General features: G+C 33.1%; 4 protein-coding genes across 4 annotated transcripts; 3 read left to right on the plus strand and 1 right to left on the minus strand.

Moving 5' to 3' along the window:
* Window positions 1-18,043: 18,043 nt before the first annotated feature.
* LOC145113987 (protein FAR1-RELATED SEQUENCE 5-like) lies at window positions 18,044-18,906 on the plus strand. The gene is made up of 2 exons (XM_079050013.1): window positions 18,044-18,295; window positions 18,409-18,906. The coding sequence occupies exons 1-2, from the start codon at window positions 18,044-18,046 to the stop codon at window positions 18,904-18,906; spliced, it is 750 nt and encodes a 249-aa protein (XP_078906139.1).
* Window positions 18,907-28,501: 9,595 nt separating this feature from the next.
* LOC145113988 (protein FAR1-RELATED SEQUENCE 1-like) lies at window positions 28,502-29,265 on the plus strand. Its single transcript, XM_079050014.1, has 2 exons — window positions 28,502-28,678; window positions 28,765-29,265. Exons 1-2 carry the CDS (start codon window positions 28,502-28,504, stop codon window positions 29,263-29,265), a joined length of 678 nt encoding a protein of 225 aa, XP_078906140.1.
* A 25,146-nt stretch (window positions 29,266-54,411) lies between these two features.
* LOC145111957 (Leucine-rich repeat protein kinase family protein) lies at window positions 54,412-58,205 on the plus strand. The gene is made up of 2 exons (XM_079048189.1): window positions 54,412-57,363; window positions 57,678-58,205. The coding sequence occupies exons 1-2, from the start codon at window positions 54,990-54,992 to the stop codon at window positions 58,004-58,006; spliced, it is 2,703 nt and encodes a 900-aa protein (XP_078904315.1). The 5' UTR covers window positions 54,412-54,989; the 3' UTR covers window positions 58,007-58,205.
* Window positions 58,206-58,624: 419 nt separating this feature from the next.
* LOC145113989 (uncharacterized) lies at window positions 58,625-59,452 on the minus strand. Its single transcript, XM_079050015.1, has 3 exons — window positions 59,238-59,452; window positions 58,906-59,039; window positions 58,625-58,788 (listed from the first exon to the last, which is right to left on the minus strand). The coding sequence occupies exons 1-3, from the start codon at window positions 59,450-59,452 to the stop codon at window positions 58,625-58,627; spliced, it is 513 nt and encodes a 170-aa protein (XP_078906141.1).
* Between the last annotated feature and the right edge of the window lie 1,496 nt (window positions 59,453-60,948).

Below are 60,948 nucleotides of genomic sequence, written 5' to 3' on the forward strand. Positions count from 1 at the left end.
ATTAATTGTGAATTCAAGTAATATTTCTATCATCCAAACTCGTAAATTCCATGAAATCTAACCCTAATTGATTGTTGTGGAGTTTCGTGAGGAATTGTGATTCTGGATACCTCATCCATGGTGGAAACCACGAGTGATTGGTTCAATTGATTCTTATGAGGAAAGTAAACTTATCCCAAGGATTTAAAAAGAAAACTAAATATGGATAATCACCAATCACCGTGAGTTTCACCATATGGGTTCATTATTGGGTATAGACTTGATTTAAGGCTTCCATAACAAACTATCTGATTTTCAAGATAAAGTCATTGTGTTTTGAATCATTTATTAATGGAAATTATTATAAATGGAAGCACTATATCATGTGGAAATTGGATTATTGATGATTAGTTTTATTGGAAATGGATTTAAAGAGAAAATTGAAATTGAGTTGTATCAATAATGGAATCGTCAGTTCCAACCATAAATATATATTAGGAATTGAGTATTCCATAGTTTAATAAAATGGTTAGAAGCTTAATAAGGTGTTTGGAAGTTTACTAAGTGATTGGAATGATGATTAATGAGTTTTTAATCCATTAAGAGCGTGTGAATGTTATGATGTCTACATTAGCTTCCATATAGGTCTTGTAATGTTTAAATGTCTTAACCATTAATTCATGAATAAGATATGACTTAAAATGCTTAGACTTATCTAAGACAAAAGACTCTTGGTAAAGTTTATGAGTAAGAGGAGCAATTTACATTAAGAGTAAAAAAGATAGCAAAACCCTAATTTATCTAGATATGGTGCTAGGAGGGCCAAAATCTATATGTTAATGGGCTCAGACGGGCTTGGGGTCGTACAAATTATTAAAAATTATTTCCTCGTATGGTCTAGAGTTTCTTACGTAACTTATGTACAAGTATAAGAAGAGCATGATTGATATTAAATGATTAAATAAAGACGTTTTAGGGTTTTTTTTAGTCACTTTGTAACTCTTAATTGACATAATTATGTGGTAATCAAGAGTTTTGAAGCTATAGAAGCAAGAAGGGATATCATTACAAGCTTTTGAGGTAAGTACTACCAAATACATGTCATATATATATATATATATATATATATATATATATATATATATATATATTGTTAGGGGTGTCAAACCCAACAAATAAAGGGTACAAATGACTCCTTAAACACTACTACTATGCACTAAAAACGTAGTACAAGGTAAGTAGGGTCGATCCACAAAGACACGAGACAAGTGTTTATACCTTTTTGTGTAAGGTACAAAAATGGTCACAAAATGGGGGGAATTTATAAGCAATGATTTAAACTATAGAACAAAGCAATAATTAAATGATTGATTAAGTGAAATAAGTTCAAGATTTGTAAGTACTCCAACTCTATGCAAGACAAATTAGCAATGTGATTCCATGGATGACAAGATATTGTTTAATTCTATCTAAGTTGGTACTTGAAAGTGTTAACAAGCTCTAACACTTCCCATTCACCATAATAATTAACCAAAACAAGCTCTTTGATTAATCCTAACCTTACCAATCTAATCTAAACAAACTCTTAGAATTAGGTTGAAAGATTGCATTAAACTTTATGTGAATGTTCCCAACAACACTCAATACTCCTCATAAGCTCGGGAGCATAAGAATGTGTGAATAAGATTTACACTAAATTCATTCAATAGAAATCAGTTTAGTGCTTGTTACCTAGTCCAATTTACAAAACAATTACGGATTTTGCAATTAGATAACTTGAATGATCTAACCCTAATTCAAATGGCCAGTAAGAATCACAATTAGAATCAAACATTCGATTGAGACAAAATCAAATTCACTAGATAGAAAATTGAAAGAAAACATCAAGTCATATGATTGAAATCACAACTAAGAAGTCAATACATAAAGTTGGAGAAACTAGGGTTCTAGCCAATCATGGCTAGAATAAGATCACAAATTTAGAAAATGAAATTAAAGTTCTTACAAAATGAAATCAAATGTTCCCAAGTGTTAATCTACTTCCAAAAGCTCTGAAAATCGCCTTCTCTCTGCCCAAAAGTCGACCCCCCTCCAAAAAAACCGATTGTCTCAATTATATGAGAGTAAAACTACTTTAAAAACTGTCGAGACGTTTACACGGCCCGTGTAAATTAAAGGGTGCAATTTACACGACCGTGTAAACAAGAAAAGTAGAATGCTCCTGTATATGCGTTTACACGGCCCGTGTAAATTATAGGCTTCCATTTACACGGCCGTGTAAACTCCTATAAAACCAAAATCTTCATTTTCTTCATAACTTCCTCCTCGATGCTCCAATAGCCCTGGAATTTTACCCTCAACTCTTTTTAACCTCCTAAAGCAAGATCCAACCTCTAAAAGTCCCTGAAATATTACAAAAGTGTGTGAATGAAATTGCATCATGAAAAATCCCGAAAATATGCAAAATGCATGAGTTTAAACCTAAATGCAATGTACTTTTATGAAATAAAGCTACAAAATGGGTACATGAAATGCACCTAACAAATCTCCCCAAGCTTAAACCTTTCTTGTCCTCAAGAAAGAACAAGAAAATTTAAACCGGAGAAAATAAAATAAAAGAGAAGAAAAGAAAATCAAAGTTAAACCTTTTTTTTTTTTTTGAAACTTGATGCAAGAAATCAAAACAAACATGAAAAAATATATCCAACCCAATTAACCCTGTTTTGTACCATAGTTGAGAATGTACCTGTCATGCCTTGAGTCAACTTGGCTTTAGTCTCAAAATATTATATGATAATAGAAATAAGACTTTGGCCACTCCCTAATACAACTCAACAGAATCAAAGATCACGACACTTGTTTCCTCTCAATATCATCAAGTCAATTCACAGAACAAATTATGGTCTTACTCTCGTGAAATTGTGTGTGACAAAACATGCTCAATCATCTTTGTTTCATAAAATATAACAATGACCGACTCCAGCTATTTGTTGATTAACAACAATCCTTTTCTAAAAAATACCTTCTAAAAATTCCTTAATATTTACCCAGATTGGTTACAAATTTCAAACCACCTACACCGGTCAAAGTAATTAACATTTAGTCCCAATGTCATAAGTTCAAATCCAAGTCCAAATGAATCTTTTGACAGCCAACCATTTTTCCTAAACATATTATTCAATTAAACTATAAACACAAATATATACAAACTTTCTAATTACATTTTTCTACAAATAAAGCTCATGGCTTTCTTTGAAATCCGTGTAACGGGCTTCCAACCAACACATCCAGATCAAATGACCTTAGTGTGCTAGATTTAAAGAGATCCCTCGGGTTTACTTGCCCGAACGTCAAAGGCCACAGATTAGCTTTATGTGCTATTATTAAGTTCATGACTTTCTATGGAACCCATGTAGCGAACTTTCAACTCAATCAGTCTCAGACAATTTTGCCTTAGGCGATCAGGTGTAAAACACCCCTCAGAGTTTACTTGTTCGAGTCCCAAAGGTCACAGATTAACTTAATAACAATTTTTTTTTTATTTTTTTTTTATTTTTTTTAACAAATAAATACAAAACAAAACAAAGATAACATATAACACTCTTATAAATTTATTTGCTAGGCCTATTTCTTTATATTTTTATCCTTGACTTTTCTATTGTGGGACATCTCACGGTCTATTACCGTGAGGGCTTCTAGACATTTTTCGGGGGACTGAAGTTAACATGCAAAGACCCGCAGGTATAGTTGGAAACTATGTCCCCAAGCAGGGTATATAAAAGGGAATGAGTAGAAATGACTTTTTAGAGCGCTGGAAGGCTCGGGACATTGAGATTTTATATTCTTTTTATGAATTTTTGAATTTGGCATTTTGAGTTCAATTGAGCATCTACTACTCATAAGACCAGTCATACGTCCCAAAGAATTGACTCATACCTGTTGTTATGCTCCAATGTTGACAATCTTCTCACTTTCTGTTTTGCACGAGTAGCTTCAGGAGGTGTGTTCGTGTGTGATTAACTTGCTTTTAGATTTTTCAATAAAAAGAGCAAGCCAAATTCAAGGCACACGACTCATTTACCAGCTCAACTGTTTTGAAAAGATTCGGTTGCTTGGGATTGAATCGTTTTTTTATTTTATTTTATTATGCAATGAACGCAATGCAAAAATTTAGATGCAAACAAAATGCAAAGAAAATAATAAAAATTAGAATATAAAGAAAATCTTTTTGGTTTTTGAAAAATTTTCTATGCAGAAAAATGAACAAGAAAATAAAAATTAATGCAATATGTACAAAATTAATGCAACCTACATGCAACGGAATTTATGCATGGATGGATGCCCCTCCCCAAGCTTAAAATATAGCATCGTCATCGATGCTTGGAGAGAGGCATAGTCGGCCTATTAAGAGTCGGATGGTGGAGGATGGTAGCTGATTTGGGAATGGGTCTAAAACATTCACAAATGCACACCAATTGAATTTTAAGTAAAATATGAACGATTAAAGATATGGAAAGAATTTACCAAATCTTTCTTGGTGCCTCACAATTGTGGTGTGAACCTCCTCTTCATCCTCCCCAAGCTATCTGTGAAGTATTTTTGCACCCGGAGATTCATTTTCTAGGCATAAAAAATAAGTTTAAAACCATCTGGGACATTAAAAAAAATTGAAATTTACCAAAGGCTAAAAAGTTTTAAAAGAAAGAAAAAAAAAACTTCGGGTTGCCTCCCGGTTAGCTGCCCTTGTTTTAAGTCGTTGGCTCGACTTGGCCCCCGAATGTGCTTTGTTCTAAGTAGGTGGGCCTTTACAAAACATTAACCTTCTCGCCACTTCCTTCAATTGAAAACTTATCTTCTACCTGACTTTTTTTTCTTTTTTTTTAAAGCACCTGCTCACAAAATACTTGGCATAAACAATTAGTAACACCGTATCCCCGACAACGGCGCCAATTTGTTAGGGGTGTCAAACCCAACAAATAAAGGGTACAAATGACTCCTTAAACACTACTACTATGCACTAAAAACGTAGTACAAGGTAAGTAGGGTCGATCCACAGAGACACGGGACAACTGTTTATACCTTTTTGTGTAAGGTATAAAAATGGTCACAGAATGGGGGGAATTTATAAGCAATGATTTAAACTATAGAATAAAGCAATAAGTAAATGATTGATTAAGTGAAATAAGTTCAAGATTTGTAAGTACTCCAACTCTATGCAAGACAAATTAGCAATGTGATTCCATGGATGACAAGATATTGTTTAATTCTATCTAAGTTGGTACTTGAAAGTGTTAACAAGCTCTAACACTTCCCATTCACCATAATAATTAACCAAAACAAGCTCTTTGATTAATCCTAACCTTACCAATCTAATCTAAACAAACTCTTAGAATTAGGTTGAAAGATTGCATTAAACTTTATGTGAATGTTCCCAACAACACTCAATACTCCTCATAAGCTCAGGAGCATAAGAATGTGTGAATAAGATTTACACTAAATTCATTCAATAGAAATCAGTTTAGTGCTTGTTACCTAGTCCAATTTACAAAACAGTTACGGATTTTGCAATTAGATAACTTGAATGATCTAACCCTAATTCAAATGGTCAGTAAGAATCACAATTAGAATCAAACATTCGATTGAGACAAAATCAAATTCACTAGATAGAAAATTGAAAGAAAACATCAAGTCATATGATTGAAATCACAACTAAGAAGTCAATACATGAAGTTGGAGAAACTAGGGTTCTAGCCAATCATGGCTAGAACAAGATCACAAATCTAGAAAATGAAATTAAAGTTCTTACAAAATGAAATCAAATGTTCCCAAGTGTTAATCTACTTCCAAAAGCTCTGAAAATCGCCTTCTCTCTGCCCAAAAGTCGACCCCCCTCCAAAAAAACCGATTGTCTCAATTATATGAGAGTAAAACTACTTTAAAAACTGTCGAGACGTTTACACGGCCCGTGTAAATTAAAGGGTGCAATTTACACGACCGTGTAAACAAGAAAAGTAGAATGCTCCTGTATATGCGTTTACACGGCCCGTGTAAATTATAGGCTTCCATTTACACGGCCGTGTAAACTCCTGTAAAACCAAAATCTTCATTTTCTTCATAACTTCCTCCTCGATGCTCCAATAGCCCTGGAATTTTACCCTCAACTCTTTATAACCTCCTAAAGCAAGATCCAACCTCTAAAAGTCCCTGAAATATTACAAAAGTGTGTGAATCGAATTGCATCATGAAAAATCCCGAAAATATGCAAAATGCATGAGTTTAAACCTAAATGCAATGTACTTTTATGAAATAAAGCTACAAAATGGGTACATGAAATGCACCTAACATATATATATATATATATATATATATATATATATATATATATATATATATACTAAACAAAATATGATTTCATGACTTGAACTTTATTGAATGTGTTATACTTGTATATATGTGTTATATTAAATGTTTATCTCTATGTACATTCATGAAAATGAGTTTTATTAAATAGTGTTAACTAATAGTAAAAAGGAAAAGTTTTGAAAATATTTCTCATATCATTCCGCATTCATATAATATGGGAAGAGACTTGTATGTGTCGTATATGTCCATGGTTAAAGAGAACAAAAGGGTATAAAAGAAAACTAAAGAGACCAAAGACATGTGAAAATAAACTAAGAGTGTGAAAAGACACTACGGCATGTGAAAAGATACTAAGACGTATGAAAATAAACTAAGACATGTGAAAGAGACTAAGAGATGAATGTGTATTAGGAATAGAAGCATAACATATTGCATCTTTTATCTACACTATTTAATTCATTGTTATTTTCTAATGTGTTTAAAAGTTTTAAAGATTAAAGATATTTTAAATATTAAACCTTAATGGTTTTGAATGGAAATGATTTTCTTACATCTAAAGAGTTTTACAAATATTTTGTGGATTTCACATTGATCAAAAGAACATGCCAATCCCTTTGAATTCAAGATGTGAAATCTCGTTATTACTCACTAGTCATTCTCAATGCCTAACCTATATTTTGACATGTATTCATGTGAAGATAGTGAATGAAGAATAAAAGACCATGATTATTTAAGTAGGTCACATTACATAATGATTATTTGTACTAACGTAATGATATCATGATTGTTGCCTTACCCCCCCCCCCCTCTTATTTACGATGATTTGAAACTAGTAATGTTGTATTTAAAGATTATGGGAATTTATTTATGCAAAATATGTTTTCAAAAGAACTAAAATGATTTAATTTGATTTAACCATTAAACCAAAAGGAAGGGTGTTTAAATATAGTATTAGATCATAGTTTTAAGTGAAGTAGATGCTTGGAGTACTATCTAGAATTAAACTTAATTCTTAGAGATGACTAGCAAGAAGATAATGATGATAACTCTAAGATATGCTAGATTGATATGTGTTTGAATTATAAATGTATAGTTATCAGGATATGCTAGGATGTTATGTGTTATAATTATAAACATATTTTTATCATTTAAGAAGTAGCATGTGGAATCCTTTGAAGTAGTGAACCTAAGGACTATGGTGTGCCAAAAAGGGAAGGTAATGTTATATATAAAGACGTTGGAGTGAAGTTGGTTCCTGCCTAACCAAATAGCTTCAAGCTAAGATGGATGAAATAATGTTAAGACAAGTATATAGATGATATAAATAATTACAATAACTTGCTAATGAATCAATAAGAAAAGACATTGGAGAAAATTGAAGTACATGAGTACAAATTTTTTGTAAAGGATCAAATAGAAAGGAAGGACTGACATCGAGAGGACATTGGGAAAAATTCCTATACAAGTTGTGGACAAGGTTGACGATGGAAGTTTTATAATTTCTCATCTTAGTGTTGGGAATGAAATGTCCATGATACGTATATATGGAGAAAAAAGTTGTGAAATATTAGAAAGTAATAAAGATTGTCAAGCTTTTTTTCCATGATGGAACCCCGACTTTTCATGATTCACCTTTGAGCATATGATTTGGAAAATACTTTTAACAAAATATTAGAAATATTATAAAGATACATAGTATATAATCCTATGTATAGTGAATGTGTACCCATGGAAAGATGTAATGTAATGAGTAATAGATATGAGAAAAAATCCATACTTTTAAGAATGTGTTGCTTACGACCGATCACATCCATATTAGGATAGGTTGACTTTAGTGTGGCCAATGGTCATAGTTACTAAAGAATATGAAAAGATGTAAATAATATGCAAGAGTAGAAATATGTAAAGATATGAATAAGAGAAGATGATGTGATGGAAATTACCATCAATAAGGTAAGATTAGCTACATAGGAATGATTAGAATTTGTCGCTCGATAAAAAATATCAATTAAGAAATTACCAGTAGGGATTAATATGAAACTATGATGTTTATTCTCAAATGATGTAATTTTTGTCAACCCATTGGTTTTGCATTCCAGTTAATGTTTTAGGAGCATATATGAGATGAGACCGAAAAAGGAATATTAATAACATTAAAGTTAAAACCTACGTGAATTTAGTGAAAGAAGTTGTAAAAATTTGAGACTTGACATACCAAAGATTTGGAACTTGGGGATGATGTAATATTTACGTTATAAATAAACTTATAAAAGGTTCAGTATTCATAAAACTTAGTTAAAAAAATAGTTACCTTTAAGAATGGGATGGTATGATTTAACATAACACAGTGAATATCATGAATCAGTACTCATCACCCATGATTGATGATCTCTTTGAAGTTAGAGCAAGAGTTTAGGTATGAATTAGAAAATATATAACTTTAAAATTTCTTTAAAGTTAAAAACTCAATATCTACAATATATGAAGTATTTTCAAACAAAGGAAAATTACAACACTTTTTTGAGAATATAATATTACAAAGGTAATTAACAATAAGATGGATACTTAAAATGTGTAACGCCTAGTCCCTGGTATGCATTAAAGTTATTAATTTATTTATTTTGAAAGAAGGACTCGATGAGTTGGTGGCCCTAACTCGTCGAGTAGAGGGTAAATTATGCGCGGGGTTTGAGCTGTCTACTCAACGAGTCAAGAGCCCTCGAATCGACGAGTAGCTCGGTCAGAGTGAAACCCTAATTTTGGGGTTTTGCACCCTATTTAAGCTCCTTAACCCCCACCGCTTGGCCTCATTTCCAGCCTCCTTGTCCCCAAACCCTAATCCATGAAACCCTAGAGCTTTCTTTGAGAGTGTGAGCCATTTTGAGTGATCTTTGTGTGCCTTTGAATCTTGTGAAAGAAGAAGAAGATAGAGGGCTCAAGAGGGAAAGAGTAGATCCAGAAGTTACACTCCATTTGCTACATTTTCATGTAATCAAGTCTCTATCTTGACTATTAGTTCATTAGATCTCTTTAGGTCCATTTCATGAGGATTTTGGTTCAAGAATCTTTATCTTTGGGACATGGACGTCCCAAGTGGTTTACATTTCAGATCTGGAATCTAGAAGGGGTTTCATGGCATAAAGGTGCAAACTTTATGACCATGGAAGCCCCCATGCAAGCTTAAAGCTATTATTATGGTCTTTTGAGCCCTAAAGGCCATGCATGGAAGAAAAGTCTGAGACTTTACGTGTTCATTCAGTATTTAGGACCTAGATCCCGATTTTCATGCTTTGGATTGGAGTAATAAGGATTTTGGACAAAGATCTATGTCCTAATGAACTAGGGTTTGAGCTAAAACCATTAAGAAGAACTATAAACGAGTAAAATTGGAAACTTTACCCTTAAGAAAGCTTTTCTAGTATATAGAAAGAGTTGGAAGCTTAGATCTAAGGTATAGGGGCTTAATCTGTTAAGATGGACCAAACAGACAGGGTGACTCGTCGAGTCCATATATGAACTCGACGAGTTGAGACGATTTGTCCCGTTTATGCTTATGGTGGAACTCGACGAGTCTGAGGATGACTCGCCGAGTTAGTTCTCTTAGTCGCGATGATGAGTAGCCAGGGAACTCGGCGAGTCAAAGGGGTGACTCGGAGAGTTGAATCGCGATTTTAGGGTTTCTGGGTTATAGAACTCGGCGAGTCGGTATGCTAACTCGATGAGTTGGGTCAACCCAGAAGGTTGACTTTGACTAGAATGTTGACTTTGACCAAGGGTAAAATGGTCATTTTACCCTAAGAAGGATTATTAGATTCTTGACTAGTATTTATTGTGATAATGATAGTCGGGGAGTCATTGGAGCAGCCATCAGAGATTCCTCACGCGAGAGTTCAACAGCTATCTTGAGAGGTGAGTTTCTTTCAGTAGGAACAGGTCTAAGGCACCAAGGCCGACTCGTATATGTGATATGTTAGTAGCTGAGTGTGGGCGAGGCCCGAATCTCATAGTATTATTTGAGTATTGATATGTGATTGCTTGATAGGACTATATATACTTGGTGTATGTGTGATACTTGTATGCATGTTAGTAACAGAGTGTGGGCGGGGTCCGAATCTCCTAGACAGCGGAGTGCGGGCGGGGCCCGAATCTCCTAGACAGCGGAGTGTGGGCGGGGCCCGAATCTCCTAGACAACAAAGTGTGGGCGAGGCCCGAATCTCCATGAGAGTGGGCGGGGCCCGTATCTCCTAGTTGCATGTTATGTGTATGGTATGTGGTAGTTTGGGGAGACTCACTAAGCTTCGTGCTTACAGTTTTCAGTTTTGGTTTCAGGTACTTCCGGTAGCAAGAGGAAGAGCTCGGGATGATTGCAGTACACACACCATTTGTTCAGTCTGGGATGCTTATACTCTGATATTTTGATATATATTGACATGATGTTTGAGATATTATGACATGTGTTTTGGATAAATATGGTTTATTTAATAATTAAAAACGAAATTTTTAGACCGTAATTTTGGGTTGTTCCAAAATGAGGATAAGAGAAAGAGTGGAGGTAAATGCAATTTTAGAAGAACTAATATATTTTAGAAATATAATTTTTCATAAAAATTGTAAGAAGTATGATATATATATATATATATATATATATATATATATATATATATACATATGGCTTGGGGAATATGTGTCTGTTATGTACCGAATATTAAGTATAGAATCCTTAAAAACTACATAGTTTTAACAAAATGCAATCAAATCTCTCTACCAACTTTCTTGCATCATCTATTAGAGCTTATGCTACGCTTTGTATATATTTTGTATGGAGGTTTTTGAGTTTAATTTTGCACCACAAAACGTGTATAAGAATTTTTTCAACTACTTGTAGGTCTTCATATTGAAATTTAATACAGAAAACTATAGTGAAAGATTGAAAGTATTCATTAAAAACCCCTAATGTGGTGACAAAGTTATAAGTTTTACAAAGTTATAAGTTTTACAACTGTGATCAAAACAATGCATAATGGTAATCAATGTACAACAACAACCATTGTATTTACAAAGTTATAAGTTTTACAACTGTGATCAAAACGTAATGTATATGAACTCAAAAGTACAAGTTTAAAAGACATGAGTTTATAGATCTCCGTCTTCTCAAAAGTTGTGGTTGTACTTGTATTACTGTTTCCCTGAGAATACAAGTAGGCTTTGAAAATGTGTCAACAATTAAGTTGGTGAGTTCATAAGTATGTTTGCAACTGAAATCTGTTTTCTTATGTATTGATAAAGTGAACTTGTTTTTCCCAGAAAATCCTATATTTTCTGCTATGTTATACTGTAAGCAAAATGTATAATGATTGTTGTAACAACAACTTGTTATATGTAGTTTAGTTATCATAAAATCTTGGAAAGTATGTTTTCTCTAAATTGAAATAGTATTCCATGTTTATTCTTGTAAGATACTATATTATAGTTTTATAATTAAATAAAACTATGTGAAGTGTTACTTATTCATACAATAATCATTTTGTTCAATACCAAATTTGTGAGTTATTATAACCATACTATATGACCTAGATGGCCTGAACGCGACGTTCTTCAGGCGTCGCAAAAGCTACAACATTTGTCACCACATGTCTGCCAACCTAGCTGTTGCAAGCAGCTCTGGTACGGGATTGTCAGTCCTGTATAGATCTATACACAAGTGTCACGCTCCCCTTCAAGGAGAATCTGGTTATAATTTCAGGACTTATGTTGGTACTTGGAAAAGTACATGAAGGTAGTCTCACAAATGCTATATTGATGATTACGCGTAGAACATTGAAAGATTACTTTGTAATAAATACACTGTAAGTAAGTTTCATAAACTGTATAGAATATAGTTTATAAGTTTGTTTTCAGTAAGGCAATCTGTTTGTTTTCCGATAGTTGTCCTCTGTTTGTTTTCCGTTATGTACTATGTTTGTGTTCCTGTTATGTACTTTGTAAACTTGAAACTAATGAATGAGTTCTCTAAACTATACCTATTATAGTTTAGCTGTTTGTTTTACTGTAAAAATCTGTAATACTATTATTCCATGAAATTCTCTGTTTGTACCCATGTAGTATCAAACAGTTTGAAAACCATTTTATATTTATATAAATGTAATATTTATATAATTATGATTAATTACATATTCGATTAAATAACTTTACCTCAAGCCCACAACCAAACAAGGAACGTGAAATGGGGTCAAATTTCTAAATCTTCTGAATCCAAATTATAAAATTTACACATATATAAATATGTAATTTTACACAATTATAACAATTTAAAATATACTAAAACATTTAAAAATCTTTTAAGATATTAACACAATTTTATTGTGTTTCACTTGTATTCCTCCCCCCCCCCCTAATACAGTTAAAAGTCATAAAAATGTAGGGGTATGAACTCACCTTTCGTGAGTGATTTGATTGAAGGTTTGATTTAGGATGTTACTTCCACGAAGGAAATCCCGTAGTAAAACAAATCCTATATAGCAATTTGTATAGTATATATATGTAACCAATTAGTGAATATAATCATAGGAATGATTGGAAATTGGTCTAATTTGTAAGTATAACTTACAAATAGGAGTGTTAGAAGCTAAGATGGAGGCTGCAAAGAGTTCACGGCCAGAAGGGGTGTTCACGGCCCAAGAACACTTGGTGTTCTTGAGTTCACGGCCCAAATAGTGAGGATATTCTTGGGTTCTCGATTGATGCTCTTGATAATTTGAAGAACACTTGAAGATTCAAGTGTTTTTGGCCAAAGTATATGAAGATTGGAAGGTGATTGTTTGATAAAGATGAAGAATAATTGATGTTCTTGAGGAGAGAGGAGGTTTTCGACCCTTGCTACTTGAGAGAGAATGAGAGTGTTTGCGGTTGGAGTGTGTGGAATGAGAGAAAAATCAGTCACTTTAGTATATATACTTAAGAGTCTTCGGCAGTGAACACATCCCGAGGAGATAAGATATTTGGGTTCACGGCCGAGAAGGGGTTCAGGGCCTGCGAAGGGTTCATGGCCCGAAGGCAGCAAACGGTTCACGACCCATGCGAGGTTCACGGTCCTCAGGGAAGAAAGAAGGAAAGAGGATGCGAAGTTTCTCGGTTTTTAAAGTGTTTTCCTTCTAAATTCTACCACAAATATTCTAAGGTTTTTAACATGTAAAAAGTATTATTCTAACCTTAATAGAAATTCAAACAATAAAGGGGACTTTAATTGACCCAAGTTTGACTTTGGTTGACTAGGGTTGACTTTACAAGTAGAAAATAACGGGATGTTACATATTGATCTTTTCATTTTTTACTTAAAAAACAATCTAGGGTTTGATGAATTGATCTTCAAATCCAAAAATGTTTTTGAATTAGGAAATAATTCTGAATTCAAGTAGTATTTCTATCATTCTCACTCCCAAACTCTACCAAATCCAACCCTAATTGATTGTTGTGGACTTTGGTGAGGATTTAAGGTTTTGGATACCTTATCCTTGGGCAAACCATGAGTGATTGTTTTGATTGTTTCGTATGATGAAAGTAAACTTGTCTCAATGATTTGAAAACTTACCTCAAGATAGATAATCAGCAATCACCATGAGTCCTATTTCGATTCATTATTCGGTATAAACTTAATCTAGGGCTTCCATGGCAATTTTGATATTTTGAAGATAAAGTAAATGTGTTTTAAATCATTTATTGATAGAAGTTACTATGAATGGAAGCACTAGATCATATGGAAATTAGAATATTGATGATTATCCTTGTTGGAAATGGATTTGAAGAGTACATTGAAATTAAGTTGTCTCAACAATGGAATCATAAATTCCAACATAAAAGTCCATTGGGAATTGAGCATTCCATGATTTAATAAAATGTTTAGAATCTTAATAAGGTGTTTGGAATGTAGAATCTAAAAAATAAGATTAACTAAAAAGTTTAATTGCTGAAAAACTGAAAACAAAGTTTCAAAATCGTCAAATGAAAAGTACATGCAGAATATTAAAATAATGAATTAAAGAAACATTCAAAAGATGCAATTGTATATCCTTTTCATGTATGCTAGTTGACTAGGATAACTCTTTATTATGAATATGCAGTATATGACACTTGGTGTCATGGTATGCTAGACTGGTAGGGTTTTGCCTGTTGATTATATGATAATGTTAGGTGTCATGATTGGGTTAGGGCAATGATGGTATTGGTTGGTCGTTGAATGGATTCCCTAGGGGTTGTATGCAGTTTAAGTTAGATAGCCTGAGACCTCTTGGTCTAAAGCCTTATTACATGGTTCTTGTTTGATTTATTGCTTTCGGGTGGGATAATATGTTCGATTGTCTATCTAACTCCCAACTATATATGGCTATTTATTCATGAGGAGGTCGTCAATATTAGCATTGACTTGTTATGTACGTTGGGGTGGGCCCGTTATATGAGTAAGGGTTGGGCTCGTTATACTCTTTGGGTTGGGCCTGTTATATGAGCTAGGGTTAGGCATGTTATGCATGTTGGGAGGGGCCCATTATTTGAGATATGGTTGGGCCCGTTATGCATGTTGGGAGGGGCCGGTTATATGAGTTAGGGGTGGGCCCGTTATACTCCTTGGGCTGGGCCCATTTTTATGTTTAGGCTGGGCCCGTTAAGTATGTTGTATGCTTGTGATTAGGAGAGCAGGTAGGTTGGCGTTAGATCCGAGGACTTTGTGTTGATGTATTGTATATATGATGTAATATGTGGTATATTAGGGAACTCACTAAGATTTATGCTTACACTTGTGGATAAAATGTTTTGCGGGTTGTTCGTGAGAAGAGCTAGGCGAGATTTTACACACACATCGAAGATATTGATTTCTGCTGTTTTTGTAATTTGACTCTGATAACATTATGTTTTCAAACAAATGAATGTCACTTATTTTTTTAAAGTTGAAGGTTTTAATCGGTTAAACTGTTTTTAAAATGAAAAATCTCTTCGAAATTTTCGGGACGTTACAGAAGCTACAGAAGCAACAATGGATAACATTAAAATCTTTTAAGGTGAGTACTACTCAATACATGTCCCCTACATAAAACCAAATATGATTTCAAGAATTGAACTTTATTATATGTGTTATACTTGTATGTTATATGTTTTATTAAGTGTCTATCTCTATTTGCATTCATGAAAATGAGTTGTATTAAAGAGTGTTGATTAAGAGTACAGGATGTAAATATTTTGAAAAGATTTCTCATATTATTATGCATTCATATAAGATAGGAAGAGAATTGTGCATGTGTCTTAAAAGTCCATGGAAAAAGAGAACAAAAGAGCACAAAAGATATCAGAAACCTATGAAAAGAGACTAACATGTGTGAAAATATACCAAAACGTGTGATAAGAGACTAAGAGCGGTGAACGAGGATTCGGAATAGAAGCATAATGCATTACATCTTTTATATGCATTTTTTAATTGATTGTTGTCTTCTAAAGTGTTTAAAAGATAACGGTTTTGAATGGAAACGATTTACTTACATCTAAAGAGTTTTACAAAGATTTTGGGGATTTCTCATTGGTCAAAGGAATGTGTTAATTCCTATGACTTGAAGATGTGAAATTGCAGTATTAATAATCGAGCATTCATAATGCCCAACCTATATTTTGACATGTATTCAAGTGAAGGTAGTGATTGTAGAATAAAAGACCATGGATGTTTAAAAGGTCCATATTATCTGGTGGATATTTGAAACGATGTAATGATGTCATGATTGTTACCCCCTCTTATTTAGGATGATTTGAAACTACTAAACTTACATTTTAAAGACTATAGTACCTTATTTCCATAAAAGATATTTTAAAAAGAACTCATATGATTTACCATTAAACCAAAAAGAGGGGTGTTTCAAAAAGGCATTTAACTTCATAGGAGTAACCAAGGTTCAAAAAAGCTCGTCATGGCTCTTAGGCTTGTACTTGACGTTGCGTTTTCACATAATGCCGCCTTAAGTCATATATGTATATATAAAAATAAATTATATATATATATATATATATATATATATATATATATATATATATAGTGTTAGGTTCAAATGAGAACTATTTTTAAAGTGAGAACATGAGGACAAATCTCAGCCAATCAATATATATAATTAATTAAATAAAAAAATTATATTATTTTACATTAATAAGGCAAGGTTTGATTGTTTAATCAAATTTAAAGAATATATCAATGTAAACTCCTACAATTAAGGAACGTTTCATATTAGTTATAACAAACATTTATCTCGATCTTCAATCATAAATCGTGTGTATCAATCGTGTGTATCAATCATCAATATTAACAAACCATACTGAATCGGATATTCAAGTTAAGCTGTTCTGAAAGTTTTACATAAGAATCCAGTAATGGATTTGTCATTCGCCAACGAGTTTGATGATATAATCGAGATCAATGAAGAGGATGAGATCAATGACGTTCAATCTGCATTAGTCGATGACGATTTTTTGTCAGGTGATGATGTTTTTTGTTCGACTGATCATGATAATCCCTCATTCGGAAAAGTCAACATCATGGATGACCACAATATTCAAGTTCCTGGTATTTTTTTTGAAGTTTTTTAATTTCGTTAAATATGTGTCAATTATATTACACAATTTTGTATTTTGTTATAATACTATCAAAAAATTGACATTTCAGAATCGTATACTTTATTGAAAATGTATATTTAAGTTTATTTGATTTGTTGTTTTGTTAATTGTATTATGTTATTAACTTGTCATGGTTATTAGATGTTACAGACATTGAATTATGTAAAGAGAGAAAAGATGATTGTCTTGATCAACACTTGGTAATAGCTAGTAAATCGTAGTGGATTCCTTCTGTCCCTGATGATATTAAGCCAATAATAAAGCATAAATACCCATCTGATGATGCAATTGAAGAAATGTACAGAAGATATGCATGTGCAGCAGGTTTTGATGTTAGGAAGTCAACAAACAAAAAGAAGGGTGGAATTGTGTACATCAAATATCTTCTATGTAATAGGGAAGGTTTCCCAAATACATCTCCTGTTGATACTTTGGACCCAAAAATAAGTAAAATTAAAAGAAGGGTTGACACTAGGAGGACCGGATGCAAGGCACATATACGATTTAAAATTTTTCCTGGAACTACCAATTGGTTGTTATATGAATTTGAAGAAAAACACAATCATCCACTTTTATCAAGAGACAATATGTTGTTTTCACGTCATCATAGGCAGTTGGATGACACTCAAAAATCTTTCATTCTTACAATGTCTAATCAGAATATTGGTGCAACCATAGCTCATAGGTTGTATACAAGTATTCTTGGTGGATACAATTTTGTAGGCGGTCTAATTGATGACTTTAAAAATTATATGAGGGATCTCAATAGCTTTATTGGTGGTAGTGATGCTCAGATGCTAGTGGACAAGCTGAATAACAGAAAAGAGAATGTTAAGAATTTTTCTTTTGATTATCAAGTTGAGAATAAGCAGTTCAAATTCTCTTTTCTGGGCAGATGAAACATCCAAGATCAATTATAAAGAGTTTGGTGATGTAGTTTCTTTCGATGCTACTTTTCGAACTAACAGGTTGTAAATGATTGTAGTTTAATATATTTCTATTTATTAATAATATATATATATATATATATATATATTCAAATAGTTTTACAGGTACCATATGGTTTTCGTCCCTTTTACTGAAATTGATAATCATAAGAGGTGTGTCACTTTTGGTGCTGGCTTGTTGATCAGAGAAGACACTGATTCCTATATATGGTTGTTGAAATCTTTTCTTAAAGCTTTTGGCAAACAACCATTGTTGGTTTTATCCGACCAAGACCCTGCAATGAAGAAAGCCATCGAAACCGTTTTCCCACAATCGATTCATAGGCTTTGCATGTGGCATATCACATCTAAATTGCCATTGAAGGTATTTATTCTTGTCTATGTAATACACTTTACCAACAAAACAATCATCTTTTTATTCAAACCAGAATGTTTTTTTTATAGCTGATTACATATATTAAATTTACAAATTCCCAGGTTTCTTTGAACATTATCAACAATCTAGAATTTCGCAAAAAGTTCAACTTCTTGATATGGAATTATAGGCTTGAAGTTGATGACTTTGAGGTAGGGTGGAAGTCCTTATTGAATGAATATAAGCTCACAGATAATAAATGGTTGGATGATATGCATGGATTGAGACATTTCTGGATACCTGCATTTTTCAAGCATCTACCTTTATCAGGATTAATGACAACCACATCTCGTTCTGAAAGTGAGAATTCTGCATTTCACCAGAACACTCATTATGGTTCTACTCTTGTCCATTTTATGATTTCTTTTGAAGCTGCTATGGAGAAGCAAAGATTCACTCAATCATCATTTGACTTCAAGACTAACGACAAACATCCAACAATGAGGACACCATTAGAGATCGAGAGGAATGCATCTATGTTTTACACTCGCACTGTTTTTCGTCAAGTTCAGAATGAAATGTACTTGTCTATGGTTTCATGTTCACAAATTTGTATTTGACATCCCCTAATTTCTCGGCCAGAAAAGACCGATTTAATTTATGCTTTTAAAATAAAATCAGAGAAATCCTTTTAAAAGATGTTGCGGAATTGGTCCCCAAAACAAAACATGATAGAAGTTTATCAAAACCTTTCTTTAAGAAATATATATAATTTCCTTTTATATCAAAACCTCGGGATGTCATGTTCCGATACAGATCAAAAGCATAAACAAGACATTATAAGCCTTACAACAGTTATTTACAATTACTGGCCTATAATCCAAAAATCTTTCATCATCATCCGACTATGCTCGGGGTCCAATACCTGTAACATAAAAAGCTGAGTGGGTCAGGCTTGGGAGCATGGTGAGCATATAGGGTTTTCAACCCACAATAATAATAACTTATTAAGTTCACCAATCAACAATAACCCTGATTACCCATTCCCGTTATCCTCACTTTACGTCCCTAAACACCTATCACAAGGGACCTAGCCTAAGGAATATCATCGGGATGGACACTACTGCTAAGGGGACTCCTCAGCCATACATGTCCTAAAGGCAACCATGAGGGGGATGGAGTACGCCTATGAACATTTAGTTCACCAACACCTACAAGTTGCGAACCTGCTAGTGTTCCACTGGACTGTCTAGAAAGGTCTGTGGTCGTCATCTATACTCCGCTAGACGACAACAACAACAACAACAACAACAACAACAACAACAACAACAACATCGTGGCCTCTCATCATTTTAACACCCATCGACTATTTCGTCTACCCATGTTCTACCCAACATATTTGTAGATAAAATACATATACAGTTTAAAACTTGTATAAAACATCTATTCAACAGTCACCTCAATTAAACAATTAATATATTTACACATAGCACGTATTTTAAGGTAAATACTTCATATCTATGTGTAAGGTGAAATTGACTACACACTCACCTGATTTAATGATAATCGGGCAGCACTTCGTTCCCTAAAACGATCGTTTCTAATAAAACCGGGAGTTTTATTGAGAAACCGGGCTCTGCGAGGGTCAGGCTTCGAAACCGAAAAGATAAATTTCTCGGGCTTCTCAGGCACTTCGGGACGTGTTTCGGGTGTTTGGTATGATATCGGGGCTTTGGGGGAAGTTGGAATGAAAGAAATATTGAAAAAGGGGTTAAAAATGACAAGTTTTCAAAATATACTCGGGAGGTCTCGCACCCTTCTATTTATAGGGGCGAGGCTTCTGATCGGACGGCTGAGAGGCTTCCAGGTGGCAGCAGATGCGAAGAGAGGTCACATGGGTCGCACGTGCGAGGGTCTTGCAGCTGACCTTTGATTGGACCGAAGTCTAGGTCCGACGTTCGGACCCGAAGCAAGAGGGAAGGGAGACAGCTGGTGCGAAGGTCGGACACGCGGCAGGTGGTGCGAGGCTCGGACTAGGCTGCACATGCGTCACTCCTCGGATGCGCCACAGCTTCGGATGACTCAGCAAATTTCGGACACGTGGCACGTTTTGAGCGAGGGTTATGTGGCCGAAGTCCACCATGCGAAATTTCTCGGATTTGACATTTTTTCTCGATTTTTGTGCAAAAATTTCTAAAATCCATAACTTTCGCATACGAGCTCCGTTTTTTACGTTATTTATATGCACGCGTAGGTAAAATTATGCTCTACAACTTTCGTTTAGACTTCTTCGGCAAATTTTGACTTTAATTTTTATATTATTATTTTTAACAGACCGGGACAGGAAATCCGTTAAAAATTCATAACTTCTTCATCCGACGTCCGTTTTCGTCTGTCTTTTGACCGTTGTACTACTATTGATGAGACCTTCGATTCTCGTTTAGGTTGTGTCGGCAAAAAATCACTCGATCTAAAATTCGAGTTTTTAGCTGTCTACTGCTAAACTGAAACTTAGAAAAATCATAACTTGTTCATACGAAGTCAGATTTGGGCGTTCTTTTTATACATACTCTCGGTTTGACGAACACTATGAATTTCGTTTAGATCACTAAGGCTAAAAAGTAGTTTATCAAAAACTCACTTTTTACGTCATTCGGCACCGTGCCGGTTCTGTCACGAAACTTCGACAGGTCATAACTTCTTCGTTATAACTCGGATTTCGGTATTCTTTATATATCTGTAATCCTTGTCACGACCACTACAAATTTCTTAATAGATATCGGCTTTATCTAATATTTATTTTCGACGCTCATTTTTATTCTTAATTAATTAAATCCTAGTAATTAAGCATAAAACACATAATTCACATAATATTCACATAATTCCTTTTCATTTCTTCAAAATGAGTTACAAAGGTTAACCTAGACTATCACATCAATATTAATGCCTAGCCTAGAAACACGAGCATTACAATTCTCTCCCCTTTAGGATAATTCCGTCCCCTAAATTACACATCAACAAACAACTGCGGGTAGCGACTCATCATGTCACTCTCCGTTTCCCATGTGAGATTTGGTCCATTCGTATGTTTCCAACGCACAAGCACTAAATCGACCATCTTGCGTCGCAACTTCTTAGTCTTACGGTCAACGATTGCCTCAGGTTCTTCAATTAACCTCTTGTTTTCATCCAACCTTAATTCATAAATGAGAATTATGTCGAGCACATCTCCCGTGAACTTTCTCAAATAACACACATGAAAGGTGTTATGAATACCCTCTAGTTCTTTCGGTAATTCTAGCTTGTAAGCTTGATTCCCGATCTTCTGAAGAACTTTAAACGGTCCAATAAACCTTAGACTCAATTTTCCCCTTTTACCAAATCTTATAAGTCCCTTCCACGACGAGACTTTAAGTAAAACCGAATCTCCAACTTCGAAGGATATCGGTTGTCTTTTCCTGTCAGCATAACTCTTTTGTCGATCTTGAGCTGCTAACATCCTTTCCCTAATCACTTTCAACTTTTCAGCAGTCTGATGGACTATTTCAGGTCCCATACACTTCTTTTCCCCAGCTTCCAGCCAACATGACGGCGTTCGACACTTTTCTCCATACAAAGCGTGATAAGGTGTTATCTTAATGCTCGAGTGGAAACTATTATTATAGGAAAATTATACTAGAGGTAAGTGTTCATCCCAGTTACCTTGGAATTCCAGGGTACATGCTCTCAGCATATCCTCCAACGTTTGAATTGTTCATTCGCTCTGACCATCGGTTTGTGGATGGTAAGCTGTACTCAAACACAACTTGGTACCCAATTCCTCTTGTAGACTTCTCCAAAACCTTGAGGTAAAACGGCTGTCACGATCGGATACAATCGTTAACGGAACACCGTGAAGCCTCACAATTTTCTTCACGTAAGAATTCGCAAGTTTATCCATAGACCATTTCTCATTGGCTGCTATGAAATGCGCACTCTTAGTGAAGCGATCAACGACCATCCAAATCATGTCGTGACCGTTCTTTGTTCTGGGCAGTTTAGTCACAAAATCCATGGTAATGTCTTCCCATTTACCCATGGGTACAGGTAAAGGTTCTAAACTCCCATACGGTTTCTGATGTTGTGCCTTAACCCTAGCACAAGTTACACACTCGGCCACATACTTAGCAACATCGAGCCTCATTGTCGGCCACCAGTAATAGGGTTTTAGATCCCTATACATTTTTGTACTGCCGGGATGAATCGAGTACATGGTCTTATGAGCTTCTTCCATCAGAAGATCTCTTACTCCTCCCGTCTTAGGTACCCAAATCCTATCTTTGAATACCTTCATTCCTTGACCGTTTGTATCAAACACCAACGTTTTACCCAAACGTTCTTCCTTTCGGTCATTTTTCTCTAAAGCTTCCTCCTGAGCTTTCTTTATACTTTCCACAATTGTCGAGACAACTTCAATTCTCAACGTTCTTGGCCTTTTCTTTTCAAGATTTACCTTCCGACTGAGAGCATCAGCAACAACATTTGCTTTACCAGGGTGGTAAAGTATCTCACAGTCGTAGTCCTTGAGTAACTCTAGCCAGCGCCGCTGCCTCATGTTCAATTTCTTCTGATTAAAGAGATATTGAAGACTCTTATGATCAGTGAAACGTTTGCATTTAGTACCATAAAGATAGTGCCTCCATATCTATAAGGCGAATACTACCGCTGCCAACTGCAGATCATGAATGGGGTAGTTCTTTTCATGTTCTTTCAATTGCCTCGATGCATACGCTATAACTTTATCCCTTTGGGTCAGAACATAACCTAACCCAACTCCAGAGGCATCACTACAAACTGCGAAGTCATCAACTCCTTCAGGTAACGAAAGAATCGGTACTTCACACAATTTCTTCTTTAACTTCTCAAAGGCTTCCTTATGCTTCTCATTCCAAGTATAAGTAGCTCCTTTATGGGTCAAAGCTGTTAATGGAGTAGCAATCGAAGAAAAGCCTTGGATAAATCGACGATAATATCCAGCTAATCCTAAAAAGCTTCGAATCTCCGTAGGACTTTTTGGTTGTTCCCACTTCATCACAGCTTCAATATTTGCTGGGTCAACCATTATTCCTTCTTGGTTAACCACATGACCTAAAAATTGGACTTCTTGAATCCAAAATTCACATTTGGAGAACTTTGCATACAGCTTCTCCTTTTTCAGAACTAGCACTTCACGCAGATGCTTGTCATGCTCCTGCTTGCTTTTCGAATAAATCAAGATATCATCTATGAATACTATCACGGATTTATCAAGGTACGGTTTACAAACCCTGTTCATCAAATCCATGAAAGCTGTTGGGGCATTGGTTAGTCCGAACGACATAACAAAAAATTCATAGTGTCCATATCTTGTTCTAAACGCAGTCTTTTCGATATCCTGCTCTCTCACCTTTAGTTGATGGTATCCTGACCTAAGATCGATCTTCTAAAAATAGCTCGAACCTTGCAACTAATCGAACAGGTCATCGGTCCTCGGCAACGGGTACTTGTTCTTTATTGTCGCTTTATTCAGCTCTCTGTAATCGATGCACATTCTCATGCTCCCGTCTTTCTTCTTTACAAATAACACCGGGGCTCCCCAGGGTGATGAACTAGGTCGAATAAAACCTTTGTCCAATAACTCCTGAAGTTGTCATAAGTTCTTTGATCTCTGTTGGTGCTAATCGATATGGTGCTTTTGCTATCGGCGTCGTTCCTGGTAACAAGTCGATACGAAATTCTACTTGTCGATCAGGGGGCAATCCAGGAAGATCTTCGGGAAAGAGTTCCGGATAGTCACACACCACCAGAATATTCTGCACCTCCTTCTTTTCCTTCTTAGCATCGATCACGAACGATAGATATGATGTACATCCCTTGGCCAAACACTTTCTGGCTTTCATTAGAGAAATGATTCTAGAGTTTACTCTGCGTTTGTCTCCATACACCATAAACGACTCTTTCCCTGGCGGGTTTACTTTTATTATCTTCTTCCTACACAATATTTCGGCATCATTGGCGCAAAGCCAATCCATTCCTAAAACTATGACGAATCCATTTAACTCGATAGGCAATAATTCCTCGTGGAACTTATTCCCATTCAAGTCAATGAAGATGTTTTTCATACGATGGCTAACAGGTACAAACTTGCCACTAGCAATCTCGATTATTATAGCATTAACTAGTCTATCTACAGGCAAAGCTAGTTTTCTACCAAATTCATGCGAAATAAAGGAGTAATTGGCTCCAGAATCAAACAAAATTTGGGCAGGCAATTCGTTTACGAGAAAGGTACCTAAAGCAACATCAGCTTCTTCTTTCGCAGCTTCAAGTGTCATCTGAAAAGCTCTTGCCTTTGGCTTTGGTGGAAGATTGGGCTTTGCTGCATCCTTCTTCTTCGGGCAATCCCTCAAAATATGCTCTTCTTCATGGCACCCAAAAAAGACGTTCTTATTGAAGGTGCATTCATTGGCATAATGCCCGGGCTTTCCACATTTGTAACAAGTGAGTTCCACGCTGCATTTTCCAACATGTTTCTTCTTACACTTGTCACACCACTTGGCTTCGGCTTCTCCTCCGAATTTTCTCGAACCAGTCTTCGAGAACTTGTTCTTTTTATTGGAACCTGAAGTTCCTTCAAACTTTCTCTTTTCGCCAACTTCAACCTTGCTGGCGGCTCTCCCCTTAATCATATCTTCAACAGACTTGGCAGCCCAGATAGCTGCCTCTAATGTAAGTGCCTGACGTACTGGCACCGCATACTCCATGGAAGTCCCTTTGCGTACCTGTCAAGTTCTTCCTGCTCATCTGGGACAATACGCAAAGCAAACTCCATTTTGTCTGTGAAGTTATTTGTGTATTCATCAACGGTCATACTCCCCTTCTTCAATGTTAGAAATTGGTTTTCTACCTCAAGCACGTTTTGGGCCGAGCAGTACTTGCGCTTGAAGTGCACCAAGAACTCTGCCCAAGTCAGTTGCAGTGGCTCATTAGGGCTTAAGGTTTTCCCCAGAATGTTCCACCAACGAGCAGCACTACCCCTGAATTGACGTACTGCAAATGTGGTTTGTAACTTGCCTTGGCAACCACAAGTCATGAAAGCCAATTCCATTTCCGAGATCCAATCCATTACTCCGACGGGATCTTCTTTTCCAGTGAAGGTCGATGGCTTGCAAGTCATAAAGTCCTTATACTTGCACCCATTTCTCTCCACTCTAGCTTCGTGGTTATTTCTCCCAACCACAAGCGGTTCACTATGACCAACAGATCTACTGTTGTTTCCTTCTTCAGATCGATCGTCATTTAATTCACGTTGTTCAACAGGAACTGAAGGTTCATCCTTGTTGTTCAGCAACATTTGTCTCAATTCCTCCCTTTGTTCAGCCATCATGGTCTGAATCATAGTTCGTACTCCAGCCATGGTGATCGGTTCTGGTGCAGCTCCTACTATAGGCACCTGTTCCACCACTTGAGGTTGAGGTTGTTGGTTTCTGTTTGCATTTCCCGCTCCACTTCGAGTTCTTGCCATTAAAATCTATATACTGAATAAGGCGAATTTAGGTCTTTATCCTTGATAGATATTTCAATTCCCTTATCACTCCGAAACGTTTACATGTTAGTTCTAATATCGTAATCGTACGCTTAGAATCCTACACACATAAGGTTTCCAGATCCGGTCGGCAACAGACCATAGATCCGAACAAATAATGGCATATATGGCAAACATATAGCATTTAGCACATAAAAGCATTTTAGGCATCTTTCCTAAAATAAACTAATGCTCGTGTCTAAAATATGGTAGACACTCATCTCACAATCATCACTTAGCATTCTAAGTTTAAGTCTAGAAATCCTAAAAATTTCTTAGTTCGCTTAAACTAATACTCTGATACCAACTGTGACATCCCCTAATTTCTCGGCCAGAAAACACCGATTTAATTTATGCTTTTAAAATAAAATCAGAGAAATCCTTTTAAAAGATGTTGCGGAATTGGTCCCCAAAACAAAACATGATAGAAGTTTATCAAAACCTTTCTTTAAGAAATATATATAATTTCCTTTTATATCAAAACCTCGGGATGTCATGTTCCGATACAGATCAAAAGCATAAACAAGACATTATAAGCCTTACAACAGTTATTTACAATTACTGGCCTATAATCCAAAAATCTTTCATCATCATCCGACTATGCTCGGGGTCCACTACCTGTAACATAAAAAGCTGAGTGGGTCAGGCTTGGGAGCATGGTGAGCATATAGGGTTTTCAACCCACAATAATAATAACTTATTAAGTTCACCAATCAACAATAACCCTGATTACCCATTCCCGTTATCCTCACTTTACGTCCCTAAACACCTATCACAAGGGACCTAGCCTAAGGAATATCATCGGGATGGACACTACTGCTAAGGGGACTCCTCAGCCATACATGTCCTAAAGGCAACCATGAGGGGGATGGAGTACGCCTATGAACATTTAGTTCACCAACACCTACAAGTTGTGAACCTGCTAGTGTTCCACTGGACTGTCTAGAAAGGTCTGTGGTCGTCATCTATACTCCGCTAGACGACAACAACAACAACAACAACAACGTGGCCTCTCATCATTTTAACACCCATCGACTATTTCGTCTACCCATGTTCTACCCAACATATTTGTAGATAAAATACATATACAGTTTAAAACTTGTATAAAACATCTATTCAACAGTCACCTCAATTAAACAATTAATATATTTACACATAGCACATATTTTAAGGTAAATACTTCATATCTATGTGTAAGGTGAAATTGACTACACACTCACCTGATTTAATGATAATCAGGCAGCACTTCGTTCCCTAAAACGATCGTTTCTAATAAAACCGGGAGTTTTATTGAGAAATCGGGCTCTGCGAGGGTCGGGCTTCGAAACCGAAAAGATAAATTTCTCGGGCTTCTCGGGCACTTCGGGACGTGTTTCGGGTGTTTGGTATGATATCGGGGCTTTGGGGGAAGTTGGAATGAAAGAAATATTGAAAAAGGGGTTAAAAATGACAAGTTTTCAAAATATACTCGGGAGGTCTCACACCCTTCTATTTATAGGGGCGAGGCTTCTGATCGGACGGCTGAGAGGCTTCCAGGTGGCAGCAGATGCGAAGAGAGGTCACATGGGTCGCACGTGCGAGGGTCTTGCTGCTGACCTCTGATTGGACCGAAGTCTAGGTCCGAGGTTCGGACCCGAAGCAAGAGGGAAGGGAGACAGCTGGTGCGAAGGTCGGACACGCGGCAGGTGGTGCGAGGCTCGGACTAGGCTGCACACGCGTCACTACTCGGTTGCGCCACAGCTTCGGATGACTCAGCAAATTTAGGACACGTGGCATGTTTTGAGCGAGGGTGACGTGGCCGAAGTCCACCATGCGAAATTTCTCGAATTTGACATTTTTTCTCGATTTTTGTGCAAAAATTTCTAAAATCCATAACTTTCGCATACGAGCTCCGTTTTTGACGTTCTTTATATGCACACGTAGGTAAAATTACGCTCTACAACTTTCGTTTAGACTTCGTCGGCTAATTTTGATTTTAATTTTTATATTATTATTTTTAACAGATCGGGACAGGAAATCCGTTAAAAATTCATAACTTCTTCATCCGACGTCCGTTTTCGTCTGTCTTTTGACCGTTGTACTACTATTGATGACACCTTCGATTCTCGTTTAGGTTGTGTCGGCTAAAAATCACTCGATCTAAAATTCGAGTTTTTAGCTGTCTACTGCTAAGCTGAAACTTAGAAAAATCATAACTTCCTCATACGAAGTCAGATTTGGACGTTCTTTTTATACATACTCTCGGTTTGGCGAACACTACGACTTTTGTTTAGATCACTAAGGCTAAAAAGTAGTTTATCAAAAACTTACTTTTTACGACATTCGGTACCGTGCCGGTTTTGTCGCGAAACTTCGACAAGTCATAACTTCTTCGTTATAACTCGGATTTAGGTATTCTTTATATATCTGTAATCCTTGTCACGACCACTACACCTTTCGTAATAGATGTCGGCTTTATCTAATATTTATTTTCGACGCTTATTTTTATTCTTAATTAATTAAATCCTAATAATTAAGCATAAAACACATAATTCACATAATATTCACATAATTCCTTTTCATTTCTTCAAAATGAGTTACAAAGGTTAACCTAGACTATCACATCAATATTAATGTCTAGCCTAGAAACACGGACATTACATTGTATCAGCACATTTGATGATGTTGATGAGTGTCTTGTCAAGGAATTTATTCATTACATTCCTTCTAATTCAAATGGTTCTCATATTGATCCAGAAGTTGAAAATGATGATCAATGGGATATACCTATACGTGAGTCTACTTACAAGGTAATCGCTCTTGAAACTTGTACTCTTAATCTTTTAAGATTGATATATTTTTCTTTTCTAAGTCTTCTTCACTTTATTCAATACAGGTTACACACAATAAGTCTGCACAAACATTTACATGTCCTTGTATGAAGTTTGAGCAATTTGGTTTTTTGTGTCGCCACATTTTTACTGTAATGAAGTCATATAACATCAAAGAGATTCCTTCCAAATATTTACTGAGACGCTGGCTGAAGGACATCATCCCTACAGAACTATTGAAAAAGTGTTTTCGTTATGCTGATTCTGACGAGAATACCCAAAGAGTTGCACTTGATATATTTTCTACTGTTGACAATTGTGTATCTTCTCTCAGCAAAAATCACACCAAATTGACAGAACACTTGGAAGAAATAAAGCAGCTTGAAGCAAAGTTCCTTTCCGATTTCACAACTCATGATAAAGGAAACAAGAATAAAGATTTCGAAAAAACACTTGGTGTTACCATTCCCACTAATGTGGATATTCACAATCCAGGAGAAATCCGCAACAAAGGAAGTGGTACTAAAAAAAGAATGAAAAATTCGAGAGAGGTTGCAACAGAATAATCAAAGGGTTCCAGATGTAGTTATTGTCGCAAGGGCAACGATCATGATTGGCGAAAGTGTCCTGTAAGGAAAGAAGATGAAAAGAACAACATTTTCAAAAAACGACCCGAAAAGAAGAATTAATTATATTTAGCATTGGTTTAAATTTCCATTTTTTTTTGTGCATGCATGTTTAATACTTAAATTGTTTTGTTTACATCTGCTTGTTTTAGATTTGTCATTTTGATCTTAAAGACATCTTTTAATGCTATTAAAAATTTTGATTGTTTTTTTTATTGTTTTCCATTTCTCAATAGATGTTATTGTTATCTCATTTTTATATTAAATTTCGATGTATAAATTTATTCATCATTGAATGATATTAGCATTCATACTTTTACGGTACATTCAATATACGATGACTCCTTTTTCTTACTCAAAACATGCTTTGTTGCATACAAAAAAAGATGAAAACTTTTTCAACACCCCTTCAAAAGAGTACACTCACATTGACATTCATTTACCATATTACATACCTTATCAAATAGAACTTCTCAACAATGAATGTACATACGTTTATTGTGTTTTCAAAAGAAACTTGTACACATTGAATGTATATATATCTACATTAAATTGTTAAAAATAAATATATTTTCCTACTTGAACTCCAAATTGTCAAATAAGTGTCAACAAACATGTACATAAATTGCTAATTGCTAATTTATAATAATTTGGTTCTTCTACTTAAGAATTGGTAACACAATTACATATTCAAAAGTGAATTTAACGATTTGGATCATACAATATTCATCATACATGGCATGACAAGTCCATTAAAGTACGTATTCTACACAATTTTATTGTTGTAAATCAACTTAACTTTAACATTCAACTGAATAGTAATAATACAGGTTCAAACCACAAAAATATAGTAATAACATAGGTTCAAACCACAAACATCAAACAGTCAACAAAATAATCCATACATAAAAAAAGTTGTTTGTAAAAAATACCAATCATCAAACAGTCAACACTTGAGAGACACATAACTAAAACATATCCATACTACATTACCCCTAGTCCAAATGCTACCATCCCACCAAAAAAATTGATTGTCAAAAATACCAATCATCAAACCAAACCCAAAAAAACAAATACCTTCCCCATCAGCTTTTAACCAATTGCTTCATCAAAGACTACTTTTAGATTCCCTTGAACGATTTTCTTCCTTGTCGCCTTATCCGTCTTAACAAATTTTGCATACTCCTTTTCAAATTCACACTTCAAAATATTATGATCAGACAAAAGCAACCTCACCAAATACTTGTACCTTAACTTCTGTAAATACATATCTTGTGTTTTTAAATCCACAGCTAGCCCACAATCCCACTTTGATGTTTGATCCCCCATATAACTCTCCATATGTCGCATAAGGTAGATTCCACCATCATTTGAACGGTTGTATGCTTGATACTTCATTTTCAACACCACCACATTCCTTGTCATCAGAGTCTTCACCTTCTTCTTACATACATCATTTAGAAAACGGCAGAAATTTTTTTGTTGTTACCATATCGTTAATGACACTCATTAATTATGTAACACAAATTGTATTAACCATTTACATAATCACAAACATATATTAACATTAATGATCTTATTTTCATACTTACCAGCACACGGGGTATGTTCCCATAGACGGACTCAACTGTTCCCACCAATCTCCTTTGATCAATTATCAAAATTGAAAAACTTTTAAGGTTAAAACATATCAGGTAGTAATTCCCATCAACAATGGGGAAGAAAACCTACAACATTTTAATCAAAATATAACATTTAATAACAAAAACAAATAAATGTAATATTAAACATGTTAATAAAAATATTTTTATTACCAAATCGACGTTTTTTAGCTCGGAATCAGTTGTAAGATCTTCAATTGATGAGGAGACCATAACTTCAAACTCCTTGTATCTTACATCTTCGTTCACCATTTCATCATACATTGATTCACGCTGGACATTACATTTAAACAACACAATAAGTAACATAAAATTTTTAAAAAACTGTTATTATATTTTATAAAATAAACCATACCAGTGTGCCTGTTGTAAAAAAAAGTCCAGAATATGACGACTCTGTCTTACTCTCTTCCAATTTGTTTAGTAGAACACTCCAACAGTCTATTACATTTGAATGAATATTCACTTTTGCTGCAATAGTTCTGGCATATTCTAGATGCATTCCAAACCCTTCTTTTGATTCCCATACGAGCTCCCTGCATTTGTCACGGTTGTATACATCATATATTTTACACAACATTAATCATAAAAAAAACAAATAAAAACGTATTCAAATACACCTTTTATCCATTCCTAATCCAATAATAGCTTGTGCAACCAGAATTTCTTTTTGCTCAACTAAATCTTTCAAGTTCACAACTCTTTGTATAAAAGGTGACTTCAATGTAGGTCCATTCTTCATTTCTCTTTTTCTCTCATTTTAATCCCTACTACATCTTCAACATTTCTCTTTGTCCTTTTAGGACAATCCTGTTCAACAATTGCATCATCTTTACCTTCATTATGTTTCGAAGTTTTCATCTCATCTGCACATTCATTCAGTCTAGCTTCAAACGATGCACAATCATTATTAAACATAATACTATTTTTAGAGCTGTTTCTTTCTATTTCATCAGCTTGCTTTATCCAACCAGGTGTTAATATACAAGGAGAATCAAAACTAGAATTCCCATTGTACATTACAACTTTCATTCCTATATTCTGTTGATGTGAACCACCCTGATGCTCAAACAGAACCTTATCATTGCACATACCAGTTGGCTTCACAATTGTTGGGGACATTCCTTCCATTCCCTGATCTGAAGCATCCACATTTGAATCAGAATAAACTTTTGGTCCACTAAGTAAATCCTTCCCCATCTTGTTGGTCAAATTGGTAATCATTAGGTTCATATCCTCAGCTGATTTTTCTCCTTCTGTTGCATTCACACTCGTACCATCAACCTCCATTCTATCTTCATGCCCATCAGCAATTAAAGCTTTTAGTGTTGTCCCATTAAACATGTCAACAACCTTCTTAATCACTGCCTTAATCTTATCATTATTCGGATGCATTTCCATACACATCAAACTACTTGCCTCTACAACCTTTTTCTGCTCAACCAACCTTCCTACCATACTTTCAATAATCCCACAACTCTCCTACAATAATAAATCAATGAAATGTTATTTTAACACTCTAATATTTTTTAATACTATACAATTAACAATCATTAACATAAAATAAATACTATTATTATTATATTTATTATAAAATCTATTTACCTCAACTGATCTATCTTTTAAATGATCTTGATTCATCATCTCATCATAAAACACACCATCCATATTTTCCCTTAAACTTAGATTTCCAAATACACCCCTGCTTACTTCATATTCTTCTAAAACTCTTAGGTGCTCTGAATCAATTTCTGTGATGAAGGGCCTAAGCCTTTGCAAATTTACATCTTCACATATCACTCTGTCTGCATACGCCATCTGCACAATTATATTCAATAATTTTTCCATTAAAATTAAATTTTAATGATAACAGAATTTGACAGATTAAATTAATGTTGAATATCATACCATTAGTAACGCAACAGGTCCTTTGAAGTAGCAGTTTTTGTCGTTTGGCCTCCATTTATTCTTGCTTTTTTCTAAACAGTTTACTATGTACTCACACCGGTTAATCCTTGACACATCTTATCATTGAATTAACTTCTCAATAAAATTAATTCTACAAGACCCCATTGTCTCTGTTTCAGCAAAAGTGTTAATGAATAACGTCAAAAAATTCAGCTTAAACATCTCATCCGCAACATTTGTTTTCCTTATATTTTTCAAATAGTTCCCATTATAATAATTTCCCTTCCCATATTGTCCTTTCCAAGCTTCAAGCAAAGGATCATTCTCATCACATTCATCTAGTGTGTTAAAATCCAAACCCTTATACGGAAGTCCAAACATAGCTTCCACTGTCTCGTTTGTTATGGCCACTTCACCATTTTTAACCCTTATGGAGCAAGAACTTGTTGAGAAGCTATCGACAACAAAATATGTCATCTTTCCAGGTAGTGTGTCAATCTTCATTCCCAGAAAAGATCCAAAACCCATATTGCGTACCATTTCTCTCTGATTTTTTGACAAACTTTTAATGGCTAGATACAATGAATTCGGAGACATACGAGTACTCAACCTTTGAAATTCAGTTCCTACCTTCCCTTATTTACATTTTTCTTGAGATCTAATTACTTTTTTCCCTTTCACCTTAACCTTTTTATCCTTAACACTCTTGTCAACTCTTTTCCTTTTCATTTTCTTTTCATTCTTTTCATAATCCATCTTATTTTTCCTCTCAACAAAATCATCATCACTTGTGTCATTCTTATATGACTTTACATTGTTTTTCTTTTTGGGTAATTCTAGTTTTCATCCCCTACTAGCTACCGCTTTCTTCCCTGCATTCATCATAGAATTCTTTCCTTCAACTACACGTACGCTAGATGACCCTGTATATTGTTATCAAAATAATCATTCTTACATTTTCCAAATTTTATGAACATATTTATCCATGAATTATTTTAATCATAACAGAATAAACATTTACTTACTCACATATTCAGAAATGAATACACATTCATAACAAAATAATCAATACAATTTGTATACACCCAATTTATCCATGAATTCATGTAATCATAACACACTAGAAAATCACTTAATCATTCTTACATTTTACAAATTTTATGAACAGATTTATCCATGAATTATTGTAATCATAACAGAATAAACATTAACTTACAAAAATATTCAGAAATGAATACACATTCATAACAAATTAATCAATACAATTTGTATACACCCAATTTATCCATGAATTCATGTAATCATAACAAACTAGACAATCACTAATTCACATATTCACAAATGAATACACATTCATTACAGATTTCTCATTCACTTCCACATTCATTAAGTCACCAGAAAAAAACAAAAAATATCATATTCACCACTACTCCTTCACCCATTCATACACGCATATACATTGCTTAACTTATTAATTTACAATATCAAACTATGGCCCTAGAAGTAATACCATACGCTCCTACATTGATTTAATGTTGAATTTTTATGCATGATTACACACATTCGACCATGAATACACATTCATTAAAGCATCAACATAACTCCGCAAATTGAGTATTACCATCATTAAACAACACAGATTACTAACTCCTACATAACAATTACATAAACGCATCTATATTATTACAATTTTTATTTTCCAATACAGAGTTATGCGCCTAACAGGAATACATATTTCAATCTTAATCATGTAACATAATTTATAAATTGGAAGCAATTTAGAGTAAACATATACCATTTAAGGTTTTATGTACTCTTTTTTTCAAACTTAAATCACACTAACGTTCACATATTAATCAAACACTCTATCACATACTCTTGACTCACATTTAAATACGCATTCAAACAAAACAGAACCTTAGATCATATCACAAAACAGCAACATAAAATTTCCATAAAAGTAAACATACTTTAACAACACAAAATACATTCAGTACCAACTACTTGTTACACAAAAAACTTCGAATTTACCGACAAACAACCAAAACATCCTAATTCCTCATAAAACCCTAAAACAAAAGCCCTAATTCCGATCGTAGATCAAAAACCAAAAATTTAATCTTTATCTTACCTGATTCAATGTACAAGACTTCTTCTTCTTCAAGATTGATAGCATTGTTAGCCGTATTAGTAAACTTTGATTGAAAACCCGCTTCCATCATTCTTGGACTTTTTCTCAAGCTCTGTGCTCTCGTCCACCTCATATCGCTTGAATTTTATAAGATAAAACGATTAACCTAATATCTTGGCAATTTTTTTGAAGATTCTGTGAAGATCGATTCACCCAAATGGGAACGATTTGGGTAGATATTTCCGCGAGGGTTTACCGGGAACAGTTGGTAATTTGATAGTATTACCTTTTTTATGAATATCGGATGTTACATATATCTCATTAAAGAGCTAAAATCACTGTTGAATATTACCTTTATTAACAAAACACATTAGAATACATATAAATTATGAATACTTAATCTTCACCCTTAAATACAACAAATCTAATGGCTAAAATTAGTCCTTATGTTCTCACATAAAAAAGTGTTCTCAATTTAATCTAACCTTTATATATATATATATATATATATATATATATATATATATATATATATATATCTTAATTATTATAAAAATAGTTGCATCCTTAAGCCACATCTTACAAATAACGTGGCTCGCCACAAATCGTAAATGTTTGAGATTTGACATTGCCTTATTGCCGTCAAATTACCGCCTAGCCTTATTTAGAATCTTGGGAGTAACTGCCTTGAGGACTATATCCGATGGATTTGCCAACCATGAGAATCAATGATGTAATTTCAAAGCTAAGACCAAACATATAGAAAGATATATAACACAGGGACTAAAACTGTAAGTTACTCTTTATTTTATTTATTATAAGAAAATGATTATGTTTGAAGCAAAAAACTTGATTCCCGCCGCAATTAACGTCGACTTTTTTCAAGTTTAATGATTACGTCATTTTTGAGGCAAAAGCTGCAAACCAAAGTGAGACGTTATCAATATTTTTTTCATGACGAAAAATGATCAACTATTTATTCTTTAACCAGTTTATAACTCGCGGCCCGTGGGAACCATGAGTTATAAAATTAATTAAAATTTGATAATAAAAAATTATAATTATTAATCAATTATTTTAAATAAATTATTAATTAAAAGATATATCAAATTTTTAATGTTATTATAATTTCAAATTTAACATATAATTAGAAAATATAAATTTGAATTTTGAAATAGGTTGCCTAATATATCTACATGACACATGACATAATATTAATGAGGAATTGTATTAGAGTGACACTTGGAAAAAGAAGATTAAAACTATTCATTTATGAGAATAGGGATGAAATCACGAAGTATCACATTTATTATAAGGTTTTGGTTGTAGGCCATGTTAATTTCATAACTTGTGTGACAAAGCTTCGATTTAAATATGTGATTGTGCAAATGGTATCAATCTAACACTGTAATTACAAAAAAATCTTAGAATGATTGTCTATAAAACCATGTTTTCATTTTTTTCTCCTTAAATTATGTGATGAAAATGATATCTTAGACAAAATATATAACTATGTTTTAATTTAGAGAAATTTTCATAAAAATCTTTATATTTTGGGTCTATTAATGATTAAGCCATTGTTTTATATTTTTGAACAGAAAATAATAAAATATCGGCAATTGTTTAAAGAAATGACAAAATATTGACACTTGTTTACAAATAATGACAAAAAACCGACAATCATTTACATATTTGAGATTTTAGTTATTAATTTTTGTTTTTAATCAAAGAAGTTTCCCTACTATATTTTGGGTTTAATAACGATAAAATCATGATTTTTTTAACAAAAAGGACAAAGATCTTTATCGTAAAATATGACTTTTTTTTAACAAAAATGATAGATCTTAATCGTACTACAATCTTAATGTATTTTTTTGTCTGACAAAGAATGTTATGTTACTGCTATGTTATTTGTATTATGTTTGTCTGACAGAGAGTTTTGGGCGTGCTCGGTACGAAGCGTTTGAAAGCTTCTAGCGTTTGACAAAATGTTTCGTTTTAAACAGAAAACTTTGTTTGACACTATAAACTTTTAGTGTTTAATTTAAATAAAACGCTCGAAATCCAAATGGTATTTCATGTAGCGTTTAACAAAACGCTATCAGCTAGAACCTACCCGCTACCAACTATTTTTGCCGAACATGACCTTTGTCTTACTGATGAGATTAAAACTTTGATCAGAAAACGATAAAAAAGATAATTATATTCGCAAGAATATCATATGTCAAACATATATAATATATAAGATTACAACAAGTTAGCACCGTCCGTAAGACTAAGAGAATATAATAACATTACACTAAGATAATACATTATTTAAAAAAAAATGTTAGTCGATTATAATGATGCAATATTATATGTTAGACGATAAAAATCGTAAGATAATTAAAATAATACTCACATTGGGGCAATACAGGCACCTGCCCCACAAAATAAAAATAATTAGTGTTAAAAATTTATTTTAATAACAAAGACTTCCATTTTTCTCTCTAACATATATGTCCAAACAGTATAAATCTTGGTTTCAAGTGGTGAAGTTGAATAGTGGTACTTCTCTTGATTTAGTTTGTATAATTCTTGGTTTCAAGTGGTAAAGTTGAATAGTGGCACTTCTCTTGATTATATAAGGGGATAATGACTTGATAGGGTAAGATACTTTTTGAAATGTACACATTTAGTCCTTATTCCTTTTTTTGTAAAATAAACCCTTATACTTTATTTTTTGTAACAATGCAATCCTTGTGACCGGCTATACCCGGTATACCGGTCATATACGAATTTTCTTTTAGGGAAAATGACTTGATAGAGTAAGATATTTTTTGAATTGTACACATTTATTCCTTATTCTTTTTTTGTAAAATAAACCCTTATACTTTATTAATATGTACACATTATGTCATTTTCACCGGATTCTATAGCTTTTACTGATGTGGAAGCACAAGTGGCACTAAATAGCAATTAATTAGCTTAGTCACCGGAGGTGAGTGATCCTCCAGCAACAAGAAAAGGGCGGCGACCCTTCTCTTTCTCGTCTCTCTTCCTTCCGGTCGAACATCAACAGCCAAACACCCTTTACCTGTTGTGTTTCTCCGATCTGTCTCTCTTTGCCTCCATCTTTGAGATATGTTGCCAGAAAAAGAAGAAAGAATCGACGAGGGGGCTACCAAAGCAGCTCCTCGCCGCCAACTACCGTCTCTACTTCCTTCTGCCTCCCCCTTCGACCTTGTTGTTTTTTCCATCATTCCTCCTTGCTACCAGTGATGTGTAGGAACACACAAAGGAGTCGCCGGAGATCGGGGTTCTCCCTCTTTTTCATGATGAATAAAAGTTGGAAAAATCTCGTTGTGGATATGTGGATGCCACCTGAGTATTTCATTTCAACAAAATAAAAGAAAGGGAAAATGACTTGATAGGGTAAGATACTTTTTGAAATGTACACATTTAGTCCTTATTCTTTTTTTTTGTAAGATAAACCCTTCTACGTCAGCAAAACTTGTAGAATCCGGTGAAAAGGACCTAATGTGTACATATTAATAAAGTATAAGGGTTTATTTTACAAAAAAAAGAATAAGGAGTAAATGTGTACATTTCAAAAAGTATCTTACCCTATCAAGTCATTATCCCTTATATAAGAGATGCTAATAACTTTTTTTCGGATGTGGGGTATGAGGATTTCACACCTCCTTTTTTATAAACTACTATAAAAACACCACTTGTTCACTTTTAACTTTGTTTCACTTGTAGTGGCTACGCGGGATTTAGAACTGCAAATGTTACATCACCTCTTATATAACAAACATATTTTCATTTTCATTTTGATTTGTATCTGTGCATTGCATCTATCTTAATTTATCTTGGAGTTGTTTTTTACTTTTTATAAGTATAAAGACCAAATATTTGAATGATATAAATTATTTCTACAATTGGCAAAACAATATGTCAAAACCAAGTTGATCCAAATTGTATATGAAAAACCACTTAGAGCATCTCCAACCAACTCCAATTTTTCATTATTTCCCCTAGTTCTATCCTTATTCCTCTCCAACCTGATCCCATTTATTCCCCCATTTTGGATGAAATGAATAGTATAACACCATTATACTATTCATTTCCCTTAAAATGTGGATGAACTTTGAATTATCGATTTTAGTCTATTTTTTTTACCTATTTATATATTTCCGGTTTTTTATCTACTAATTATAATTTAAATGTAATATTTAATACTTATAATATTGTGTTATATATTAAATTATATTAATTAATTATAAATATAAAGTTTGTTTTTGTTTATCAAATTCATATTAAAATTTAAATATATATTGAAATTTTAAAACACAAACGTATTTTACAAAAGCTTATAATTAAGTGTTATAAATATAATCTTGTTTATTTAATATTATTGTAATGAAAAAAATATAGATTATATATTTGTTAAAACCAAATTAATGGAAGGGGTGTGTTTGACAATTTATATAAGTTAAAAGAATGGAATATACTTTTAAGGGGTAAAAATTGGATAAAAAATAGAGTAAGGTTGGAAATGAAACACTATTTACCATATTTTTTACTTCATTTTTTAGGGAAAAATGGAAGTGGGTTGGAGATAGTCTTAACCTATGAAATCTTTTGCCCCTATCCAATTTTTTTTGGGTCTCTACAACTCTCACTGGTAGAGATGACAAAGAGTGTTATATTAGAGTATTATCTTGATGTAATTTTATTGTATATTCTATCGGTTTAACGAACAATATTGTTTTATTATTGTTAAATGCATTTTTTTGTGACATAAAATACATCCTATCGTAATGTTATTGTATTCTATTTTGTCTGATAGAAGGTGTTATCATACCACAATCTTATATATTTTAGTACAATGAAGTTATCTATCTTTTTTGACATAGGACATTATTTAGAGTAAGATTGTAAATCTACATTTTTTATTTTAAAAAAATTATGTTTTTGTTGTTAATAAGCCAACAATATTTGGATTTTTCTAATAATTACCAAATAAAAATAAAAACTGCTTACTAAATTCTCAAATGTGTAAGCAATATTGCTGATTTCCTTGTCTTTTTTTTTAAACAATTGTAACACTCTCCAAATTTTCAAATAAAATTTTCATTTTTAAACCCACAAAAAACACAGTTTAAACATCTCGTACTCAAATTATAATTGTTTCAAAACACAACCACAAATTGTTTGTCACATATCCCAGAATCCTCAAAACATAAAACAATAAGTTGGTGTGTACAATCATGCCAACGCCTTCCCACGATCCTGAGAAGTACCTGAAACACATTTCACACAACACTGTAAGCACACAACTTAGTGAGTTCCCCAAAATACCACACGCAAATAATTAGTCTCCCATTGCTATATCTCGATAAGGACCCTCCGGTCATGTGTCTCAGTGAAGACCCTCCGGTCTCACAGCTCGGTTGTACCCTCCAGTCATGTATCTCAGTGAAGACCCTCCGGTCTCAAGACTCGGTTTGGACCCTCTGGTCATATCTCAATAAAATCACAGAATAATACACAACATAAATCACAACGACAAAATGCATAATATAACATATCTCAATATAAGCACATAAGACCCTCCGGTCAGTACTCAAATAAGACCCTTCGGTCGCACAGTAAATGCCACTCAGGTACGTATAGTGAGAAGACTCACCTCGTAAGTAAAGCAAGTATGTCTCATACTCAAACTGTCAGTCTAGACTCCGACTACATATATCACAATCATCTCTAATTAACAATTTGCATTAACAACTCCCAAAGATGTTATGCTAACTCCTTTACTAATTCTCAGAAAGGGTGAAAGACCATTTTACCCCTCCATGGTCTCCAAAGTACACAATTTGACCAAACCGTAAAAAGGCAACGGAAGTCAACACTCAAGTCAACAGTCCATGTTGACTCAACTCGTCGAGTGCAACTATGCTACTCGTCGAGTTCCTTCTGTTCTTAGAAAATCGGGAAAATTCGATTCAACTCGCCGAGTTGTCTCACCAACTCGTCGAGTTTGCACATTGTACAGAATATCGGGGAAAACCCTAACCAACTCGTCGAGTTCCTTCAGCCCTTTCTCTCATTTAGAGGCTTTTAAGCGAGACTAAGGCCCCAAACTCTAGATCTAGCCTTCTAGGGCTGAGATACCACGTAAAGCTGAAAGCTTTACTTCCATGCACGACATTTAGGGCTAACTTTTCCAAAACAAGGCTCAACAAGGGGTTTAAGGCATGAAGATTGGACAAAGTGTCACACCCCCAAACCAGACGGCGGAAACGTTCGGGGGTGGATGACTTCATTTGTAGTATCACAACACATGCATCATAGTAATCAAAGTACAAACAACCATTGTATTTAAAAAGTATAAGTATTTACATGTGTTCAATCATTGTATATTGAAACCAAAATAGTTATACAAAAGAAGAAGACATGACTCAAAATAACTCCATCTTCTCAAAAGCTCGGGGAGTACCTGTCTACTGATTCCCTGAGAATACAAGTAATTTGAAAAGAGAGTATCAACATAAAGTTGAGTGAGTGCATAAGTATTTATGTTTGAATGAATGTTTTCTGTTTCTTGAATATGTAAACTGTTCCAGAAAATCCTATATTTTCTGTTGTATATGAAAAGTAGTTTTAATATCATAAAACCGTTCTGTTTGTAAAACAATGTTCTGTATTTGTATTCCTTTATGTAAAACTTGTAACTGTGAGTGTGCCTGGTTCCACCAGCTGTTATTGTAAACTGTAATATAATACTGTAAATTGTATTTTGTAAACTAGTACTTTGAAAATGTACTTATGTTTAGCTAATTATACACTAACGTATTGTTAATATCTTTTTAATGAGTTATTATAACCATACTGAGACTAGATGGTCTGACCCAACGCTTTGAAGGCATCAAAAACTGTTGATAACAACTGTCACTCGTAGGCGTGTATGCATGACTGTAGCTAGCAGTCTGAGTGCGGGGTTGTCAATCCCAATATAGATATATACACACATTGTTTCGATCCCCGACTGAAGATTCTAGTTATAATGTCAGGACTTTAACTATGTTGTTTAAATGAACTAAACAACCTGAATCAAATGACTCATAAAAAGCATATAGACGTTACATGTATAATAGTTATGAAAACCCAATCATTCTGAAATGAATGATTGATAGTGTGCCCCTGAATTAGTATATGAAAGATGTTTACTCTTGTTTAGTTTTGAATTAAACCCTTGTTCTTGTAAAACAGTGTACTTTAGTATAATTGAATCGTGAATTAATGTTCTATGAATCATAAATTATACCTATTATAATTTATATGTACTTTCTGAATTGATACTAACTGTTCTGGAATGCAACCCCTTGCTCAACATGTTACAAAAGGTATTTGAACTGAATGAAATAACTTTTATATTTATATACATATACAAATATATATAAGTAAAATTTAAATGAGATTCGGACAAATAACAGATACTTATAATCCCACATCCAAACAAGGAAAAGGAACCAAAGTGAAATATCAGTCCTAAGCCTTTTAAATCTTATATATATATATATATATATATATATATATATATATATATATATATATATATATATATATATATATATATATATATATATACAAATATGATTTTTTTTGGGGAAAACATAAGTTTATAAAATCATTTAAAGAATTTAACATTTTGAAATACATTTGGTAACTTTATGACATTTTAACACAATCTTTGAAACCATTTGATTTGATGAACACTGAAATCCATTTTGATAAGATATTTGAAACCATTTGTTTATAACACAAAATCTTTGTGTTAGACTTGTATTCCCCCCTTAAATCAGTAAAAACTATGAAAATACGGGGGTATGAACTCACCTGTAGTGAGTGATTCGAATGAAAGATCGATATAGGAGGCTAAGAGTGCCAAGTGAAGTCTTGAGCACAAACGGATCCTATTAAGCATATAATGACACATATATGTGTATAATTAGTGTATATAACAATTAATCATGTAAGGTAAACAACCTTAGGTGCTAGGAAACATTTGAAATGAAGTGTTACAATCACATATGATTAATGGAAGGGTGTTCACGGCCACACTATAAGTGTTTACGGCCATAGAGGTGTTTACAGCCACACACATGAAGTGTTTACGGCCAAGACTTGTTCTCATGAAGGGTTTATGGCCAAGACTTGCTCCTATAAAGGGTTCACGGCCATGGATGAAGGGTTCACGGCCGTAAACTCTTGAAGATCGTGCATTTGGGTGTTTGTTTCTTGGTTGGAATCAAGTGTTTCTAATGTATAACAAGATGATAGAAGAGATACTCACGTTTTGGAAGCCTTTAAGGAGTTTACGGCCCAAGAACAAATGTGCGTTCTTGGTGAAAAAGATGATGATTTGAATATCTAAACCAAAAGTGTTGAATTCATGGATGAAATCAAAGAGTTTCTGGTGAATAAGAAGGATATCAAGTAACAAGGGATGAATCACTTACGATTTTGAAGAGAAAGAAGAGTGTTCTTGATGATACTTGAGAGAGTTTTGAGAGTTCTAGACTTGAAGATGTGAGAAATTAAGAAATAATGAAGGAACACCTTATATATGAAGAGGGGTTCACGACCAACATGGGTTCACGACCGTGAACCCTAGTTTGCGGCCGTGAACTCCTTGTGAAGATGTTTCCGGCTCAATTGCAACTCAATGATCTCAAGTTAATACTTCCTAACACACAATCCTTGAGTGTACTAGGCTTAGAACTCTCAAACAGACCCTTAACATAGCTAAGAGTTAACAGGAACAAGTATGACTTTTGATTGAATTGATTGGCTTTACAAGATAGAAAAATAACGGGATGTTACATTTTCCCCCCGTTAGAGAGAATTTCGTCCCGAAATTTGGATTAAAGAGATACAGAAGGACTAGGGAAAAATATGTGGATACTTCTGTTGCATTTGATCCTCCCGCTCCCATGTGAATTTCGGTGCCCGCTTTGCATTCCAGCGAACCTTCACTATCGGGATACGACTTTGTTTGGTTCTCTTTACTTCCCTGTCTAAAATCTCTACGGGTTCTTCCACGAAGTTGAGATTCTCGTTTACCTCGATCTCATCGAGTGGGATAACAAGAGTCTCGTCGGATAAACACTTTTTCAAGTTAGAGACGTGGAAAGTAGGATGTATGTTACTTGGTTCTTGGGGTAGTCAGAGTTTGTAAGCTAATAGACCGATTCTAGCAAGAATCTCGAATGGTCCTATGTACCTTGGATTCAGCTTGTCACGCTTTCTGAAGCGTATCATGCCCTTCCAGGGTGAGACCTTCAACAAGACGCGGTCACCAACCTGGAATTCCAAAGGTTTTCTTCTTTTGTCAGCGTAGCTTTTCTCTATCTCTGGAAGCTTTAAGTCGCTCCCGAATTTGTACGATATTCTCCGTAGTTTCACGAATGATTTCCGGACCAGTGAGAGTACTGTCAGGAGTTTGACCTCTAGCTAGCTGCGTGTCACCCACTTCAGCCCAGCACAGTGGTGATCTAAAGCTTGATAAAGCTTGAGTCCTTAGGCCTAAAGGGCCTAATAGTGTCCAGATCTTAAGTCTTAGCTTCAAAGCATGCGCTAAACCAACAATGACTCAAGAAGAAGCTAGAAATGGCCATAAACTCTCTACTGGAGAGATATAACAAACAAGTGATCAAGGTAATGGTTTTTTACCTTCAAATGGCTGCTACAACTGAATGGATGTCGGATCTATAGACTCCTTCTTGTTCTAAGCTCTTCACTCTTCAAAGAATGCACCAAAACACACACTCTTAGCCTTAACACACTCTCAAGATGGAAGGTAACTTGAGTAGGGTTTGTCTCTGGTGATAAGGTGATGAGGGAGGCGGGGTAAAAGACTTAAGGTCCTTTAAATAGGGTGCAAACCCTAAAAATTAGAGTTTTCTCACTCAGCTCAACTCGCCGAGTTGAGCCCTGCAACTCGTCGAGTAGATTTGTAAAATTGTGCGGCCTCCTTGGTTTCTACATGACGAGTCGGGCCTCCCAACTCGTCGAGTAGATCCTATAATAAGCATAAAACCCCGAAATTCCATACCTACGAATCAGGATGTTACAACAATTGTCAGTATTTAGTTTCTATTTATTTTTTTCGTTAAAAAAACAATGTAATGAATTAATTGTTAATAAACCCAAAATATAAATATTTTTCTTAAGATTTTCTTTTTATTTTATTAGAAAGTCGCTATCTCATTACACGGCTCATGTTAAAAATTCATTTATTTAACAATTTTTATTTTAACAATTTATGCTTATTATAATGATATTTTATTTTATCAAAATATACAATAATGTTTTATATTATTATCATTTTATATTATTTTAACATAAAATGTTGTATATTTTAGTTCTAAAAAGAACCATGGTTTTATAACAATTTTTTGTCCAAATTAAAATAAATATATGTTAGCCTTTAAAATAAGTATAAAATAGCATTGTATGAATAAACATTTATTCTTATAATAAAACAATGTTTATATATCTAACATTGTTTGTTTGTTTTTAAAGATATAAGAAGAAATGGTGGAGTAAACATTTACCGTCCGCAAAGTTTGTTTTTTAAAATCTATAGACCGCACAAAAAATTAAAGTTTATAAAAACTGGTTTTTTAAACTTAATTTTTTTATAAATTAGTTTTACAACATTAAAATTTAATTCATACAAGCACAAAAAGTTAGAACAATGAAATTTAATTATACAACCATCATAACAAAGTTTTTTTTAAACAATTTTAGATTTTATATTAAGTACTAAACAATTTGATATTATAAATTTGCTCTAATAATTTTTTTTTCACATGTCACACTCCAATTTATTTTTGCCATATGTTATTTTGTGTTATTTTAAATTAAATTTTACATATGTTATTTTATGGTAACTTTTTATTTTATTAAATTTCATGTAGTACTTAAATGTAATAATTGTAATAAATATAATAATAAATAAATATCAATTTTATTAATACAACTTTTTCTTTAATTTCAAATTTCTTAAACTAAAAGCTATTTTTTTTTATTTATTTAAATAATCTGTTTAAATATAAAAGAGAAATGAGCATTTAATTTCAAATAAATTTAATATTTTTCACTTTCCTTAAATTCAAAGTTTTAAATATGTAGATGTTTATATTTTACTTTTTTTTAATAAACTAATATAGTATATATGTCTACCGACCAGTAATAAATATATTTTTGTTGTGATGCACTATTATATGCTTAAAACCTTATACTCGTCATCATCAATACACACATAATTAATATGGTAAGTAGTTCACTTTCATGCCAAATTGCCAATTAATATATCAAGGACAAAAATAGTATGTACTTATAATGATTATCATCATATGTATTCTACAATTATTATTTTTTATGCAAAAGTCAACATTAAATAGGGAGTCGTTCAATTTTTAGTGAGTTAATTAGTTTTTAGCTGTTTTGTATAACATCAAATTAATATATATATATATATATATATATATATATATATATATATATATATATTACAAGAGTTATTTTTTATGCAAACCACAATTAAATGACAACAATAAGAGTAGAAGCAAGGTTGTTAAAATCGCGATCAAGATCGTAGGATCGTACGATCGTACGATCATTAGTATGAAAAACGAGCCAGATAGTAAACGGATCATGTTTGTGGTAGGATCGCAGGATCGGGATCCGATCCGATCCTACATTCCCTTGATTTATTTTTTTTTGTTTTTTATTATTTTTATTATTTTTTTACCATTTTATGTGTTTTACCCTTTATCATTTGTGTTGTGACTTATGACTAATATTTGAAGTTTTTTTTATAACTTTTAATCGAAAACTTGAATGTTTGAAATATTTTTCATGTTTTAAATTTATAAATTAAATTTATGTTTTATTTTGTGGCATCTTTGGATCTCGATCCCGATTTTGCAAACTCAAAAACGATCCTACGTAGGATCCTCATCTTGGCAATCTTGGGTAGAAGCCTAGAAGGTATTTATATTTTCATTTTTTCTAATCTATTTGCCTCATATTTTTAATATATCATATGACTCTATTTCTATCTATCCCACAACATATAAGAATTCATTTTTTTTTTTATCTTTCCCAACTAACTCAACTTTCTTTAATAAAACTTTTATTAATTAAAATCTTAAAGAATATTAACACAAAATTAAAAATAAAATTTAATTATAAAAATATTACAACAAAAGGTAATTAAATCGTAAAACGATAAGAAGTACTTTAATAAATAAAAAGATAAAACGAAAAATTAAATCCAACTACAATCATTAAATTTAGAAAAAAAAATGATTTTAAAAAAATACTTCGCACCACCTCCAAATGAAAACATTTCATTTTATGGTGTCCGGAACTCATTTTTTGTTGCGTTTAAAACATGTTTGTCGAAAACTCTAAGGGTTTGGGTATTCATCTTGTGAATGAAAATAAAATTAAACTCGTTAATTTTGCCCGCATATCTTTTTTAATTTTTGCCCGCATATCTTTTTCTTTTGGAAGTAATTGATGTGTGGGGATTTTTCTGTCGACTATTTTATAGAAAACCTTGGAAAAAATGATTATTATGATTTTTTTTTTGTGTTTATTATATATATTATTTATTTCTAAAATTTACTTTATTTAATTATCTATTTCATTTTATTTGTTTATATTTAATTGAAAATATTCAAAATACATTCTCTTAAATGGATAAAAATATAAAACCTAAAATAAATGTGGAAGAGGTGTTTGCCGATAATTGAGGTGGAGGAGGTGATCGTTAGTGATGAAGGTGATGTCGATGATAATAAACGCAAAGGAGACGGGCGCAAGTGATGAAGGTGACAAATTGTCTCGCAATAGAGAGAGTAAAAGGCTTAAAAATATTTGTCGGGTATAAATTTGAACAAGTTAATGAGCATATTTTCAAACACTTAATATCGCTAGAATTGTTAGTTATCTTTAAAATTTTCTTTGAAAATTATTTGTTTTTTTGAAAATTATTAAACAATATATTTTTTGAAAATGGAAAATGAATTAAACGGAAGTCTACTCATAATATTTCAACGATCATCCTGAGTTCGAGCTCCTTTACATGGTAAACCCAACCATCATAGGGATTTTCAGGGAAAAATTCATCACATGTGGCACCACTAGAGCTAGTTTAAAGGGATCGAACTCATAATCTCAAGCCCCATGAGTATAAAATTCGGTGCATCAACCCATTTCAATCAAAAGACGAAACTTATAAGGGTTTAGTTTATTAAAAGTAATTGAGAACTAAACGATAAAGCAGTAGAAATATGCTATATCTTTCCTTATATATATATATATATATATATATATATATATATATATATATATATATATATATATATATTGGTTCATTTGACACCATGTTAATTTTGTGAGACATGAGATGCTATCCTAGCCATTCATCTTAAAGGATCAAAAAATAAAAAAAAAATAGTAAAATACAAAATAAAAGGAAAAATCCAAAAATTCTTTTTTTAAATATTATTTTTCATCATTTAATTTATCCAAAAAAATAAAAAAAAATAAAAAAAATTACCTTTTTTTTCGAAAATATATGTGAAATATTCTAATAGAATATTATATTATAAATATTTCAATCGAATTTTTAAAATGTTAGAATATTTTTATATTCTACTAAAACTGTTTGATATGTTAAAATATTCAAATATAATTATTTGATTTATTAGAATATTTTAATACTCTATTAGAATTGTTTGAATATTTATAATTTAATATTCTACTATAATATTCTAATATGCTAAAATTTTGATTTGAATATTTACATTATAATATTTTATCAGAATATTTCACGTATATTTTGAAAAAAACGGTAACTTTTTTATATTTATATTTTTTTGGATAATCTAAATGATGAAAATAATATTTAAAAGAAATTCGAAAATTTTCATTTATTTAGCATTTTAATAATATTTTTTTTTATTTCAAAAATGGATGACTACGGTTCCATTTTCAATAGAGAACCATTATTAATCAAGAAACTAAAGAACCAATCCAAAGCGTCGAAATTTAAAGCGATCAACGGCAAAAGGAAGGGTTGTAGACTTTTACAATGGACGCACATGCACCGGATTATAACAAAAACTCACTTCCTTTTTTTCGTTTAAAATTTTTTTTAGGCTATGTTTTTTATCGAAAAAAAAACTGAGTATACCGTTGTTCACGATTTTTCGTCCTCTTTCCAAAGAGATCCATGTTGATATATAAAAAACAATTTTTTTTTTCGAAAAAAACTCACTTCATTTTCTTTGTTGAAAAGTTAAGGTCTATTTTTTAATAGAAAAAATTTAAAAAAATGTATCAAAATTCATGTTTTTTTGTACTTTTTAAACATAGATTCATATTCATGTAAAAAAAACGATATTTCAGTTCAGATTCACACTGTGAACATGTTCAGATTCATATTGTGAACCTTCTCAGATTCACAATGTGCATAATAGTAAGTCAGATTCACAGTGTGAATCTGAACTGATCGGAGCTTTTTCACATTGTGAATGTTAAAAATTGAAATATTTACAGTTTAGATTCACAGTGTGAATCTACACTGATCAAGTTTTTTTTTTTTTTTTTGTTAACCTTCTCAGATTCACAGTGTGCATAATAGTAAGTCAGATTGAGAATGTGAATCTGAACTGTTCGAGCTTTTTCACATTGTGGATGTTAAAAATTAAAATATTTACAGTTTAGATTCATAGTGTGAATCTACACTGTTCGAGTTTTTTTATTTTTTTTTATTTTTTTTTATCGATGTTGATGTTTATTAATAGAGTACAAAAAATTAATATTTTTGGTATAATTATTTTTTTTATAAAAATAAACTTAAATATTGAAAAAACTAACAAAATGAATTGAGTTTTTTTTCGAAAAAAAAGTTCGTTTTTTATATATCAACATGGATCTCTATGGAAAGAGGACGGAAAATCGAGAACAACGGTATATTCGATTTTTTTTTTGATAAAAAATGTGGCCTAAAAAAATTTTTAAACGAAAAAAAGAGGTGAGATTTTTGGTAACGAGGTAGATTTTTTGGTATAATCCGGTGTGTGTGCGTCCAATGTAAAATTGTACATTTATTTCTTTGGCCGTTGATCATTATCATTTTCGATGCTCACGATTGGTTCATTGGTTCCTTGTTAATTATGTTTCTCTATTGAACTTCACCATATATATATATATATATATATATATATATATATATATATATATATATATATATATATATATATATATATATATATAATTTGGTAGCTTTTAAAGTACTTAAAAAAAAATGCTAGGCGTAGCCGCATAGTATCTTTTTGACTTTGAAAAAGGTATTTGTGGTAAAAGATATATGATGATTTTTGCCACCATTTGAGTTCGGCCCATCACTACGCGGTCCTGCCTCTTTTCTTCTTTTTCTTAATTTTTTTAGTAGAATTTTCACGTTCATACACAATTTTATGAAAAATATATTTGAACAATTTTATGAAAAATATATTTGAACAATTTTACGATTGTAAATTTTTGCGTATAGTTTTGGTTTATTTATTTGCAATAATAATCTTTATAAACAATCGATAAAAATGGTTTTTATTTTAAACTAAAAATTGATTCCTTTTCGTTTTACTAGAGACATCGATCAACAGTCTACTTATGTCCATTTTTGCGGGTTGCATAATCTGTAATTATTCTATTAGAGAATGATTATTTTTCTAATTTTTATAAACACAAGGACCAAAAAGTAACCAATTTAACCACATGTACCATTTATATAAAAACAAATGCATATAAATTTTTTCTGTAAATTATAGGGAAAACTTTTGTAATCTATTTCGTACATAGTGACTAAACCTGCCAAGCTAAAAAAGTATTGTGACCAAAGTCTAAGATTCAAACATAAAAGAAATGTAAATCAATTTTCTGTAAATTACATGGATACCATTTTTAATTTATTTTTCTATTTATAGACCAAAATTATCAATATCCAAAACTATTATGTACAAAGTCTAAAATCCAAAAGTATACTATTTATAAACCATTTGCTTTTCATAATAATAATTAAAATAATAATAATAATAATAATAATATTAATAATAATAATACCATAAGTTTATATTGTTAAATAATATTGGAGACATTTAATCAAAACATTTACAATAATTATGTACTTCTATACATTTGAAAATCTATTAAAATTTTTTAGGTAAATTTCAAAAAAACCATATATTTTACTTTATTTAAAAAAAAAATCAATATATTAATTTTTAATACGTTAAAATCCATATATTTTTTGAAATTGTTTAATTTAAAGTTTTACGACCGCTAAACCTAAAACAATAATAAATACTATGTAACTGGATCTTAAAGGTAGGTTTGTTGGTTACAATTTCATAGATTAAAAATTTTCAGAAAATATATAGGTTTTAAGATACTAAAAAGCCAATAGGTTTTCTAATAGTTTAATGAAAATATGTTGGATTTTTCTGAGGTAAGAAAACCTTAAATTAGACATTAATAAAAATATAAAGATTTTAAGGTACAAAAAAAAACTAATATAGTTGTTTTTTTAAGAATTATATAAAAAATATGATTTTTTATGAGTTTTTTTAAAGGTGATTAAACACATGTTAGGATGTACTTGGTACATCATGGTCTATTTAAGATAAAAATCTTAACTGTTCTAATGATATGTCACTTCAAGTATGAAGTTTATGGGATTTGAACTTGAAAATTATTTTATTTTGAAGCGTTTAATTATCAAATAATCATTAAAACGCCATCTTGATGATGGTTGACAATAATCTTAGTTAATGATGTTTGATTGAAAAGTTAAAAGTGGATAATAGATATGAGATGGAAGGAGTATATGTTAATCTCTCTCTCTCTCTCTCTCTATATATATATATATATATATATATATATATATATATATATATATACTTAGGTTATAGTGTGGATGCTAACTATTGTGTGGTGGTAGGAGTGATTGTGGACTAATCATTCTTAATTAATTTAATAATGAATATATAAATAAAGAAATGAGAAAAAGAAAATAAACTGAAATGAGGAAAATGGTTGTCAACGATTGTATAAGGGCATTTGTGTACATTCCGTCATCAATTTAATTAGGAAACAAGCACACTCCTTTTATAACTGATCCGATCATCCCCTGAATCTCGCATAATCTGTCTCACTACCATTTCTATCGGAAGATAAAAATCAATAGAGATATTGTCGTATCAAACTCTAAATCGGATCAAACTGTTGATCGACTATATATAATCATACATTATTATTAAAATCATTCATGGAGAAGGTTTGTTCGTTGATTTCTGAGACCATCAACATTAGAGAAATGAGGAATAAAAGAGCAAGTTCGTTCAAGTCAAAAGTTAAGAACACCGTTTCAACAATGTTGAATCTTGATGAAGACGACGATGATTCTGTATCTCCACCACAAGGTGCATTGTCAGAATGCTATTTTATTATTTATTTAGTTTTTTAGGTTTTGATTGCCAACTATGGTAACAAATTCTGATAGAATGTTTTGGGATAACGAAATTTTTGATTTTAATTTGAAATGTTTTGTTAAAAATGAAAATGAATATGGTTTTAGGTTACAATTTTAGGGTTTTTGTTAGGGTTTATGAAGACAAATGAAAAATTGATTGTCATGGAATGCATGTGTGATTTTTTCCGAGAATAACGAGATGAACCTCTTGCTTTTTTCTTAGGGTTTTTAGTCGTGTTTTTGTGTGATTTTTTCTGAGAATAACGAGATGAAACTATTTTTTTTCCAAAAAACTGAGTTAGTCATGTTCATAAAAATGATTATTTGTATAAATATGTGATAACGGTTTGTCAGGAGAAGTATTTGTTCACAACATTCATCAATTCTATTAAAAATTATAATCATCAATTCTGTTAGAATTATATTTAACTTTCAATCCATAATCACTACGAATTATTCTTACAGAATCATAATGTATTATTTAGGTTGTATATATGTATATGGATATGTTATGTTAGAATTTGGTCGTTATGGTGTAGAAACATACTAAATGATAAATAGTTGTATATATTAGTAAAGTGGGTTAAACTCGATATTCTAATTGATATATATATATATATATATATATATATATATATATATATATATATATATATATATATATATATATATATATATATAAAAGTTCAAATGAAAACAATAAATAAAGTATTAATAATTTTTATGTTATTATTCTGTTTTGAATTTAAAATGTATAATATTGTAGTAATTATAATGTGAATATTAACATATAAATAATCATGTATATTCATTTTTATGTTATTATTCTATTATATATATATATATATATATATATATATATATATATATATATATATATATATAGGGAAGGGTTATTTGGAAAACAAAAAAACCCTAAAAATCATAAAAATGCATAAAAAAAAATACATAGACATTACAAAACTTTTTTTTTAATTTTTTTATCAAAAAATCGCAGCCTTTTTGACAATTTCGCTGAATGAAAAAATAAAACATCAATTTTTTTTATTTTATTTTTTTTTTGTAAAAAAAAAAATTTTTCAAAATTTTTTTCAGCGATTTTATGTTAAAAGCTGCGAATTTTTTGATAAAAAAAGTCAAAAAAAAGTTTTGTGATCTCTAAGTATTTTTTTTATATATTTTTATGATTTTTAGGGTTTTTTTGTTTTCCATAAAACCTAAACCTATATATATATATATATATATATATATATATATATATATATATATATATATATTGTAATTTAGTAAATTTTAATATGAATATTAATGTGTGGTTCTTGCGTATATATTCATTCATGTATAATTGACATAAAATTGTATTTATAAAATTCAGAATAATAACATAGAAATAGTGTTTTTATGTTTTCACTTTATTGTTTTCATTTATAATTATATATAATATCATTTCATTTAATTTTATAACATATATATAACAAAAAGATGTTTTGAACATTTTTTACATATATAAATTATTATTTGTATGGAGTAAAGATAGAGTGGATGGCTTAAAAACAAAAAAAAACATAAATATTTTTAAAAAAAAGTTATGCGCAGATTTAAAAAAAAAAAACAGTATTCGTAAATGCACAATCTTGAATCTACCATGGCAACGATTTATATACTTGACACTTGTTTTTGTAACGTATTTCAGTTACCAAACTGTTTGAAAGAGAAAAATCAGGAAAAGGCGAAAATTAATAAAGAATACACACAGTAACACCTACATTGTACATACTCTCATTTGACTCGTGAGTGTCGTGACTGCTCACTTCTTCTCTGTCTGCGAAAAAACAAAGTGGCCTGTCATCTCTCTCCTTGAATATATATTTCTTTCTTTTTCTATCTGCAGAAGCTACTTACTATGTTCTTCTAACTTCTGTTCCCAAATTTCCGGTTTTTTATTCTCTTCTTCACTCAAATTATGCCCATAATCTTGAAAAGTATTTAGTACGTTGGTGGTTGGTATATCTTTCTCCAAACAAAACCCCACTTGTATTTCTTTTCTTTTGATCCTTGATTTATATACATTTGGGGTTTTGGGTTTCGATCATAAACCCTTGATTAGTTCATACACCTCCCCCCCTCAAATCAAGGGTTTTTTTTCTTGATTTTGAAGCATTATTTGTCGCAGAAGTTAAAAAATCCTTTTTTACTGGGTGCTGAATATTTAGTATCTTTTTCAGTATAATCTTTCCTCCCCACTCACTACGAAGCATAATTCCATGGAAATTTGACCGAAAAAGTAGTGGGGTTCCATTATAATTCAAGAAAAAGGGAGAATTTTTGGATTTTCCCCTTTCTTTTTTCGTGGGAACCCAAAAAAATGGCGAATTTGTGCTTGTTCTTGATGTTGATAATTGGGGTTCTTTCATGTTGCCAAAAGCCTGCAAGTTCTCAAGTCATCAATGGCGATGATGATCTTTTCACTTTGTTAGCCATTAACAAGGAGCTTAGATTGCTCGATTGGGATGAAAATGGACTCAAGAACAGCTCAAATTACTGCATGTGGCCTCACATTACTTGTACCTCCGATCATTCATCTGTCGAAAAGCTTGTTCTTTCTCATCTAAGTCTACAAGGTAATCTCACTTTACTCTCTCAACTCAAGTCATTAAAATGGCTCGATTTGTCCTTTAACACCTTCCATGGATCGATCCCACAATCTTTGGGTAACCTTTCCGAACTCGAGTTTCTTGATTTATCTTACAACAAGTTCGATGGTTCAATCCCTACTGAGTTGGGCAAACTCAAAAATCTCAAATCTCTAAACCTTTCAAACAATTTACTCATAGGACCAATACCTGATGAGCTTGAAGGGCTTGTAAAATTACAAGATTTCCAAATATACACCAATCATTTGAACGGAAGTATACCCATTTGGGTGGGAAATTTGACGAATCTTAAGGTGTTCACAGCTTACGAAAACGAGCTAAATGGCAAAATCCCCGAAACTTTAGGTTCTTTATCCGAACTTCAATTGTTAAACCTTCATTCCAACTATCTCGAAGGATCGATTCCGAAGAGTGTTTTCACTAACGGAAAATTAGAGTTTTTGGTTTTGACTCAGAATAAACTGAGTGGTACTTTGCCTGAAGCCATCGGAAACTGTAAACATCTTTCCAGTATCAGAATCGGTGACAATGATCTCATCGGGAACATCCCAAGAGAAATCGGGAATCTTAGCAGCCTCACTTATTTCGAAGCAGATAACAACAATCTTTCCGGTGAGATTGTGTCGGAGTTTGCTCAATGTACTAATCTCACCCTCTTAAATTTAGCTTCAAACGGGTTCACCGGAATCATACCTTCTGGTCTCGGTGACATGATCAATCTCCAAGAACTGATTCTCTCCGGGAACAGTCTTTTTGGAGAGATTCCCGTTTCTGTTCTTTCCAACAAGAATCTTAACAAGATTGATTTAAGCAACAACAGATTCAACGGAAGCATACCTCAAAGTGTTTGTAACTCATCAAGATTACAATACTTGTTGTTGGGACAGAATTCATTGAGAGGGGAAATACCGAATGAAATCGGGAATTGTGTAAAGCTTCTAGAATTACAGCTGGGTGGTAATTATCTAACCGGAACAATCCCCCCTGAAATCGGTCGAATCAAGAATTTGCAGATCGCTTTAAATTTAAGCTTCAATCATCTTTCCGGATCTTTACCTCCCGATTTAGGAAAACTCGACAAATTGGTATCTTTAGATCTTTCAAACAATCAACTCACAGGCAACATCCCATTGGCATTAAAAGGTATGTTAAGTTTAATCGATGTAAACTTTGCAAATAATCGCCTCTCGGGCCCCATACCGACTTTCACCCCGTTTCAAAAGAGCCCAAATTCAAGCTTTTGGAAGAACGAAGGTCTTTGTGGGTACCCATTGAATTCCTTTTGCGGGAATTCAAACGGGTCGGATCCATCGTTTCATCACAAGGTTTCTTACCGGATCGTGTTGGCGGTTATCGGGTCGGGTTTGCTGGTGTTTCTATCCGTTACTGTGGTTGTTCTTTTGTTCATGATGAGAGAGAAGCAAGAAAAGGCTGCGAAAACGGTTGGAAATGAAGATGAAGAAATCGATGACAATACAAACAAACCATTGGTAATATGTGGAAATGTGTTTGTTGAGAATTTGAAACAAGCAATTGATTTTGATGCGGTTGTGAAAGCAACATTGAAAGATTCTAACAAGATTAGTAGCGGGACGTTTAGTACGATCTACAGAGCGGAAATGCCTTCGGGTTTGACTTTATCGGTCAAACGGCTTAAATCGGTTGACAAAACTATCATTCATCAACAAAACAAGATGATTCGTGAGCTCGAGAGGCTTAGTAATCTTTGCCATGAGAATTTGATTAGACCAATTGGGTTCGCGATATATGAAGATGTGGCTCTTTTGTTGCACGAGTTTTTAGCCAATGGGACATTGGTTCGGTTTTTACATGAGTCTAGTAAGGAACCCGGGTACAAGCCTGATTGGCCTGTGAGGCTTTCGATTGCGGTTGGGGTTGCAGAAGGGTTAGCTTTTTTGCATCATCTTGCTATCATTCATCTTGATATTTCTTCGGGAAACATTTTTCTTGATTCCGATTTTAAGCCGTTGGTTGGTGAAGTTGAAATCTCGAAGCTTTTGGATCCGTCTCGTGGCACGGATAGTATTAGCGCGGTTGCAGGCTCGTTTGGTTACATTCCTCCAGGTACGAATCACTAATTAGGTCCTCTTTGATACTTATACTGTGTTTAACATGCATTGGACTGAGATCTTTGACTGATATCAAAGGTAAAAATTTTGCAATTTTTTGTCCCATCCAAAAAGGTTGAACCAGGTCGCACATACGAGAGATCACTGACCTAGTTCTACCTTTTTGTCTTGGACAAAAATTTGCAAACTTTGTCCCTTTGATATTGGTCATAGTGTCAGTCCAATGTATGCCAAACACAGTACCAGCCTATTATGTTGTGTGTGTAGTTGGTTATAAGTCCCTAAAAGTTTTTTTTTTTCTTGAAACAGAATATGCATACACAATGCAAGTAACGGCTCCAGGAAACGTGTATAGTTTTGGGGTGGTTTTACTGGAGATATTGACAACGCGGGTCCCGGTTGACGAAGAGTTTGGGGAAGGTCTGGATCTGGTGAAGTGGGTTCAGGGTGCACCAGGGAGAGGTGAAACCCCGGAGCAGATACTGGACGCGAAGCTGAGCACGGTTTCATTTGGTTGGAGAAAAGAAATGCTTGCAGCATTGAAGGTGGCTCTACTTTGCACAGACACCACACCAGCAAAGAGACCGAAAATGAAGAAGGTGGTGGAAATGCTTCAAGAAATCACAGAAAATAAGTGAAAAAGAAAATGAGATCTTTTAGGTGGTTTTTGTATGATAGAAGTGGGAGATTGGGTTATTGTGTATGTTTATGTTGTATGAACTTGAAGAATTGGACATATACGTAGCCTTAAAGTGTATTATGGATGTAAGTTTTGGCTTCCCCACTTTTATGTATGAGGAGATTAATGTCGTTCCTTAAGTATTTTATTTTTGGTAATCAACTTTTATAATGTGTTATTTGAAAATACGAATTAAAAGATACACAAACTATGGACTTAAAAATTAAATTAATTAATATATATGATCATTTGATGAGAAAAGAAAAACTAAATATGAATAAAATTGACTATGCATTTGTTTCTAGTTATGATCTATTTCATTCGATTCGATTGAATTTAGATATAGTCCGGTCCCTGGCCTAAGTGCGTAAGCCTAAGTCGGGATACTGCAGGTGGGCCTACTGTAAGTGTGTACTGTGTACATCGTCGCAGGTGGGCCTACTGTAAGTGTGTACTGTGTACATCGTCTTGAAGCTTAATTGCACATGGTCTGGTCCCAAAACTCTAGATCCACTGATACCGTGTCTTAACCAACCTTGTTCCGGACCTGGGTCCGGGTCTAACTTGATTGACTTTTTTAGACAGTTTTTTTTAGAATAAAACTCTTAGGGCCCGCTTGAAGATTACCATAATACCCTCTATTACCACCCACTACCACCATCACCACCATCTCCTTTTCTTCAACTCTCTCAAGAATGTAGTGAAAACGAGATTTGACGTGTTTACTTCGTCCATGAAAAACTGGATTTTTTTACCATTGCAAATGTATTATCAACTTAAGTACCACTTCTTGTAGATAAACTCCAGTTATTTCTTCAAGTAGATCACAAAGCCAAACTTCTTGATAACTTGTTGTACTTGCAACCATGTACTCTGCCTCGCAAGATGATAACGCAACCGTCTCTTGTTTTTTAGAGCACCAAGTGATTGGTGATTGATTTAAGTAAAACACATGACTAGTTGTACTTCCATCATCTTGATCTATATTGTCACTAATATCAGTATATCCAATTAAATTGACTGATCCACATTGAGAGTATCAAATTCCAAAGCGTATGGTTCCTTTTGAATACCTTAGGATTTGTTTTATAGCTGTCATATGTGATTTTTTAGAGTCTGCATGTACCTACATGTACCGACGTGTAATGCCAAATGCATACAAAAGATCTGGTATAGTCTGAAGCAAATACCTCAGTCTTCCAACTAAGTTGCGATGCTCAGTAACTTCAATATCTTCCTCACATTCTCCTTTCGAAAACTCCACATTTGAATCCATAGGAATTAACGTGGGATTACAGTCAAACATGCCTGCATCCTTGAGTACCTTCTTCACGTAACCTTCTTGTGTAATCAAAATTCCGTTCTCCTTTTGACACACCTCGATCCCTAGGTAATAAGTGAGCATGCCTAAATCAGTTATATCAAACTTTATAGCTATTTCTTGTTAATTTAAATTTTGATATGATTTTTGTGCTTGATCCGGTGATGACGAGATCGTCGACATATACTCCAACGATGATCTAGTCATTCCCAACACTTCTATGATCATTCCCAACACTTTTATGATACACGTCTTGCTCTTGGATGCATATTTGAAACTTAATATTATTTAGAATTCCATCAAGCTTCATATTCCATGTACGAGGTGCTTGTATTAAGCCATATAAAGCTTTTACGAGCTTGTATACCAAATCAACACTCCCTTTTCCAAATCCTTCCGGTTGCTGGAGTACACTTCTTCTTGTAGCTCACCGTGTAAGAACGTGGATTTTACATCAAGGTGATGTAATTCCCATCATTTTGCAGCTGCATGAGCTATGAGTATTCAAACCATTTTGATACGTGCAACTAGTGTGAATAACTCTTCAAAGTCAATAACTAGTTTTTGGATATAACCTTTTGCAACAATCCTTGCCTTGTAATTACTTATCGAACCATTTGCATCTCTCTTGATTTTGAACGCCCATTTTTATCCAATAATGGTTGTATGAATGAATTTTGGAACCAACTTCCACGTCCTATGTTTTTTAATCGAGTCGAGTTCTTCTTTCATTGCTTTCATCTGCATTGGATTATCTTTGGCTTCTTGGTAATTTGACGACTCATCTTCGTTAAGTGCTAGTAATAGTTCAATATTTTCAGCATAAAAGTTCATCTCAAAGTCATCATATTTTCGTGGTGTTTGAGCAACTCGATTTCATCTTCGTAGTGTTTGAGACTCGTGATGCTCGATAGCTTTGTTGGTTGTGGGATCCTGTTGAGTGGTTACCTCACTTCCATTGCTTCCACCATCGTTTTTGCCACTTGGTTCCGTCTTGACGTCATCATGATCTGGTGCGTAAGTTACTAGTCCATCTCGTGTGTTGACGAGACTACACTAGTGAACCCAAAACATTATGGGCTTCATTGTAGATTCACTTTGAAACATCCCAAAATTACAGACCGAAAATTTCTTTTTTAAAATCATTAATAAAACCATAATTCAACCATCATAATATAGAAAAACTATAAATCGTATATCTCAAAAACATCATATCGAATACTGTATCAAGATCATGTAAAAATATCAGAGTCTGAACATCCCAGTCTAAGAACTGTGGTGTGTGTCATGCGATCATCCCGAGCCCTTCCCCTTGCTAGTGGAAGAACCTGAAACCAAAACTGAAAAGTGTAAGCACGAAGCTTGGTGAGTCTCCCCAAACTACCACATACCATACACATGACATATATCATAACCTTGGGACACCGCCCAACTACATCAGGATGAATCCCGACATCATCTTACCCGGCATCGGGCCCCGCCCGACATCCGACCGCATCGGGCATCAGACCCCGTCCGGCATCGGGCTTGCGCCGGCATCGGACCAGAGTCCGTAACACATAACACATAACATATAGTCT

The sequence above is a fragment of the Lactuca virosa genome, chromosome 5 (assembly GCF_052849685.1).
Source record: "Lactuca virosa cultivar CGN04683 chromosome 5, Lactuca_virosa_CGN04683_v6, whole genome shotgun sequence".
In the NCBI taxonomy this organism is placed as follows: Eukaryota; Viridiplantae; Streptophyta; class Magnoliopsida; order Asterales; family Asteraceae; genus Lactuca; species Lactuca virosa.

Bases quoted from the DNA above. Each gene is read 5' to 3' on its own strand.
- LOC145113988 (XM_079050014.1), top strand. From the start codon at position 28,502: ATGTCTAGCCTAGAAACACGGACATTACATTGTATCAGCACATTTGAT. The intron at 28,679-28,764 runs GTAATCGCTCTT...TATTCAATACAG, and splicing joins TACGTGAGTCTACTTACAAG to GTTACACACAATAAGTCTGC.
- LOC145111957 (XM_079048189.1), top strand. From the start codon at position 54,990: ATGGCGAATTTGTGCTTGTTCTTGATGTTGATAATTGGGGTTCTTTCA. The intron at 57,364-57,677 runs GTACGAATCACT...TTCTTGAAACAG, and splicing joins GTTTGGTTACATTCCTCCAG to AATATGCATACACAATGCAA.
- LOC145113987 (XM_079050013.1), top strand. From the start codon at position 18,044: ATGGTTTTCGTCCCTTTTACTGAAATTGATAATCATAAGAGGTGTGTC. The intron at 18,296-18,408 runs GTATTTATTCTT...ACAAATTCCCAG, and splicing joins CATCTAAATTGCCATTGAAG to GTTTCTTTGAACATTATCAA.
- LOC145113989 (XM_079050015.1), bottom strand. From the start codon at position 59,452: ATGCTCACTTATTACCTAGGGATCGAGGTGTGTCAAAAGGAGAACGGA. The intron at 59,040-59,237 runs GTATTTGCTTCA...TACTGATATTAG, and splicing joins AACTTAGTTGGAAGACTGAG to TGACAATATAGATCAAGATG. The intron at 58,789-58,905 runs GTACAACAAGTT...AAAAAAATCCAG, and splicing joins GGCAGAGTACATGGTTGCAA to TTTTTCATGGACGAAGTAAA.